Here is a 71,268-nt window from a genome sequence, read left to right as displayed (position 1 = left end):
CCAATCAGGAGGCACCCTTAGTGGTCCAGGCACAGGGCTGCAGTGGGGCTGGAAGGGAGGAAGAAGGAGGCAGGTCAGGCTAGCTCTACCCACAGCCCCTTCCATGACTCGTCTGGCTCTTTCCCAGGGGCTCATTATAGCGTCCAATGGCTCGGGGTATCCTGCCCCCCAGGCAGTGGTGTGCTGGTAGTTATTTAACAACTGGCTCTCTGGTGGGAGGGTTGGGCGGGGGGGGGTGGTGGTGGTGGTGGTGGTGGTGTTATTTGTAGCATTTGTCAATGTCGGTGGTGTCAATACTCCCCCCATGGTTGATTTCAGTCTACCAATGAATGAGAAAGCTGGGAAAAGATGTTTGTAATTGCCCAAGCCAGAGCAAGTTGGCTCCCAATAGACGACTGGCCTCAGGTCTCATCTCTCTGCAATTCCTGTGTATGTGTTGGGAGGGAGAGGATGAAGGCTGGATGGGGAGGGGATGTGGGGGAAGCGGGGTGGGTAAGGAAGTAATAGTAATGCCACTCCCCACCCCCAGTCTTCCCAGTGACCGTAAGAGATTGGTACCATTATTATCCTCACTTCCTAGATAAAGAAACTGAGGCACAGAGAAGTCAAACAATTTGTCAAAGATACCACACTAAAGGGCAGAACTGGGAACTCAGAGCAGGTCAGCCCTGGGGTGGTGCCTGCAATCCTCCTGAATCTGCCCTGTTCTGCCAGTGAGCTGTTCAAAAGAGATGAGAGTTAGATGGGGATAATGAACAGAGGATGGGCTCGCTGGGAGGAAGGAAGAAGCTGTCACCTGGGGAGGCTGGGGTGCAGGGCATCCGAAATTCTCTGGCTGGAACCCTAACTTTCAGGAGGGCGGCCGCTAGATGTCAACTTGGGGTGGAAGCGATTTTTAGAGGGTGATCATGAGCTTACTCTGCAAACGCTCACTGAAGAAGGCACTGCCAGTTGGAATGGACAGAGGTCAGGTGCCTGGAACCCCTGCCCCCCACCACTCCCCGGTTCCGTGCAGGGTGGGGGCCTCAGGCCAGAGTCCGTGCGGCTACAACTCTCTCCAGGCATGCAACGCAGGTGACTCTAGGGCCCCAGGTGGCTCAGCTAGGACCATTCACAGCCTGCTCTGTGCACCACCCACTCCCCTCAGCTCACTCCCTCTCTCTTCCTGTGCTGCCCAGAATGCCATTACACCTGTGATGTTTCCTTTTCAAAGTTCTTTGCAGCCGTGGAAACCTTGGGTCCTGCCAGTGTTCTGGAGTTAGTGTCTTCTCTCTAGACCTTAGTTTTCCTATCCATGCATTACAGGTAAGCTCTCATGAGACTCCGTGGACCTACGATGTAGTCTGCATATTGTATGTGTCTGGGATGGGGGAACACCATCCTTCAAACCTGCACGCTCGGTGCTAAGCACACAGTAGGTGCTTTATGGATTGGTTTGGTGAGCTGCCTTGCCTAGGAGTTGGGAATGAGGAACACTCCTAAGGGGCACTGGACCTGTGTCCAGTGTCACTCCCAGGCATGGGTTGGGAATGGACCCTCCCCAAGATCCTCTCCCCAGAGCCCCTGGTCCTCTGCTTAATTATAATTCCCATCATCCCATTTTGCAAACAGAGAAAGGGAGCCCCAGAGAGCTTACATTTCTTCCCCAAGTTTATTCAGCTAGTAGGTGGCAGAGTTGAGATTTGAACCCAGGCAGCCTTGCTCCAGGACCCACATCTCTAACCATTGGACCACTTGTTCTTCCTTGTAATTGAGTTTAGTGGTCTCCAAAGTTGGAAGGGTTCAGGAAGAAATTACTAGAAATGAAGTTATATTTATTTTATCTCATCCTTTAAAATTTCTATTTTTTTTTTTGTCAATGTATATTTTACAAGCAGTACATGTACACCATTTTATTTCTTATTTTTAAAGTTTATTTATTTTGAGAGGGAGTGTGTGCCCATGTGCATGGGCGGGGGAGGGGCAGAGATCGAGGAAGAGAGAATCTCAAGTAGGCTCCCCACTATCAGCACAAAGCCTAATGTGGGGCTCCAACCGATGAACCGTGAAATCATGACCTGAGCTGAAATCAAGAGTTGGACACTTAACCAACTGAGCCATCCAAGTGCCCCCAATTCAAATACTTTTAAATTTGCCTTGTGATTTCCATGAGTTCTTTTGCAATATGTTGTTTAATTCTTAAATATTTGGTGATTTCCCTTATTTTCTTCTGTTGTTGATTTCTAATTTAATTCTTTTGTTTTGGGAGAACATTATTTGTACAACTTTAATCCTTTTCAATTTACTTGAAAAGAATGTGTATTCCTGCTATTGTTTGGTAGGGTGTTCTATACCTGGTAGATTAAATTGTTTGATAGTGTTGTTCAAGTCTCATATATCCTTGCTGATTTCCTCTCGGGTTGTTCTAAACATTATTGAAATGGGTGTGCTGAAATTTCCAACTCTTGTTGAATTTTCTATTTCTCCCTTCCATTCTGTCAGTTTTTGTTTTGTGTATTTTGGAGCTCTGTTGTTAGGTGCATATGTGTTCATTACTATGTCATTCTGATGTATTGACCTTTTTATTATTATAAATTGTCTCTGTCTCTCGTATCATTTTTGTCTCCGAGTCTATTTTATCTGATATTGGTATAGATATTCTATTTCTGTTATGGTTATTCTCTATTACTCTATATGGTTATTCTCTTATGGTTGTTTGCATGGCATATATTTTTCCATTCTTTTGCTTTCAACCTATTTATGTCTTTGGGTCAAAAATGTCTCTTGTAGGCAGCATATAATTGGATCATGTTTTATTAATCCAGTCTGATATTGTTTAAATCATTCACATTTAGTCTGAATGTTTAAGTCATTTACTTTTATTTAGTGTAATTATTGGTATGGTTGGATTTGTCATTGCAATTTTGCTATTTTTTCTATATTTCATGTCACTTTTTTTGTTCCTCTGTTTTTCCTTTACTACCATCTTTTGTGTTAAATACATATTTTTCTAATGTACCTTTTAATTCCTCTGTTGTCATTTCTTTATTATATTTTTGAGTTATTCTCTTAATTGTTCTAAGGATTATAGTATGTAATTTATCACAGTCTACTTTAGATTAATACTAACTCAGTTCTATAAATTGTCAAGACTTTGCTCCATGTAACTGCATTTCCTCCCCCACCCTTTGTGCTAATATTGTCATGTATATTATATCCATGTGTCTTATAAATCCAATAATAGTGTTATAATTATTTGTTATGCTATCTTATGTCTTTTTAAAATAAAAAAAAATTTTTAATGTTTGTTTATTTGAGAGAGAGAGAGTGAGTAGGGGAGGAGCAGAGAGAGAGGGAGACACAGAATCTGAAGCAGGCTCCAGGCTCCGAACTGTTAGCACACAGCCCTACGTGAGGCTCAAACCCACGAACCACGAGATTACGACCTGAGCTGAAGTCAAACGCTTAACCGACTGAGCCACCCAGACACCCCTCTTTTTAAATTTTTAAGAGAAGAAAGGAGAAAAAACATATTTATAGGATCTTTTCTATTACTCTGCATATTTATCATTTCTGGTGCTCTTAATTTTCTTCTGTGGATTCAAGTTACCAGCTGGTGTCATTCCCTTGCTCCAGTGTAACTCTGTTCTCTCCTGCTCTTTGTGCTATCATGGATTTGTTATATATAATGTTTTTTTGTATGTTATAAGCCCAACAATATAGCTTCATAATTCTTATTTTATGCAATTGTCTTTTAAATCAGTTAAAAGAAGAAAAGAGAAAAATATATTTGTAGTGTCATTTATACTTACCTAAATGATTACCTTTCTTGGTGCTCTCTTTCTTCATATGGATTTGAGTTACTGTGTAGTGTCGTTTCCTTTCACTCTGAAGGATTTCCTTTAGTATTTTTTTAGGGGGCATGCCTGTTAGTAACAAATTCTCACTTGTCTGGGAGTGTCTTCAGTTCACCTTAATTTTTGAAGGATACTTTTATTGGATACAGATTTCTTGTTTGACTTTCTGTTTTCTTTCCACACTTTGAAAATGCCGCCCCACTCCTTCTGGCCTCCATTGTTTCTGATGTGAAATCAGCTGTTGATTTCAAGGTGGCTTCCATAGCTTTACTATAATGTCTATGGATCTTTTTGTGTTTCTACTATTTGGACTTTATTTGGATGTGTAAATGTCTTTCATCAAATTTGGAAACTTTTGGACCATTATATCTTCAAATATATTTTTCTGGCTCTTTCTCTCTCTCTTATTTTTCTGGAAATCCCATTAAGTGTATATGGATATGTTTGGTGATATTCCATAGGTATTTGAATCTCTGTTCATTTTTTCATCATTCTTTTTTTTTCTTTCTGTTCTTTAGATTGGATAATCTCAATGGGTCTATCTTCAAGTTTGCTGATTCTTTATTCTTCTAGCTCAAAGGTGCTTCTGAAACCCTCTGGTGAATTATTCATTTCAGTTATTATACTTTTCAACTCCAGAATTTCCATTTGGTCCTTTAAATATATATATATAAATATATATAAATATAAATGTAATATAAATATATAAATATATATAAATATAAATATATAAATATTTATAAATATATATTATATAAATATATAAATACAATGTATTTATATAAATACATTATATTTATATTATTATATTATATTATATTATATTATATTATTATATATTATATTATATTATAATTATATTTTATATATTATATTATATTATATTTCATAATTATATTATATATAATATTATTATATATTATATTATATTATACTTTATAATTATATTATATATAATATTATTATATATTATATTGTATTATATATTATAATATATTATAATTATATTATATTATTATATATTATATTATATATATAAATATATATAAATATAATGTATTTATAGTTTCTATCTCTACTGATATTCTCTATTTGATGAGCCATTTGATGAGTCTTTCCTTAATTCTTTATCTCTACTGATATTCTCTATTTGATGAGCCATTTGATGAGTCTTTCCTTAATTCTTTATACATGGTTTCCTTTAGTTTCTTTGAAGACATTAGCTTCTTTGAAGTCTTTGTCTGCAAAATGCAACATATGGACCACCTCAGAGGCAGTTTCTACTGACTGCCTCCCCCCACCCCCCGACCCCCAAATGGATCACACCTTCCTGTTTCTTAGAATGTCTTGTAATTTTTGGTTGAAAACTGGACATTTTAGATAATACATTGTAGCAACTCTAAATTCTGACTCCCCATGACCAACACCAGGGTTGTTGCTGCGTTTGTTGTTTGTTTGTTTGTTTAGTGACTTGCCTAGACTAATTCTACAGAGTCTGTCTTCCCCACAGTGTCTGATGTCTCTGCTCCATTTGTTTCTTAAATTCTTCTTTGTATTTTTAAGCCTGGTGTCCTAGGAATTGCCCTGGATTAGCATAGCCTAATGTTCTGCTGATGACTGGTCAGAAAGTGTGTTTAACTACCTTGATCCACTTAGGCGTGTATCCTCTGCCAGGGCATCTATGTGTGGGTTGGGCTGGAAACACGTTCACGATTTAGACAGTTTACAAATCTTCCCCCACTCTTACTCTCTGGGTGCTGAGCCAGGAATCAGTAGATAGCTAAGGCCCTCTCCAGTCTCCTCTTAGTGTGCACACAACCTTCCACATCCCCAGGGATGTGTGGGAGCTTATCAAGGCTCATTACGGCTTTCTTGTTCCTGGGTATCCCCTTTAAATGTTTTGCTGTTCTCTCGATTTGTTACTTGCTCCGTCTAGTATTACGCCTCAGGCTAAGGCTGCAATGTTGGCCTCAGGGTGCATAGTTTTAAAGAAATATACCTATACTGAGTGCAGGCATACATCAAATTTCCTGATAAGTGTGCACAATGAAACATGTTTGGCAACTGCCGGTCTAGTTTTGGGCGTCTGACTGGTCTGCCCTGGCTGGGAGCTATCTCTGGATGCTGAGCTCTGGACCTGGCATCCCTTGGGCTGGGGTCTAGGGGGCACTTGAGAAGAGCTGTTGCAGCAACAGGATTCTCCAGGAGGCAGCTTAGGGGCAAGGGATGGTCACCCAAGGTGGTTGAACTTGCCTCCCCAGGACAGCCGGCCCTGCCCATCCTGGCTGGGCCTTTGTTCCCACAGGGATGCAGGCCTGGCTGCTCTGTCAGCAGGCTTGGGGTGGGGAGCCAGGTGCCCTCTACCCTGGCTTCCAGTCACCGGAACCCTGCCAGGCACTCAGGAGGAAGGTCTAACAGAGCCAAGAGAAGGATCAATTCCCTCAGGGTAGGGCTGCCAGCAGGGGGTGGTCACCCAGGAAGCAGCTGGCTCTTGCCCCAAGAAGCCCAGGCTAGAAGGCCTGGGGCCTGTGGTTTCCTCCGCCCCTTGTACTCACTTAGAAGACAAAGACTCAGAGAGCAGCCCCCTTCCTACTGGGTACCGCCCTGTCCTTGGGGTGCACACGCAGAGAGGCCCGTGTCCGTGAGCTGAAGGTCAGTGTGCTCGGCAGGCACTGCGGGTAGGAGGGGTGGCGGGCAGAGCGGAAAACTGGGCCGACAGTCACGTACGCTGATGTCACTGGTCACCCCGCCTCCCCGAGGTATCACTTTCCTCGTGGTCAAGCCTGCAGCTGAGTTCAGGGGGGCAGTCACGTCCCATCCCTGGCACAGCTCTTAGGCTGCTCACTGCACCACCTCTGGGGCTGCTGAGGTCAGGGTGGCACTTTCCAGCACTGCCTAGTGTCAGCTCAGCTCCATCCGTGGGGAGGGGGAGCCCAGGGAATGGGGAGAGTGGCAGGGACAGGTGCCTGGGGGGCTGGGAGCGGCCAGGCTGCAGAGAAGGTGTCCCGGGGCACCTGAGGGGCCAAGCTGAGCTCATAGCACAGGTGAGCAGCAGCACGACTCCGGAGCTCCCAGTCTGAAGGGGGAGACAGCCCTTGCCCACAGGCAGCTCCCAGTCTGAGGGAGAGGACACAGCCCCCGTCTGCAGACACAGCAACTGTGTCTGAGCTGACCGTGGTGGTTGTGGTAGTTGGAACCACTCCCCCGCCATTTTCTCCTCCTTACAAGGCTCCCCGGTGACCCAGAACAGATCCTTTGGAGAATGCCTCCCCTAGACCCTGGGAGGACCCAGCAGGCTCCCTGCTTGTCACAGCCCACGTGTAGCAGGGAGGGGCTGCCGGAGCTTAAGTGTGGACAGACAGCGGCGTCCCTGTGTCTGAGCTCGTCCTCAGGGCTGGGTCCAGCAGAGGGAGCTGGCAGCCAGCAGGAGCTGAGACAAGCCGTCCCTGACCCTTGAGATGGCCTTGAGGAGCTCCCGCTGCCCACCCAGCGTGGGGGACTCGCCCCATGGCTGGAGCTGGAGTGTTGGCAACATAGCTGGGGGCCCAGGCCTCTTCAGCCCACCCCGACACCCAGCGCTGCCCCACAGAGACTCCTGTGCAGAATCACAAATTCTACACTCTTCCAGTTGGATCTATGGAGGCCTTCCCTCTGTCCCTGGGATAGGTAGCGATGCAAGGGATTGGAGCCTTGGATGTGAAGTCTGCTCCCTGACCTACTAGTTCTGTGACTCTAGGCAAGTTATGTAATCTCTCTGGGCCTTGGTTTCTTCACCTGTGAAATGGGCTGCTATCAAGGGGAAACGCATGAAACGCACAGGAGGTGCCCAGTTAGGGCAACTTCTTGCCTCTTCACTCCATTCCTCATCGCTTCGCTTTGAGCCCTGGCCAAATGGCTGGGGGTGGGCGAAGCGCGCTGGGGTGGAAGCCAGCCATGGCCGGGTAGTACGGACCAGGGCAGGCTTCTTTTGGAGACGAGGTTTGAATTGGTTTGTGGAGATGCTTCTTCTCGGCCTCTAACACAGACACGTCAAACTGCAGCCAGGACGAGATGGCACTGGGGCGGGGGGTGGGGCAAGTGGCATGACCCCGCTGGCTCTTCCCTGCGCACTTTGCTTAGCAACCCGTCCATTCACGTGCCCCTGGCTGCGGGTCGGTCACCAGTAGGACTTACTGGCCTCTTACCGCCTCCATCAGTGCCGAAGTATGTAGCTCTCTTGCGTGTTCCCTCCCTTTCCTGCTCAACGTATTTACTGAGCACTTACTATGTGCCAGACCCTGTTCTAGGCGCTAGGGAAACAGCAGTGAGCAAGACTGACGATGGTCCCTGACCCCATGGAGTCAGCATTCTAGTGGAGAGTGAAAACATGCAACAAAACGAGTATATGAGAGGGTGATGAGTGTCTAGAGACAAATAAAGAAGGGTTGAGGGCTGGGAAGGTAGGTGTAAGGGGGTGATGCACTTTCAATAGAAAGATCAGGGAAGGCCACGAGGAGAAGATGATACCTGTGTAAAGATCTGAAAGGAGAAGCTATTTTTGCAACTAGAGGAAGACATTCCATGAGAGGGAATAACTAGTGCAAAGGCCCTGGGGCAACCCATTCAGCTCCAGAGTTGGCTTGTGTGAGAAACAGCAGAGGGGCCAGCACGACATTAGTGTGAGGGGAAGTGGCGGGCAAGTGAGGTGAGAGAGGTAGGAGGGATCAGATCCTACAGGGGCCGGTAGACCATTGTTAGGACTTTGGCCACAGAGCAAACATGGATGCAGAGAAGGAACAAGGACACTCCCTTTTCCCTGGTGGCCAATGGACCAGAAAGGAAATGCCACCTGCTTAAATAAAGATGAGCCCCAGAACTTCAAGACTGGTGCTGGAAATACAGTCCCGACTGAGAGGGGCAGCTTGGTCTGTGAGGCCCTGCCCCCTGTGGGTCTCTCACCAGTTTCTGGTGCCATCCCACATTCGTCTTGGGGAGAGGGATGCGGGCTGCTCCAGGAAGCGTCAAGAGCACCCTGGGGACAGGGGTATCTTGCTGATCCTACTTCCTCGGTGCCTGGACTTACAACCTAGTTGAGGAAGGAAGGGGTGAATGAATGAATGATGGACGCAGGCCCTGTCCCTTAATTCCCCATGGCAGCAGCAGAGATCAAGCTGGAGTGTTTCGCATGCTGAGGGCAATACACCCAGAGAGAACCAGGCCTCTGAGATATGTGGCCAAGGCCTCACCCACCCTTTTGCACTTGGGGTCTCCTGCAGGGTGTCTCTGCTGGCTCCTGGGTGGCATTTCTGTGGCTGAGCTGCTTTAACCGCCCCCGCCCCGGTACATGCACATCTCAGACACTCAGCGCCTTTGGAGGTTGAACTGTGCGTCGAGCTTCCCACCTTCTGAAATCCAGCATGTTGCCTGAGGTCCTCTTTCCTCTCTGAGCCATATCAGAGGGGCCACCCCTTAGGGGGAGCTGCGGGACACCCCCACACAGAGCAGTGGCCTCGTGGACCTCAACCAAATGGCCCCAACCTCGGGGCGTGGCCTGGAGCCAAGTAATAATACTAATGATGACAATGGCGGCAAGTCACATTTATCAGGCACTGACCACATGGACGACTCGGTCCTACACATGTCACCTGCATTATCTCATTTAGCTTCAGAGGCCTCCATGTGTCAGTCAAAGGGACGGGGGCGCTAAGAGGTCAAGAGACTTGTCTGGGGGCATTTCCAGGTGCCCTTCCTCGATGGGGGGTGGGAGGCCTGCAGGGCCCTGGCCCAGAGCTATCCCTTCCTGCCACTGCCCTGAAGCAGCCAAGCAGAGGGGTTCATCTCGAGGCACCCCCATCTCCTGTGAGACCCGAGCTTAGTATGTTAAACTCCAGCCCCGCCCTTCAGAGGGAAGGCTGGGGTCCCGGGGTTGAGGGCCACATGAGCTGGGAGAGCTGGGGCAGGCCTGAAGGGCCCCTCCATCCCTAGCTGGGCTGGGGGAGTGGAGGTAGCTGTCAGGGCTCGGGCCACCACCAGAATTTGCTGCTGACCTTTCACCTCTGGGCCAGCTGGGTCCCCTGGGAGATGGGCTGTAAGCAGGGCTGGGCCCAGCCTCCCTACCTGGGCTGAAAGTGGGTTTTCTGCCTGCAGAGAGCGGGCCCGGGGGACCCACATGTACAGAGGAGCCTGTCAGAGCTCATGCCTCCTGCCCTGGAAGGGGAGGCCGATCCAGGGACGCTGCCTCCCCGCCTAGCCTGCTCCTCGGAGGTGAGCAGGTCGGCTGCAGGAAAGCTGCCAAGAAGCAAAGTGCTCTGCAAATAGGGGTTCCGCACGATTGCACCAGCTTTCATAGCCGGGTGGCCACTCTCCTCTGCACTTGAATGTCCAGGAGCCATACCTCTCACCCGGACACAGCTCACCTTCCCCTTGACTGATAGTCATTCATGCACATTTCTAATCCCCCAAGCACAGAGATCAGACAAGGGGAAGCGGGAACTGGGTCTGAGTCTGCTCAGCACAAGGCTTGATATGGAGCTAGCTCCTCCTTCCCATCTCCCTTCCAGAGAACAGCAGGACGGAAGTGGGTGAGGGGTGGGGAGTAAAGCGGGGTGAGAGTTACTTATGGGACAACAGAAACCTGGGCTGGGGAGCCTGAAGACCCGGGTTTGTGTCCTGACTCTGCCTAACAGATCCCACCTCTCTTTAAAACGTTTGAAAAAAGGGGCGCCTGGGTGGCTCAGTCGGTTGAGCGTTCGACTTCAGCTCAGGTCACAATCTTGCGGTTGGTGAGTTCGAGCCCCGCGTCGGGCTCTGGGCTGATGGTTCCGAGCCTGGGGCCTGCTTCCGGTTCTGTGTCTCCCTCTCTCTCTCTGCCCCTCCCCCGTTCATGCTCTGTCTCTCTCTGTCCCAAAAATAAATAGACGTTAAAAAAAAAAATGTTTGAAAAGAGGGCACCTGGGTGGCTCAGTCGGATAAGCTCTGGTCACGATCTCACATTCGTGAGTTCGAGCCCCACATCGGGTTCCCTGCTGTCAGTGTGGAACCCGCTAGGAAACCTCCGTCTCCCTCTCTCTGCCCTTTTGGGCACGTGCGTGGGCACTCCCTCTCAAAATAAATAAACACTAAAATAATAACAACAACAAAAATAAATAAATACAATGTTTGAAAACAGAAGTGATGTCTTTGGGAACACAGGCTCAGGTCGCCCCGTCAGGGGTGGGATGGGATGATACATCCCTGGTCAGGGCTGTGAAACTGGCAGAGAGAAAACCTATAGAAGCAGCCAGCCCCATGGCCACCAGCAGCAGCCTGGTCCCCAACCCATCATGGCGGCCAATGGCGACCAGGTTTTCCTGTGGTTCCTCCAGGGCAAGGGCTGGGCATGTTCCTTTGCGTTCCCAGTGCCTAGAGCAGGGTCCGGCCCACAGCGTGCTCCTTACACTTGATTGCCGAATCGGTTTGACTGAGGCGAATGCGGTCCTTGCTCACGGGAGCATCATTGGAAATGCCAGTGGCTTTATCATCGTGAATACTTGCTCAGCAGCGAGCCCAAGGAAGGGGACCTCTGGCTGGGCATCCTGGAAAGGAAGGAACCCGTGGCTTTACACTTTGGAGGGCATCGATCGCCAGGAGGGATGCAAGACTGGCAAGGGAACCCCTTCCCAAATCATCATGACTGGGCGCAGGGGTGGGGGTGGGGGAGGACCGAGGGCGCAGCTCAGGCAGCATCACAGTGGAGACCGTGATCAAACAAATTCCATTTTGAAAATCCGTGTTCAAACCCTGGTAAGATGAGCTCTTGGCCAAATAGCAGTGCATGGCTCACCCTGCAGAGAGTGAGGCCACCATGGCGGGAGGAGCTGAGATCCCAGGGATCAAGACCTTGGATGCGTTCTTCCTTCTCGCTCTGTGGGAGCAAGAAACTGGTCCAACGCCCCCTGCTAAGAGGAACAGGCAAAAGCACAGAAGAGTGAGTCTGGGTCAGTCCCAGAAAAGAGAAAGGATGTTAGGATGGAACTGGCCATATCTGTGGTGCTCAAGTTTTCTGCACCTGCTCGTGAGCCCAGAGTCTCAGCTCTGGGGGAAGGGTGGAACCCCAGAGCGGGGCTGACATTGAAAAGCAGGGAAGGGTCTCTTTGGGAGCTGATACACTTCTGAGTTTGAAGCCAATCCCCACCGAAAAGCTGGGAGTTGATTCCTTGGCATGAGAATTCATAGATGAGGAAGACAGACAGCCTGGCGGGACAGACAGAACAGATAGCAGCAGAAACCCTACTGCAGACAAATAAGTTCATACATCCTCACAACACGGGGAGGTGAGTTTTGTTACCACCGCTTGGCAGCTGGAAACACTGAGGCTTCTGGAGGTTAAGTAATTTGCCCAAAGCCACATTGCTGGAAACAGGCAGGTCAGGGTCCCAGCTCTGCTGACCACAAAGGTCAGGAGCTTCCCCTCCAGACCTTCTAGTCGGCTCTACTCGGAACAAACGAGGCTGCTCGAAGCAGCCTCAGCTTGTTCTCACGAGGACGGAAGACGCAGGGCTGCTGGAAGCGGGGGTGCTGGCTATCCGCCAGCGGGGTGGCAGATCCTGCCGGGATGCTCTAGTGAGGCTGGCTCCCATGACAACAGCGGGGACACGCCTGTGGCGACAGCTGATGAACGGACACTTGGAATTCCCCAGGGCTCGTCCCAGGGCCCTCGTTCTTGGCCCCATTGCACTGAACATTTTTATCAATGGCTTGAGTGGAGGCCCGAGTGGCTGCCTCCCCCTGCTTGCAGATGACCCTCCGCTAAGAGAAACGGGCCCAGAGGCACAAGGAGGATTCAGTCTCCCCGACAGCGCCCGGAACAACAGGCAGGACCAATGGCAGAGATCAGCAGCAGGCAGAAATGACAAAGGTCTGCTCTAGGATGGAAACAAAACCCAAGTGAAAAGGCACATGGGTACTGAGCCCGCAGAGAAGCTGGTGCACGTGTGGACTGGCTTGTGTGCAAAGGTAGCCGGGGCAGTATGGCATTGAAGCTGCAAAGGACTGGAAACAATGTAAATGTCCGCCAGTGGGCGTGAGGGGGAGGGGGGGGGTCAGTTAAAAGCTTTGGGTAGGTCTGGGCAATGGAAGCCACAGGTCTGATACAAAAAATGAGGCAAGGAGTTATAAGTTACTGATAAGAAAGGTTACGCAACATGCCTGGTTAAGTAAAGAGGCAAGGTACATGACGTGCACACTGACACTGTAGACTATGCTTCTCTTTGTGTCATCAAAAATGTGTATATATGTTTGTGTACGCTCAGATCGTCTCCAGAGGATACATGAGAAACCAACTAGGCAGCTAGGGTCTTACTTTATACTGCATGTCTTTTGTGCTTTTATTTTGTGCCATATAGGTGTGTGTGTGTGTGTGTGTGTGTGTGTGTGTGTGTGTATAAGAGGAATGGATGGAGAAATTCTATTGAAAAAGATCTGGAAGTTTGGCTGACCATAAACTCACTAAAAATGGCTTAAAAAAAACCCCTTATAATCTGAGGTTATATTAATAGGAGCATAGCAGCCTGGCTGAAGGAGGTGTATATTTTGCTATACTGTGTGCTGATCAGGCTGCACCCAGAATGTGGGGCCTCTCTGAGGGAGCCATGTTTGAAGAGACACCCTAAGAGCTAGATCAGACCTGAGGGGACAACTTGGCTAGAGTAGAGGTGGAGTGGAGGGAGGGAAGCCTGACAGACACAGAGGTATCAAAGAGATCGAGGGTCACTGAAGGGCTGGCATGTGGAATTAGGAGAGGCCTGATTTTTTTAAACTTGTTCCAAAGAACAGAACTTGGATCAATGGTTTGGAAGGCATAGGGAGACAAATTTTGACCTCTGGAAGACCTTTCTAATCATAAGAATTGAATTATATAATAAAAATATAATAATATAAGAAGAATATGTAATGCATTATATAATTTAACAATCTAATGTAATAAAAGTACTTTCTAATAATTAGTACCGGAATGAGCTCCGCATCACTGGATGTAATCAAGAAGCCCCTGATGGCATCTCTCTAGGATGTTGCGGAAGGCATCAGCAAAATCACTGAACCCATATTTTTCGGGCTCACCGCTGGCCTAGTGAAGCTGAATCTCTGGAGATGAAATCTAAACATCTGCTTTTATTGGTTTATTTTTACCACAGAGGCAGACAACTGGACTAATTACACTCCTCAGTTCATCGTGTACTATCGACATTGGTCTGTTCAAAGTCCCTTCTAATGCTACTTTTCATTTTATTTTTCTCCTTCACCCCTGGTCTCCACCTCCGTTTTCCACCATTCCCAACCCCCTGCTTCCAGACCCTCATTTTTTTTTTTTAATTTTTTTTTTAACGTTTATTTATTTTTTTGAGACAGAGAGAGACAGAGCATGAACAGGGCAGGAGCAGAGAGAGAGGGAGACACAGAATCCGAAACAAGCTCCAGGCTCTGAGCCGTCAGCACAGAGCCCGACGCGGGGCTCGAACTCACGGACCGCGAGATCGTGACCTGGCTGAAGTCAGACGCTCAACCGACTGCGCCACCCAGGCACCCCAACATTCATTTATTTTTGAGACAGAGAGAGACAGAGCATGAGCAGGGGAGAAGCAGAGAGAGAGGGAGACACAGAATCCGAAACAGGCTCCAGGCTCTGAGCCATCAGCCCAGAGCCCGACGCGGGGCTCGAACTCACGGACCGTGAGATCGTGACCTGAGCCGAAGTCGGACACTTAACCGACCGAGCCACCCAGGCGCCCTCCAGACCCTCATTTTATGTACTTGCTATAGGTCTTGAAACATGTATCTTCTTTGTATACTGAGTTGTATGGTTTTCTGCATGTTTTATAATTAATATAAATGGTGTTACGCTAGGGACGCCTGGGTGGCTCAGTTTGGTTAAGCGTCTGACTCTTGATTTAGGCTCAGGTCATGATCTCACAGTTTGTGAGTTTCAGCCCCGCATCCGGCTCTGCACTGACAGCATGGAGCCTGCTTGGGATTCTCTCCCTCCTTTTCTCTCTGCCCCTCTGCTGCCTGTGCCCTAAATCTCCCTCTCTCTCTCAAAATAAGTGAACATTAAAAAAAAATAAATGGTGTTACACTGTAATTCTCTTCTGTTTCTTGCTTTTTTCTTTCAACACTGCTGTCGTTATGCATTCTTGCATTTGGCTTGTTTCTGACCGTCGCTTGGCCTCTGACTTATCCACTCCCCCAGAGGTGGACACTTCAGCTGCCTCCAGCTCCCCACTAGCCCTAGTTTCGCTGTCATGAGCAGCCGGTGCATGTCCTTTCTCCTCCCTGTGTAGTCATTGTTCCAGGCTCTATACTCACTTGTGGGATTCCGGGATACAGGGTGATTCAGACTTCATTTCGCTAAATACAGCCGGATGGCTGCTCTTAGAATGGATGTATCCGTTTATCCTCTTGCGTGCAAGGCACAAGGGTCTCATCTCCCCACCCTGGGTATAATTCACCTTTCTAATTTGTGCCGCTCAGTTGGGTGTGGACAGGCGCACTGCTGTTTGAAGTCCGCATCTTTCCGATGGCTAGTGAACTTGCACATCCCTTCATATACTTGGCCGTTGCACTTACTTTTTGTGGTGTGCCTATTCATATATATATATATTTTTTTTTTTTTTTTGCTTTTTTTTTTTCTATCGGATTCCCCGCCTTTCTTCTTCTTGATTAACAGGAGTTCCCCGACAGTTTTAGATTTTAATCCCAGGCAAGTTCTGAAGTTGCAAATATCTTCTGCCAGTCTGAGACTCTTCCATCTTAGCAGGTGTTTTGAGGACCGTCCAGGTTCGGGAAGCCCCAGGGTAGGTATATATGCTGCTTGAGACATTTTGTTACCTGGGCCACTGCAGGCTTTTAAGATTCATGGGCTTTCTGACGAGTTTCCTTGCCACCCCTGTGGGGAAAACAGAAGCCACAGGAGGGGTGAGGATAAGGTGAGTCATTGCGAATGTAAATGTAGAGCTGGGGCGCCCCCAGTGCCGTCTCTGGCAGTGTGTTGCATCGTGAAGATGTTCATGTGATGTGGCCCAGACAAGCTTTTGAGATCCTCCTGGGAGATGATACACAGTTCATTTGGGTAAGTCTAGAATAGCTCATTGTTCAGAAGAGGTCGTCAATCTATTGGAATTTTCTCAACAACGGAAGCTAACTCTTTTATCTGTGGAGGTTTTAAAATTTGATGGCAAATGTTGAACACTCCTCTCACTGAGAGGTGGTGGAGGGAGGTCTGTGTTTCCTCCCCTTGAAACTGGGCTGGCCCTAGTCACTGCTTTGCGCCCAATAGAATTTTGCAGAAGTGATGCTGTATGACTTCTGAGGGTAGGTGAGAGAAGACGCTGTCTCTTCTGCCTAGCCCTTTTGGGACTCTCGCTGTAGAGGAAGCCAACTGCCCTGTAAGACATCCAGCTACCCTGAGACTGCCATGCTGGAGAGGCCATGCCTAGGTGCTTGGGTCAACAACACGAGCCAGGGCCCCAGCCAGTGTCCAGCACCAACCGCCAGCCATGTGAGCGAGCTGTCTTGGATGACCAGCCCTCTCTGACATCTGACAGCAGCTGTGTGACAGACCCCAAGGGAGAACTGCCCAGTGGAGCCCTTTCTGAATTCCCAACACGCAAAACCGTCAGACAACAAAACTGTTGCTGTTTATACCGCTAAGTTCTGGGGTACTCTGTAATGCAGCAGTAATAACGACAACGACCTCCTGGAACATAGCAAGCATCGTTACTTCAAATCTTTGCTGATAACTCCAATACGTGTAGCCCTTATGGGTCTGTTTCTATTGTCTGCTGTTCTGATGTTTTACAATTATGTTGTCTCTGGGGCGCCTGGGTGGCTCCGTTGGTTAAGCATCCACTCTTGGTTTGAGCTCATGTCATGATCTCTCGGTGTGTGAGTTGGAGCCCCTCATCGGGTTCTGTCCTGTCAGTGGGAAGCTTGCTTGGGATTCTCTCTCTCTCTCCCTCTCTTTCTGGCCCTCCCCTGCTTGTACTCTCGCTTTCAAAATAAATAAGTAAACTTAAAAAAGTAAAAAATAAATAAAATTATGTTGTCTGACTCTGTGTGTGGGTATTTTCAATTATGTGTTAGACATTGTATTTACGGACTTACTTGTAGAAATAACCTGGGGCCTCGAATGATCTGATCTTCCTTCAGAAAGGATTTACCTTTGTGTCTGCCAGGTACCTGGGACACTAATAATACAAAATTACCTACTTTAAGTTTAAGGGCTGTGTGATTGGAAACTGAGTTGTCTACTTTGGGTCTACCCTTAACTCCCAGGATATAGCCCTTTTGGGGTGCCTGCCTAAAGAGAGAGGGCGCACTAAGTCCCACCCTTTGGTAAGCCTAGGACTCCACTTCATGCTCTCTTATTCTCACTAGGCCATTAGAATTGTTCAGCTTCTTAGAATCTGAGCTGACCCCTCCTGAATGGGCATATACCCTCAGGGGAAAAATGGCCCTAAGTGCCACTCTTTCTTCTCTGGGTCTCAGGCATGGCCCAGAAATTCTTCCTATCTTGTTAGCTCCTCAGTGCTTCAAGTAGATTTTTTAAATATTTTGTCCAGCTGTTCTAGTTGTCCTCAGTGGGACATGGGTCTAAATCACTTAGTCTGCTATTATTAAATCTTACTTACTTACTTCTTTAAATGTCAAAAACATAAAGAAATATGAAATCATGTCTTTTGAAAGCCCTCGTAAAAAAAAAAAAAATGTATCGCATGGTCCCAAACCTTCTTAAGCAGAGATTCACCATAATCCAATTTTCCACGGAAGCCTCAGGATCCTCATTAAGAGTATCTGCTACTGTATTTAAAGCCTGGTGATGCCCCCAGGGACTGAGATATGTCATTTTCTTTGCTCCTACTCTGAATAACTCAAGATTGTTTTAGTTTTGTTAGTTCTTGGGTCTCTTCTTATTGTTTATGTCTTTGCCACCGGACACCTTTTGCTATCAATGAGAATAGCTTTAATGGCCTTTTCCCCACTCTGATTTTATTCTTGCAATACTTTCGTCAATTGGATAACCGTGCATACTAGAATAGTGGGTAAGGTAAGAGCAGAAAGGCTGTGATTCAGGTAGGGGAAAAAAATTGATGAGGGAAGCTCCGAAGTTTAATTGTCAGACTCTAGTCAGACAATTGTCTTTAGTTTGTTTGGAAGTCTGGTCAGGTCTCCGTCTGAATGGTAGAAGTCATGGAGGGCGTGGGCTCCGGAAAAGTAAAAAGCGTTGCCGCAGTTGCCCTGACTTTGGTGCCCCGACTAGAAGCAGGGAGTTTGGGGGTACAAGCAGTGCCCTAAGGCAACTCAGGGGCTGTGGCCGGCCCTAGGCTGCCTTCTCATTGTTTCCGAGGCCCCACCCTGTCTCCTGGCCAAGGAGACTGAAGAAATCTTGGCAGAGAATGCTATTCCCTGCTGCCCTGCGGAGATGACCACTTCACGGAGAGCAGAGGGAGGAAGGAGGAGAAAAGCGAAGAGAAAGGTTCTCTTTCAGGCTTAAGATGATGTGGAGTGGCTGCTCCATGGCCTGCCAAGAGCTGACTCACCGGGCTGGGACAAGGCATTACAGGTGCACTCAGGCCAGAAGACAATAGGCGCCTGTTGCAAACAGCCCCACACCCGAGACAGACCACCGGGGTCAGGTGGAGACAGTCCCTGAGGGAGTGTGGGGGCTGGAAGGGCAGGCGAGAGAAGGCTTGGCCTGGGAAGCTGTTCTTGTGCAGCCTTCCCAGGGCCTGGCTCTGATCACTCACAGCCGTGGGGACCCTGTGATTTCATGGCCAAGGGACAGGAGCACTGGACCACGGGCCAGAGACCCGGGGCGGCCTCTATGGTGGGCCTCATTCCTCATTTGCCAGGTCTAAAGTTCTAGTTCTAATGGCCATTAGCATCCTCTGTAATGTGGGGAAGGCACCCACACTTTCCAGACCTCATTCCATCCCCCTCTGGGCGAATCCTTACCTGTATCATCTCTTTAAGTTAATCTCGACTGTCCTCTGTAGTAGGTGCCATTGTTCCTCCCTTTTTACAGACGTGGAAACGGAGGCACAGATGGCCTGATGAGGCACAGCCTGGTTTCAAAGCCAGAGCTGCATGGTCTGGAGTCCATGCTAAGCCCTGCGTTGCCACCTGAGTAGACCAGGACCCAACACCCTGAATCTTGGCAAATACAGGGGGTCTGGCAAGGCAATAGGGGTAAGATGGTCAGGAAGCTTCCTGGAGGAGGGGGGGTTTGAGCAGCTCCCGGCATGGGGACATACAACATGGGAAGTGAAGGCTGGTGGGGATTGGGAGCTGAGGCTTAGATTCTTTCTTTTTTTAAATTTCTTTTTAAATATTCATTTAGTTTTGAGAGATAGAGAGACAGAGCACGAGCAGGGGAGGGGCAGAGAGAGACACACAGAACCCGAAGCAGGCTGCAGGCTCTGAGCGGTCCGCACAGAGCCCGACGCGGGGCTCAAACTCACGAACCGTGAGATCATGACCTGAGTTGAAGTCGGACGCTTAACCGACTGAGCCACCCAGGCACCCCGCTCCCCACCCTGTTTTAATGTTTATTTATTTTGAGAGAGAGAGCACTTGCATGAGGAGGAGGAGGGGCAGAGAGAGAGAGGGAGAGAGAGAGAGAATCCTAAGCAGGCTCCACACTGTCAGTGCAGAGCCCGACTCAGGGCTCCAGCTCACGAATCCATGAGATCACGACCTGAGCCAAAATTAAGAGTCAACATTTCACTGCCTGAGCCACCTAGGCACCCCTGAGACTTAGATTCTTAGCTGACTCCTGCACTCAGCAGATTGGAGGTAGGGTGGAAGCATGGGGAGGGAGACGTACTCCCGCCTCTCCTAAGCCCTGGGGGAGTGACCTGGGACCCCCTTCAGGGCTGGAGGCCCGGGGCAGGCTATTCACTGCTCTGTCCACTGCCAGCTGGGTGAACTTGGACAAGTTCTGGAGACTTCCTAGATTCAGTTTCTCATCTGTAAAATGGGAATTTTACAGGTCCCTCGTAGGGAACCTACGAGGTTGTTAGCCTAATGAGACTTAGTGAACGAAGGGATTCATTTAGAGGCCCCTCACCTGTACCTCCCCCTTCCCCTCCTCCTTCCCTGGGCTTCTCTTTCCCGGGCACCTTCACTTCTCCATTTTTCCTCAGAGGCCTCCTTGCTGGAGTCTGACACCCTCTGTGACCCAAACCATCGCTACCCATTGGAGTTAACGTCTTGAGTGACCAGAGCCTTCCTACCCCATCCCCCCTCACCTCCTCTCCTGGGAGGGGCCCGAGGTCCTCAGCCTGCGCTCCCTGATTGCTCTGCCTATGGGACCCCAATCCGGGGCCCACATGGATCTTTTTCTCTGCCTTTGCCCCACTGGCAGCAGATGAGGTGTAAATGCCCCAGAGTAGAGTGCCTGGAGACCAGGTTCAAGGCGGGTTCTACTTTATTGAATGGCTGGATCAGCTCTCAGCCCTCAGTGAGCTTTCCTGTCTGAAAAGCAAGGTCGTTTGGGGGCTACTCCCACAGGGGCTCAGGGTGAGCCAGCAAGGGTGGCTCCATGACTCCAGCCCGTGGCTGCACTCCCTGGGGAGGCAGGGGCTGATGGGGCCTGACAGGCAAGGATGGAGGGAGAGCCGCCCTCCCTTCCTCCTCTGGCTGCTCTCCCTTCCACCCTCCCCCTGCCCAGAAGCCTCCCAGGGTCCTTTCCCTGAAAAAGAAACCATCTGGCCTGCCTCTTTGGAGGACAGGGCCTCGATAAGGAATTAGGTGAGCAAATCCAGCCTGCATGTTAATCCTTGCCTGCTTTAAGCTGGCCAGAGAGATGGGCAGTATGAGGGCCTGGCCCCAGGAGTAGTCATGTCCAGACCTCCTGCTATCAAGGCAGCAGACGATTAGCCAATTAGCCCGGAGGAAACCAGGTCTGGCTCCTTGGGGGCTCTGGGCTGCATCTCCCCGGAGAGCAGGGGCTTCTGGGAGGGCCGGTTTATGGAAGAGGGGCAGCTGGGGGCCTTGCCCAGAGCCCACAGGGTATCCAGAGGGCGGGGCCTTCTTGGCTGCCATTTACAAGGGAAAGGACAGCAGGGGTGGGGCTCTGCACTCAGTACCCCAGCCTGGCCTCTGGGGTGTGGGTCCCGCGATGGCAGAGAGGACTTGGTGCACAGCCAGTGCCAGTTTACGGTCAGCCCTGCCGTTATTATTAGTGCTGTTATGTTTCCACCATGCGCCGAGTACCTGCGATACGACATTGTCTCTGAGAGGTCATATTATTAACTCCAGGGCGGATGGGCGGAAATTGAGCGGAAATTCAAACTCAGGTCTCCCAAACCTGACATCTCGGATATTATGCTTTGCTGTATTTGTGTCACTCTGGGTCGTCAGGGGCACTTAGTTGCAAAAGCAGATTTCCTAATCCATCCAAGGCCTGCTCAGTCAGCGCTTCTTAGGGGTAGGGAAAATCGCAGGCATCTGTGGTCTCAACGAGCCCCCTACCAGCACATCACAACTGCCTCTGATGCAAGAGTCCTGCGGTCTGACTCAGAGAAACTCAGACCTAGGAGCCCCTCACCCTCTGAGCTGGGTGGAGCAGCGGGGTCCCACTCCTCCGAGGTGGGGAGAGCATCTCTCAGCCATTTCCTCCTTCGTCCACTGAGGAGCCATCTTGCCTCTGGAGGCCTTCCAGAAGCATGGCGATGGTGGAGGGGCAGGCAGGTGCACCTCTGGCAGAGGGGCTCACCAGCCTCATCTCCAGCAGGCCTGGAAGCCCTAGCCTCGTGGATTGCTTCTCTGCATCCGTGATGGCGAAGGCCCAGAGAGGACCCTCTGCTGATCTGAAGCCCCGTGGATCTCAGGAGAGGGCAAACCCGCAGGCCGGTGGGTTCCTGCAGTTTGGCCACTGGCGCCCACGGGCATGTCAGTCAAGCCTGTTTCTCATCAGCCTCTCTGGGCCTTGAAATCAAGGCTTGAGGCTGGCGAGTGGCCTTGTGGTTTAGAAGGAAGGGGAGGCCAAGTCCTCGAGCTCTCAGGGCCTCCGCTGTCATAAGCCTGCCCAGGCACACACGTGCACGTGCACACACACACGCACGCGTGCGTGTGAGTTGGAGACAGACGTGCAGCGTGCAAACACCCACCTGCACATGTGCTCGGGGCTCAGGGCTGCAGGCCCAAGGGAGCCCTGGGCTCTGGGGTGGCCCGGTACGGACCTTGGCAGCCGGGGAGACAGGAAGGCCTGACCTAAGAAGGCCTCACTCTGGCCAGTCCTGGCTTCTCCCAGCTCCGTCCCTTTCTCCTCAGGCTGCTGGGCTCCAGCACAGGGGAGACCATCAGCTCCGGCAGGTTCTTTTCCTCTACCTGACCTAGAAGGGCTCCTAGCCTTATGCGGGAGCATATGAGGTACGAGGAGCCTCCATGGTGAAGCCTCCTCTGCCCTCTGTCCCCAGACAGTGAAGAACAAGACTGGTGCCCGAGGAGCACTTGTGTGGCCAGTGTGGGTCTTGCTGGGTGGGGGCCAGGAAGGCATCGGTCAGACCCTGACCTCAGACCTGAACGACCCCTGACCGGTGCCTCCTCTGTGTTAACTCCAAGGTTAACCCCACAACAGGGCAGGGGCTGGGGTCCCACTGTCCTGGGCTAGAAAGTGGGGCCATCAGGGGCCAAGGGTCTTGGACACTGACCTGGTCATCTGGCCCTGCCTCTGTGGGGGGTGAGCCGGGCTGACTCAGGGGTGGGTCATCTCACCGCAGCTCCCCCCCCTTCCCCATTTGGATTTGGGGGCCCTGGGCTACCACTAGCTACAGTCCACTTTACGAGCTCCTTCAAGGCTGGGGCTTCGACTCTCACGTTGTACACCCAGGGCCAATGTGTGACCAGGTGCACAGTCAGTGCTCCAGACGCGCCAGGTAGGGAAACACCCCCTTCTGCTCCCCATTCCTTTCTTACTATGTGCTCAGTTTCTTCCTGCTTCCTTCCTTCCATCCTTCTCTTCTCTTTCCCTTCCCTTTTCTTTCTTCCTCCTCTCTCTCTTCCTTTTCTCCCTCCCTCCCTCTTCCTTCCTTCCTTCCTTTCTCTCTTTCTTTCTTTCTTTCCCATCCTATGTCTCAGACCTGGAGCATCCCCCCACACTGCTGAGCCTGCTTAGGACCCCCAGAGAGGGCATAACTTGATCTTCCAGAAGCTTCCCATCAGGGGCCAAATCCAGCCTTTCTGCGCTTTGAGGAAACTGAGGCTTGAGGCTAGCCAGCAGGATCTTTTCTTCTGGAGATACGATTCCTCAGGGGCGGCCTACAAGACCACTTGGAGATTGGCACTTCCCTCATGGTCATTATGGGCAGGGCCCCTGTGCCGGCCCCTCTCAGCATTGGCACTTATGCCAACTCTCATCACCTGCCCTCCTCCTGGTCTGAGGGCTGCCCTCCTCAGCCAACTTAACGAGTCCTGCACTGGGCCCACCCTGGGCTCGGCGCTGAGGGGGTTACAGGCCATGCCTGGCAGGGGCTGACAGTCTGGCTTGGAGATACCCACTCTCCTGCGAGAGATGGGCCACAGGCAGTCAGTCAAGGCTCAGGAGCAAGGACCAAATGCAAGTCCCTTTGGTCAGAGATGGCTTACTCAGTCCTGGGCAAGGAGCTGGGACAGGTGGGACTGTGAGGGGCATATGAGGGGCAGGGCAGGCACCTGAGGGTCTATAGAAACATCCCTAGGCTGTGAGGCAAGCCGCTGTGGGTTTGAGAGCTCAGCCTCTGGCCCAGACTGCCTGGATTTGCATTCAGGTCTCACCCTCATGAGCAAACAGGACCTCTGTGACATAGCCGTACTTGGTAGAGCTGTTTCCAGAATTGAGGGAGTTTCTCGATTTAAAACACTGAAATAGAATAGTACTTGGCACCTAGTAAGCCCTCAACTGACATTCGATATTATTGTCATAGCCTGGAGGAAAACCAAACCCACCCTAAAGAGCTTTAATTGACTGTTGACGTTTGGTTTCCTCCACTGGGCTCCGAGCTCCCCAGGCCCTTTATCTCCTATGCCTGGCACATCTCAGAGACTCAAAAACGTGTGTTGAAAGGATGCACACGGGAATGAGCGAATCAGGGAGAGGGGCATCAAGAGATACTTCCCGGAAGAGGCAGCGCCAGTGGCAAGGGTCCCACAGAGGTGGGGACGGTAGCCTAAGGGAAGGCCCGGAGGTCTCTGGCCGGGCTGGTGCCAGGGGAAGCTCTCAAGGAGAGGAGCCCAGCCAGGCCTGAGGGAGGCAGCAGGGAGGAGGGAGGCTGGAGGGAGACCGAGCTGGCCAAAGCCCACGGCAGAGGCTGGACAGCCGCGTCCCCTGCCCTGGGTCACAGGGGCCTGGGGCTGGGGGAAGGCTGCCCTGAGGTGAGGACGGACAGGGAGAGGCAGGGAGAGCCAGGGAGAGGCAGCGGCGCCCTTCGGCTCAACCCCGTCTTCCTCCTCCGCCCAGGCACCGGCACCGGCGGGCCGTTTATGGAGCCTACAATTCTCTTGTCACTGGGAGAAAAACCAGCCTCGCTCCACAGACCCCTCCACCAGTGGAGAAGCAAGTGTTGAAGATAAGAGGAGTTTAAACAAATGCACTCCCATACAGACTTATTGAGGGAGCTTTCTCTCCCCTTTCTCTTTTTCTTTCCTTCCTTCCTTCTCTCCCTCCCCCCTCCCTGCCATCTTCCTTCTTTCCTTCACTTTTTATTCTGTCCTTATTAACAACCTATCCCACAGGGCAACAAAACACAACACTGAAGCAACGCCCCATCACGGTGTCATCCCGTACGAAACACTGAGGGTCTATAAAAGGTTTTATTGACCCAGAGCCAATTAAAGGGTCGTCCTGTTCATTCCTCTGCCTCCAGATATGCCAACTGCATATAGATCCCTACAGAGGTTGCCCTGTTTGCCTCAGAGGTGCCCTGTGGCCCCTTCTTCTGTCCAGCCCACGAGCAGAACTCTAGGGAATGATTCTTGGGCAGCAGAAGGCCCAGTCTAGACCCAGTACTGACTACCACCCGTGGAGCAGGTGAGGCTGTGTTGGGCGCAGCTCAGGCTGGATGGTGGGGAAAGTGTCTCTGAGGGGGAGACACAGCCCTGCCCTCAGGGAGCCCCAGTCTGAGGGGAGATAGTCCTGCCCTCAGGGAACCCCAGTCTGAGGTGGGGGAGACACAGTCTTACCCTCAGGGAGCCCCAGTGTGAAGGGAGACACAATCCTGCCCTCAGGGAGCCCAGAGTCTGAGAGGGAGACAGCCCTTCTCTCTGGGAGCCCCAGTCTGAGAAGAGATACAGCCCTGCCTCGGGGAGCCTCAGTCTGAGCGGGAGACACAGCTTATGCTCTAGGAAACCCCTGGTGTAAGGCAGTCGAGAACTGCACCACAGATATTAACTGGTTTTTTCACTTTTGATGCAAGGTGACAAGACGTTATGTGGGGCGGGCCCCCCAAATCTTTATCACACAAGGGGTGAGTGAGCACGTGTGCGAAGATGTGACAGGTTAAGAGGCAATGGGAAAAAGTATCCTCTCTTAGTTCCTCGATCCCTTTTCTGTCCCCAGCCTGACCGACCAACAGGGAGGGTCACTGGAATCCAGGGTTCCCTTGAGGCAGGGGAGAGTCGGGGCTAGAGAAGCAAGAGGTTGGGAGAGGCCCGCGGAGTGGCTCTCTGGAGTCTGGCAGGCGAGTGACCACAGGAGATAAGCCCCGGTGATAAGGGGCAATCAAGCCACCTCATTTAGTGGAGAGCCTGTCGGTGACAAGCCGAGCCCTGCACGGCCCCGGGATGTGTGTGGTGGGGGAGTGGGCACGATTCAGGAGCCCTCCGCTGGAGGTCAGGGCAGGAGGCTTTCCAAGGCAGCCCCCTGCGCTTGCTTCCTGTCTCTGCCCAGGTGGAAACATTCCCATTCCCTGACAGGGGAGTATCTCCAGCGGGACCTCATTAAGATGGAGACGGTGGGGATGGAATGTTGGGGGGGGGGGGCGCTTCCTGGATTCCCAGCAGCTTCTCGGCTCCTCCCTTGGTCCCATCATAACAAGTGTGAGCAGACCGGCAGCAGGCGCGTCCACTGAGGTTCCTATGACCTAGAGGCCAGAGGGAGGATTCCGGGGAGGGAGAGCGTGAGCCTCAGGGTTGGCCGTGGCCTTTTCAGAACAGAAGAGTCCCCTCTGGGGCTTGGGTGATAAGCTGGGGTTGCCTGCAAAAGCCAACACTGGGAAGACTTTTAGGTTCAGAACAGGAAGCTGAGGCTCACGGAGGGGAAAGGTCTTGCCTGGGGCCACCCAGCCCGCCCCAGAACCGCAGTCAAACTTCCACTCTGCTCCGTGCACAGGCGTGGATGCTGTGGGCTGTGTTCTGTAGGCCCAGCGGCTGCAGTGGGGCCCTGGAAGGGGTCCCAAGCCCAGATCTGGCCCACGACCATGGACAGCCAGGGCGACCCACATGGGATGGCCCCCAGACTTCCCGGCGACGCTCACTCATCACTCCATTAGCTGCTCTCCTGCGGACAGTCCACAGACGGTTCTCATTCTGGCCTGGCGCTCCCTAGACCCAGTAAGAGCACTAGGACACACTCAGTTTACAAGTCCCCAAGGACCTCTGCGTTCACTTCAGTTTCAACCAGAGCACAGTGTGGTCAGGCAGGCAGATTAGCTCTCAGGAAAATAGCCTTCAACCTTTACCAGGTAATGCCACAGAGAAATGCTAAGATTGTGTGCAGCTGGGCATGGTTCCCTGCCCTGTCTTCCCTTCCAGAAGGGGGAGCAAAAGGCATGGGGACGGCCCGCTGTGGGGAGGGGAGCAATGGCATAAATCAAAATGCCTGAAATGAATATGGATGGGAGAATGCTTTATGCAAACATATGCAAATAGGCATGCAAATCTACCCCAGAGGATGGGGAGGTGAGGAGGACATGTGCAAATCTGGGCTCCAGAAAGTCTTGACAGTGAGAGTCTCTGTTCTAGCGACCAAAAACCAGGGGTCCCCAAATATATTTGTGCACAGAGTTTGGGTCTTTCTGCCCTACTAGAGTCCCAACTCTGTCGCTCCATTTCCTCCCTCTGCTTGTATCATGTGGTCACTCAGGGGCTGGGGCAGAGCACGGTAGGGCCCACATGGAGCCTCCCATAGGGCACAGCTTCCTTCTACTTTACCCAGGCCACACTGCTAAATGCCCTCTAGCTCCTAACCACTGACCCCTCTGAACGGCTGGAAAGGGTCTGTGGCTGCCCATTTCCTGTGACTGCAGTCTTCACCCCATGTTTGGCCTGTCCCCCAACAAGAGGTCAGGAGAGTGGTCTTCACAGGAAAGATGGTGTCCCCCATGGGCCCTCCTGCTATTTCCAGCAATGCCCAGCCCGCAAAAGATGCTCAACAACAGATGAATGATGGAATAGATGAATGCACAAACACAAATTCAAATGCACGGTCCCTTCCCTCTGGGGCCCACCGTGCTCCCCTTCTGCTTCTGAGTATTTCTCCCAGCTGCGTGTGTATCCGAGCTGGAACATTTGTGCTCTTCCTCCGTGTCCTCGACCAGCCTGAGCTCACCACGGGCAGGAATGTCTCCTGGTCATCGTTCTGGTCCTGCATCTTCCCTGGAGGCTCCCAAAGGTTGACTGACTCAATGAACACACCGATATGTGGTTTGTAAGTGTCTGCCTGCTTCCCTCTCCCCCTTGCTGGGTCTTGAGTGCCTGGAGGATGAGACCAGGCTCACTTGTCTGTAGAACTCGGGGCTTGGCACATAATAGGCACTCACTGCATGTGGGACAGATAGATGGGTGAATGGGGACCTCTGGGAGTCCTAACCAGCTGACAGGTCTCTTTCCCATTCCATCTCCAGAGTCTTGGCTCTTGGGCAAGTAAAGGATGAAGTGAAGGGATAAACAAGTGAATGAATAAATGGCTGAGTCCTGCTGGGCATCCGAAGATACTGTTGCCTGCTGCACAGTGTCACTGTCCCCAGCCCAGGTGACTTAGCACACACATGTGTCCTGTGTTCAGATCTGAGCGCCTCTCCTGATTTCTCTCCTGAGGCCTGTTCCAGCCTGCAGGCCTTTGCTCTTATGCTGACCCTCCCACAGCCTTGATACCCATGGTTCTTCCTGTGGCCTTGAACCTCCCCCCCCCCATCACCCCATCCACCTGTTTGACCCAGAGCCCCACAGCCTCTGGGTGGCTTTTTCCTTCCTTCTTTGAGGTTGCTAGGTCAAGTTCAGCTCTGAAGCCAGCTAGACTTTCTGGGCTTGAGTCTGTCTGCCTTCTGCTATCTGCCAAAGTGCAAGAGACTGAATCTTCTCCAGCCTCAGTTTTGACCTCTGTAAAATGGAGATAATACTGGCTGTTAAGGGGCTTAAATGAGGCTACAAATTGACTCCTGGAATGGAGTCAACTGCTTGCTCAAGTATTTGGTACTCAGGTCTTTCTTTCCCTCCCTGCACCTGCCAATGTCCCTATAGCCCCTTGTGAGGCCACTGTCTGCCCAGGAGAACCCTCCTGCTTTCTAGGAGCAGGAGTAAAGGACTCACCTCTATAGGAAGTGGGGTTCTGGAGCTGGCTCAGGTGGAGCCCCCACGAGGAGCCGAGAAGGAATTGGGCCCATTAAGCCAGAAAAGAGGAGGTGCCCTAGAGAGAAATAGAACTGGAACCCATGTACGAAGCATTCCAAAGAAACAGCTAAAACTGGACCAAGAGAGAGTTTGAGGTTAGGTACAAGAAAGGACTTCCCATAAGCAAGGTTGAGGAAGAAGCACACTGTCAGAGACAGAAGCCAAAGCTCTCCTGCCTGAAGTTTAGGGGGCTTTCGAGAAAAAAAAAAAAAACCATTTGAATTTATCTTCTGCTTCCAAGTTATCAGAGTGTTGGCCTAATCCTTATCTTATTCCATACCCATAATAAGCCCTTAATACATGCCAACAGTATACAGCCATCCCCCCCCCCCCTTATTCGCGGTTTCGCTTTCCACGGTTTCAGTTACCCGCGGTCAACCTCGGTCTGGAAGCAGAGGAGCCTCCTTCTGACATCCTCAGAAGGTCAGAAGTAGCCTGCTGCCATGTCACAATGCCTGTGTCATTCCCCTCACCTCCTCACGTGGGCATTTATCATCTCAACACAAGAAGAGGCGGTGAAGACAGTAGAATAAGTTATTTTGAGAGACAGAGAGAGGCCACATTCACATAACTTTTATTCTAGTCTGCTGTTATAAGTGTTCTACTTTATTACTAGTTATTGCTGTTAACCTCTTACTGTGTCTAAGTTATAAACTAAACTTTATCATAGGGATGTATGTGTAGGAAGAAACATGATATATATATCACAATATGTATATAAATAAATTTGTGTTTATATTTATATTAGGGTTTGGTACTATTCATGGTTTCAGGCATCCATGAGGGGTCTTGGAACATAACCTCTGTGGCTGGGGGGAGGGGGGGTCCTATAGTTTATAAAACAGTTGGGACAAGCATCGTGATTCCCCTGTCACACAGGGAGGGAAGAAGGTTCTGAGAGGTCACGAAACTGGCCCAAGGTTGGCCAGCAGAGGGTCAGGGAACGGGGCTGAGATCTCCCTCACGAGTGAGCCCAGTTTGTTGGCTTTCTCTCACCCTTTCCGGGGTTTGGTGAGTCTGGCATGTTCTTCGAAGCTGAGGTTTAACGCTGGTTTCTTTTTTTTTTTTTTCAACGTTTATTTATTTATTTATTTATTTATTTTTTATTTTTGGGACAGAGAGAGACAGAGCATGAACGGGGGAGGGGCAGAGAGAGAGGGAGACACAGAATCGGAAACAGGCTCCAGGCTCTGAGCCATCAGCCCAGAGCCCGACGCGGGGCTCGAACTCACCGACCGCGAGATCGTGACCTGGCTGAAGTCGGATGCTTAACCGACTGCGCCACCCAGGCGCCCCCAACGCTGGTTTCTTTTGTTGAAGGAAAATAATAGGAAGTGGAGGGTGGAGGAGGTTTTCCCAATGGCTGGAGTGCAGTGGGGCCTGAGTCTGTCCCTTTACATCTGGAGCTGGGCTGGGACCTGTGTGGAGGTCAGTGAGGAAGACTGTCCCTGAGGTAAAAAAGGGAACATCAGGGCAGGGAGGAGGGGTTGGGCCTCTGAGTTTCCATCAAAGGCAGACGCCTCTTTGACCCCATCTGGGCGGCCCGCCTTTCACCCGCCTGTGTGGCCAGCCACCCCCATTCCCACCCCAGCCCGGCCCATCTCCGCCTTGCCCCAAACCTGCAAACAATGCGTTGTTGACAATCCACGGGGGCTAAACACTCGATAACACGGTCCCCACCACGCCAGACATCCTAACAGCGGGCCGGGGGGTGGGGGCTCTGTGCTGTGACGGGAAGATGCTTTGAATACATCATCCTGTCAACCGAGTTTATTATTCTTTCGGTCAAGATAAACCGCAGCCGCCATCGAGGGGCTGTATAAATTCCAGGCTCAGAAGTCAAGCAGGCCCCACTCCTTGTTAAACACTCACTCACACACACACGCACACACACGCACATAACATAAATCCTGCTGAGAAAATACTACCCCTCTTGGCCCCACAGGGCTCTCAGGGGCTCAGTAGCCTCTGTCTCCTGGGGTGGTCCTAGGAGCAGCTGCAGACGTTGGGGACCCAAGGCTTGGGCCTACCCTTGGGCCACTTTCCTTGCCAAGACTGAGCGGACTCATCATGGGGGCTGAGGAAGGGCTCCCCATGGGAGCCAGCTGTCCTTCCGTCAAGCCCAGCCTCTTGACTCCTGGACTTCTGTCTGTCCAAGGCCACAGCCCTGTGTGGGTGGCCAGAGCACCCACATGGCTGTGTCGGGAAGGGCGGAGGCTTTCAGACTCTGGAGCTGACAGCCAGGCCCTCAGAGAAAGCGGACCCCTATGAGGCCTCCAAAAGCAGCCGGATTCTAGTCTGGGGTCGGAGGAAGGGGACCCCATGGACCATCCCCTCTCCCCACCCCACACACATAGAAGAAATGCTGGGGAATCCATGTCACTTCCACGTGCTGGCCAGAGAGGGGGACCTCTGCTCTCAGTTACAAACTCAGGCCTTTCCTCCCAGGGCCCCCGGGTATTTGCAACTGGAAGGGAGGGGCTCTGCAGGCTTCATTTCGGTCTTGCCCTGTGTCACCTGGGGACGTGAAATCAAATCAAAACAAAGCAAAACCACATGCTGGATGCAGGGACAACAATAGGTGGGCAGCCAGACGTGGTGGAAAGAACACGAGCTTTGGTGAGCGATCTGGCTAGATTTGGTGCTCCTTCTCAGTAAAGAGGGGAGGGTCGTATCTATTATACGGTATTATCATAAGGATTGGAGCCAAAATGGAGCACGTAGTAGGGTCCTGTGTCAATTCCCTCCATTCACAATGCCCTCTTCCTATTCTCAACCAGGCCAGGGAGGTAATAGTATCATCCCATTCTATGGATGAGGAGGCGAAATCTCCAAATAGAGCCCAAGGCATCTCAGGCAGGAAACCCATTTCTCTTCTAACTCCAGAGCGAGCGAGCGAGCGTATGACAAATTCTTATATCTCACTTGCTGTGTGCAGGGGACTGTGCTGGAGAGTGAAGGAACGAATAGAAGGACCTCGATCCGAGGTTGTCCTCCTCTACGGTGCTGGCTGTGTCACGTCAGGGATCTGTCTGTCTGTCTTCTGCAGGGCACGTCTCACCCTGTGCAGGAGGACTCCAGCTCTCGCAGGCGAGGCTCTAGATCTGAGGTCCGAGGGCTGGTCCCACCACCTTGGTGAGCCACGTGATTCCAGGCAGATGTTTTGATCTCTCTAAGCCTCATTTTCCTCCTCTGTGAAATGGATGCCACAGGATGTGGTCTCGGGAAGGACTGTTGTGGAAGGACCTGGCCAAGTCCAGGGGCCTGCTCAGGTGGAGGCATTCTTACTATCCCAAGGCAAAGAAGGAGGGCAATCCCAGATGCGAGAGGCCCAGCTCACGTAGAAGCAAATTGCTGTCCCCACCACCTGGACGGCTGCCACCTCCTAAACCGTTCCCAACAACTGGCCTGAGGATCACGCCGAGCATTTGGGACATGCCACCTCCCCCTGCCAGCAAGGACAGCAAGTAGGCAGAGGAAACTAGCAAGCTAAAAGGGGCTGTGTGCCCGGCCCCATGGACGTCTCCACCCACCCCCTGCCCCGTTATCTGCACCCAGGCCTCCCCAGGACTCAGTACCAGCGTTTGGAGTGGGCTCCTTGGAGTGCTCATGAAACAGGATGTACACAGCCCATGCCAGGGAATTTGGCCCCTTCCAGGGGACACTGGTTTGGGAAGAGGACCCAGCATGGAGATCCAGAACGCAAAGCATCTGGCCATGTGCCTATGCTTTCCAGAGACTGGAGCTCAGGGAATCAGTCAATGGTGCTTTCGAGGTTGCCAAGGGGATAATGGCCTGAACCTCACCCCCCAATAAACCTTCTTTGACCTGGTTGGTATCTTGGGCTCCACCTAAGACCTGACTGAATGGAGAATTCTACTGCTCAAAAGCTAGCAGGGAATTCACCGATGGAGTTCACCCCTCTCATTTCACAGATGAAGAGACTGAGGTTCAGAGAGACTGCAGCCACGCAGAGATTAGAGACAAGCTGAGGTTAGGCTCCTGACCCAGCGCTCACTCCTCTGCTCCAGCCTGCCCACAGCCATTGCCCAACAGCTCACCAAAGCTGAGGTCATGAGGATTCTGTCAGAATCGCCCGGGCAGCTTGTTAAAATTAGGAACCTGGTGATCTGGATTCTTTACAAGCTCCCCGGGTGATTCTCATTCATACCCAGGACTTTGGGCCATGAAAGACGCTCGTAAATCATCAGTACGGAGGTACATGTCTGCTGTGTGACTTCAGGCAGATTACTTTCCTTCTCTGTACCTCAGGTTCCTCATCAGCTAAAGGGAATAACAATGATACCTGGTGCCCAGCCTGGTTGTAATGTTAAATGAGTTAACTCACACATCTCATCCTTTTCACCCTGTACTTCCCTCACTCTGCTCCAACTATAGCAGCCTCCTAGCTCTTCCTTGAACACACCATTCCTCTTCCTGCCCCAGGGACTTTGTACTTACTATTCCTTCAGCCCAGAGAGTCCCACACTCCCTCTCTCAGCGTCTTCAGGAGTTTGCTCACATGCCACCAAATCAAAAGCCTTTGCTGGTCAGCCCTTCTCCTGATTTACTCTTCACCACCCTAGATTATTTTCGGTCTACTCACTCGGCTCATTCTGTTTTTCCCACTAGAATGTGAGCTCCCTCGGGGCGAGGGAGCCTTGCTTGATGCCATATCTCCAAGGTCTAGAACAGTGACTGGCACCCAGTGAATTTTTTTCCTATTTATTTATTTATTTAAAAAATTTTATTTAAATCCAATTTAGCTACCATGGTGTAATATTGATTTCAGGAGGAGAATTTAGTGATTGATCACTTACAGATAACATCCAGGGGTCATCCCAACAAGTGCCCTCCTTAATGTCCATCATCCGTCTAGCCCATCATCCCACCCACCTCTCCTCCAGCAACCCTCAGTTTGTTCTCTGTATTTAAGAGTCTCTTATGGTTTGCCTCCCTCTTTGGTTTTATCTTATTTTTTCCTTACCTTTCCCTATGTTCATCTGTTGTGTCTCTTAAATTCCACATATCAGAGAAATCATATGATACTTTTCTCTGATTGACTTATTTTGCTTAGCATAATACATTCTAGTTCCATCCATGTTGTTGCAAATGGCAAGATTTCATTCTTTTTGATTGCTGAGTAATATTCCATTATATATATAATTATAAATTATATACATACATATGTGTGTGTATATACCTACACCACATCTCCTTTTTTTTTAAATGTTTTTTTCATTTATTCATTTTGAGAGAGAGCCAAACAGGAGAAGGGCAGACACACACACACACACACACACACACACACACACACACACAGACACAGAATCGGAAGCAGGCTCCAGGCTCTGAGCTGTCAGTGCGTCAGCACAGAGCCCGACACAGGGCTTGAACCCATGAACCACGAGATCATGACCTGAGCCGAAGTCAGACGCTTAACCAACTGAGCCACTCAGGTGCCCCCACATCTTCTTTATCCATTCATCAGTTGATGGACATGTGGGCTCTTTCCATAATTTGGCTATTGTTGATTGTGCTGCTATAAACATTGGGGTGCATATGCCCCTTCGAATCAGCATTTTTGGATCCTCTTGGATAAATACCTAGTACAATTGCTGGGCCATAGGGTAGCTCTATTTTTGATTTTTTGAGGAACCTCCCTATCAGTAAATGTTATTATTTTTTTTTCTAGAAGACAAGAGCCCCGAATGGGGGTTTTGTCTCCATATATTATTTATTTATTTATTTATTTATTTTGGGACAGAGAGAGACAGAGCATGAACGGGGGAGGGGCAGAGAGAGAGGGAGACACAGAATCGGAAACAGGCTCCAGGCTCCGAGCCATCAGCCCAGAGCCTGACGTGGGGCTTGAACTCACGGACCGCGAGATCGTGACCTGGCTGAAGTCGGACGCTTAACCGACTGCGCCACCCAGGCGCCCCAGTAAATGTTATTGATTGAATGGATGAAAATAAAATCCTTGAAACTGTGCTGGGTACATAGCAGGTGCCTAATAGATGCAGTTACTATGCTCGTTCACATCTCTACCAACATTGGACATGATAAAGGCCAAATACGACACATGGCTCAAGCCCCCACGGGTGGGGAAAGAAGGAAAGAATGCATTTTCCAGGCTTAACTAGGCCCAGGTGAGCTGTGTGACCTCAGGTAGGGGTGTCAATGTCTCTGAATCCCAGTTTCCTCTCTGATCAAATGCGGATGCCATACCTGTTCTGTGTTTGGCATTTCTGGGAAGGGTATCCAGGTGCTATGTCTCTGCTGATATTTTGGCTCTCAGCTAAGAAGCACACAGGACCCAAGGACAGATGCCTGAGTGAGGTCACGACTTAGGGATCTCATGTCACCCTGACATGGGAGCAGACTTGTCACCTGCCTAGGTGATGCAGATACAAGGACGGTTGCCTCACCAACAGAGGGACGTGCTGGGAGCTCCTGACAGGTGGGAAGAGACCTCCAGATGGCCCCCTCCCTGTCACCACCTCCTCACACCCAGCTTCTTTGGACTGAGGGAGACGGGGAGATGGCTGCCGATACGGTACAGGCCCTGCTGGGTGGGCTAAGCCCACAGGACAGTCTCACCGTCGCCACTGTCCCCCCGGGGGGCTGCCCACCCTGGGTCCGCCCACACTGGGGGACAGCTTTAAGAACAGTTTTCTCCCTGAGGTCGGGGGCTCGTGTGGAGCCTGAAAGTGACTTCAGGGATGTGTTCAAAACGGATAGGTCTGGTACTTCTCCCACTGCTGGCTCACAACATGTATTCCGATCACACAAATGAATAAGTGAATGAATGAATGAATGAATGAGCAAGTTTTTCAGACTTTACTCCCCAGGCTGGGGTCTCAGGCTACATCTGCTTGTTCCCCATTGTGGGAAAATGTAGCAGTTCAACAAAGAAGATACTTCTACGGTATGTTTTTTGTTTTGTTTTGAGAGACAGAGACAGAACATGAACTGGGGAGGGGGGAGGGGTGGAGAGAGAGAGGGAGACACAGAATCGGAAGCAGGCTCCAGGCTCCGAGCTGTCATCCCAGAGCCTGATGCGGGGCTCAAACCCACAAACCGTGAGATCATGACCTGAGCCAAAGTTGGATGCTTGACCGACAGAGCCCCAAGTGCCCTAACAAAGAAGACACTTCTGAGCACTGACTGTATGCAGGTAGGGCCCTGAGTGTGGGACACCCACTTCCTCCCCGTGGGAGCTCACCGTCTAGTGAGGACCCAGCACAGAGACTGCTTTTCACCCGGCCCAGCATTTGCAAAGAAGGTAGAGCCTTTCTCAGGTGGGGAAGCACGGAAGGGGCACTTGGGGGAAGGGGTGGCATGAGAGTTCCCAGAGGCTGAATCGAAACTGCTCGACTGAGCAAAGGGAAGGGTAATCTGGAAAGTGGGAACAGCTTGTGCAAAGGCGTGGAGGTGGGAATTAGCCCAGGGTGTGCTGGGAAGGGACCCAAGACTCAGAGTAACTTGGGTTACACACAGAAGGAAGCAGCTGGAGAGGAAAGGAGGGCCCGGACCTGGGACTCTGGGGAGGGGTGACTTTGCGGGGGGGGGGGGGGGGCGTTAAGCAGGGGCAGAGTGTGTTCAGAGTGACAAGTTTTAGCAAGGTCCTGCACAGTGGCAGAGGGATCTGGGGGCCAAGGGCGGCGGCCTGTGCAACAGCCGGAGGGGGCGGTACTCAGGTCTGAGTAAAAGCAGTGCATGCTGGGATTCCAGCCCAGTCTCCACCTGCTTGTCGAGAGGACCTGTTCCTCTGCATCAGTTCAGAGTTGAGGAAACTGAGGCCCTGAGAGAAGACACGGAAGCCTGGAGTGGCTGAGGGCCACAGTCCAGGGGGCGGGCGGCTGCAATATCCCTTCCACACTGAGACTACGACTCTGCCGGGCCCAGGCCTGGTTCAAAGAAAGTTTCCCGTAGAGCAATTGCCTGCACTCTGTGGCTTTCAGGAGAGAACGAGTTCATTGAACTTAAGGGCAAATCTACACTCTCGTCCTTCCTCTGCAGAGATAATAAAGTTAATGGGATTATTTCCTATGCCTGAGAATAGGGCCGCTAAGAAAATATTGTGGAGGGAAGGATGTTTGCAAAGGCCGGACCGAAAGGACAAATCTTTGCCACCAGGAGGAAGTAAAGGGTGCGTGTCCACAGGCTCTGGAGGAACCGTGCCACGGGGGCCTCGCCTTGCCCAAGCCTGCTGCGTGCCCGTGTCCTGACTTCCCTCTGCCTCACTGGGCTCGGATTCACACAGATGGCCAGATGGCAGAGCCGCCAGTCCTCTCTTCCGGGTCTCCAGCCTGCCGATTAACTGGCTAATTGGTTAGATGTTAGGAAAAATGTTCACCCGAGACCAGGAGAAGGCCCAAGCCGGACCGGGAAGATGGTCTGGGTCACCGCTGCTTGGTAACGGGGGAAACTGACGTCCTCATTTACACTGAGGTGAGCTTGTTACAGGTCGTGTGGCCATTCTGGCAAGGCCGGGTAGGGAAACTAAGGCACGGAGCTGGGAAACGACTCGCCCCGGTCCTGTGGCCAGCTGATGGATTGTAGTGGGGGGAAATAGGCTCAGAGAGGAGAAATGCCTTGTCCAGGCTCCCACAGACTGCTGGTGGAAAGCCTGGGGTTGATCCAGGTCCCTGACCCCCAGAACGGAGCCGGCTCTGTCATCAACCCTGGGTTCCATCCCCGCCCCCCACGCCCCCACCCATCCCCAGAGAGAAGCTTCAGAGAATCCCTGCAGCCCCTCTGTGTTTGCTGAGTCTCAGTCATCCCTGACGGTGTCTCTAAACCCCCGGCTCAGTCCCTTTAGATCTTATCGACCCAGCCCCTCTGAGGGCTCCCCACCTGGACCATCCTCAAACAGCATCCGTGTGCACAGGTGCACGGGTGGGCGGCATGCTGGGCATTCCAGCAGGGGGTAGACAATGGCTGGGTTAAGAGGGTCATCTTCTTTTCGCACCTCCTGATTCCTCGAGTTTGTAAATCATTATCCCGGGCTGCACAAAGCAGGCATTGAGCAAGCCTTGTCGCTGCCCCTTGACATGGCAGGCAGAGGCTCCTGGGGTCTCTGAGTGGCTGGGGGCTGGCCCCCGGCCCCCACCCCCCTCCCGGGCACCGGGATTGGGTTACCCGTATAATCCCTGCCCCTCCATCCTCCCTCTTTGTGCCCGTTGTAATTTATAATCGAGGGGCATGATGCAACCCGCTAATTACATTGCTCGATTTTGAACACATCCCGGCTTCCGTGACTCAGGCGGCAGAGGGAGGAGGGGAGCAGCCGGCTCCGCTCTGTGGCTTATCAGGGCTGGGTTATTCTGCTCACACCCGCTCGCTCACGCCTCCCGGCCCTCAGCCTTTGTTAACCAGAGCTTGCATCACCTCCTGCTTTCCATTTCTCCCGGAATTTTTTTAACGGCCCTTTTTTATGAGCCACTCTATCTTGTTAGCTAATGAATGATTGCGGGGCGGCGATGGGGATCACTTTGTGTTGTGTCTCTATTAAATGTTACATGATTGCAATTATGAGTTAACAAGGGACAGCTAATAAAAAATCATCTATTTTGCAGCCTGGGGCAGACATGGGACTCACTGCCTGATTCCCAGGCTGAACAATTCCGAGCCCTGGGGACCACAGGCTGGATGAGGAGTCTGCTGAGGGAAGGAGGGATGCTCCCGGGCCATGGGGGTGCAGCTGACGAGAGGGCAAAGGCTGTGTCTCCAAACCCCTTCGGAGGGCTCCCCGCCCATCCAGAGAGGTCGGGCTCCCCTAGGCAGGTGTTCGGACTATTGTGGTTCCTTCTTGTCAGCCCTTCCCGTGTCTGCCGTTGCCCCCACAGCCCCTCTCCGCACCCCAGCAGAGGGAGCTTCTAAAGATGAGGCCAGCCGTGTCACTGCCCTGCCCAAACTCCCTTTAGTGGCTTCCAGACTCTCCCTTTATCACTGGACCCTCATTTCAACTCTCTGCTTTCATTTAGCCATTCCCATGGCGTGCCTGTCCTCCCCAAATCCTGTTCAGGGTGGGCTGGGCCCCTGGAAGACGAGTGGCCTCAAGAGATGGGCAGGAGGAATATCTGAGTATTGGAAGGGGTGGTGGGCACCGAGGACCGGTAGCCAAGCCGTCATTTTCCCGTGGAGGAGTCCCAGACTCACCCGGTGGTGCCCAGGACCACGGGGCTTGGAAACGGAGTGACGTTGGCCTCTTTGTCACTGCTCCAAGGAGGCAAAAGGCAGGCTGGGGTCGTCCCCTGGGGGCTGCTGTGGTGTGTCCCAAGAACGGCCACTGAGCGTCTGCGGGTGCTGGACCCACAGGAGATTCTCAGTAAATAATGTTGGGCAGGGAGGGGAAGGGGCACAGATGATGTCCACAACCCATCAAGAAGAGCGCGACTCGCGCCCGGAACACAGCCCGTTCACCTGGCTCACAGCTGCCAGGCAGCGGGACCGGTGTCTCTTCTGCACAACCAGAGACACGGCAGAGCCTGTCAGCGAGGAGCGTCCGGTGGGCAGAGAGACAAGACCGCTGGGTCCGGGTCCGGGCAAGTCACATCCTCTCCCTGGGCCCGGGTTTCCCCTCCATTCCAGCTCCCACCCTAGGATTCTGTTCAGCTGTTGACACTTCTGCCTCCAGCCACCCAGCCCCACGGCACTTAGGGAGCTCACGCGGTAGGGGCTGTCCTCGGCCGGCTTGGCTTTTAATAGGCACTCACTACATGCCGAGCTAATAAGCGGCTGAGATGAAATGTTCTCCTCGCACCCACTCTGTGCCAGGCTTCCTCCCCGTGCTCCCTGTGTGTCACCAGGGATCCTCCCAACAATGCTACTGGGGAAACGTCTCCATCCTCACTTTCCAGCTGAGGCAAGTGAGGTTGAGAGAGCTTAGGGCTGGTGTCCGTCGGGGTGGGGCTGGTGTTGAGCCGTCCACACGCATGGGCTCTGGGCCAGAAGCTGAGGACGGACCGAGGGCCTCCCTTCCCGGCTTCTTATGGCCTGGGCGGCAGCAGGCAAGCAACCGTGGGGTGGGAGCTGGCAGGGGCGACCGCAGGCTGGGCGACAGAAGGAACACAGTCTGAGGACACCGCTGAAGTGCATCTTCAAACACTGCGGCCGCGCTGTGGGCGCCGGGAAACCACAGCCGCCCACAGCTCAGCAGCCGGGGCCAGCCCAGGGCAGGAGGCCGAGCTGGCAGCGACAGGGCGGCTGAGGGGCATGCAGAGCGCCAGGAAGGCAGGGAGCGGGCAGGGCTATGCCAGGCGCACCCACAGAAAGCCTCAGCCAGTGGCAGGGTTGGCTACATAATTTTCTGGTCCCTTGTTCAAAACTAGTTAAGAATTTCAAGATGGCAACATCAGCGCTTTAAACTGACCTTGGGGCCCTGGTAAGTCCTGGCCAACAGGGGGTTTGCCAGGCTCTCAGCTCCTGGTCTGTCTTGCATGGCACTTGGGGGGTAGATACCATGTCAAAGGTCCGGCCCCTCGTTGTCCAGCAGGGCCCATGTAACCCAAAGTACAGGGCGTGGCAGGGTGACAGAAGGTCCAGGCATCAGGAAGACCCGTGCTGTGGACATTTTCAGAAGCCGTGTGGACAAGGCCAGGCCAGCCCACTGCTGGGACGGCAGGCAGGCAGGCAGGCAGTGTCGGACCTGCTTGGTGACTCATACCCACCTGGCTGCTCTGAGATCCTGTGCTCCTGCTTCCACTATGAAGATGAGGGGAGAGGTTCTGAGCCCTGCCCGAGGTATCCAGAGTCCCCGGCCGGGCTGCCTACAGACCTGAAGCCTGCAGGAAAGCCCAACGTCCTGTGGGTGCCCAGAACTGGGCAGGTAGCTTGGCCTCCAGTGACCAGTATGCCGTCACCAGAGAGGAGCTTGGAGCCTGCCTCCCCCAGGCTTGGGCAACAGGAATGACTGTGTCTTCTGGCTCACGGCCCACCTCTACCCTGCATTCGGTGTCCCTATGGGCCTAGGCTGAGCCCCAGTTTGTGTCCACCACCACAGTCCCCAGCAGAAGGCCCAGCATACAATGAGTGCTCAGGAAATATGGTTGAGTGGACGTACGAAATAAGAGGACATCCACGCCTGTCTCATTGGTCTCAAGGCTGACACTTAGCTGGAAGGTCAAAGAAAGGAAGTATGTGCTTAGTTGGCAAAGCGGCAGGACCTCCTCCATGCACACATGGGCCATGCGCACATCTGCATGTACACGAGTCCTCGCGGGAAGGCCTGTGTGAGGAACATACGTGCATAAGGCGAACTCATCACATACACAGGGTGAAGATACAGCTATGTATGCACGTAGGTGTGTGCTTGCACACACACACGTGAGATGTACACATGTGGGGGGGGCACGGTGCACGAGATGCATGCACGTATGCGTGTTTTCGGGTGGGAGCCTCCCGTGCCCACTTGGCGAGCGCCTGTATGCACAAAGGCGCTCCTCTGAGGGTTGGACTTCGTCTCTAAGCTGCTCACCCCCCAGCCCCCATCCAGGAGCCAGACTTGCTCACGGCCTGGGGAAGGTGGAGAAGTGGGGTGGCTGGGAGTTCAGGCTGCCCAGTTAAGTCTGGACTCGGCCCCCTCACTCACTGTGTGTCTTTGGGCAAGTTGCATAAACTCTCCTTGCCTCAGTTTTATTATCTGTAAAAGGGGCTCATGACAGCACTTCCTTCATAAGCTACAAGGCAGGAAAATTGGTGCCTGGCACCTGGTAAGGACTCAACAGAAGTCAGTGATAATTAGTACCCTGGGGGGGGGGGGGGCTGCTGCTACATCAGGCACCAGGACTAGGACTGAGAACTGAGAACAGGGTTGGGGCCTGTATCCATCCATCTCCATGAATGTGATGGGCAAGTTCTAAACACTGGCTGCCCTGGCCTGAGGAGAGGAGGGGAGGGGATGGCCCCTGACAGTTCCCTTCAGACTCCACAGAAGACCTGGGGAGGCTGCTAAGGAATCCCCAGATTGGGAACACACACACACACACACACACACACACACACACACACGGCAGGGCACGGCAAGGTAGGGGCAGCTTTTTAAAAACAGCCCTCCTGGGACAGTGGAACTGGGCCCCAGGGGCCACCCACCCACTACAGGGACTGGTGGCCAGCTAGGGACGAGGTAAATCACCCGCGATTGCCCTCTGGAATGCGGTCGCTGTGAAAGGTAACACGCATATTACTGCTACATAAACACAGTTAAACTATTTACCATGGCCTGGGCCTGGCGGCCCCAGGAAGACCCTGCCATGCGGGGGTGGGTGGGCCCGCCTCAGCTCTGCAGGCCACGATGGTTGGGAGCAGGATTTATTTTGGCAAGATCCAGATCCTCAGCGCTTTCCTGCTGCCACCCAACCAACGGCCTGGCATGGCCCGAGGGAGGCATCTGCTCACAGGCCAGAAAAAACGTGTTTTGAAATTATGGAAAGTAGAAGAACAACAAAATCTCCTCTTTGTTGTATTTTAGCGCTCATCCTTTGACCCACTTTGTGGAGGTCACTTTTTCAAGTAAGCAGAAGCTTTTGCCCCAAAACCCAAGAATGCACTGGGGGCAGATCTCCAGGCAAGATCCTGAGAAAGAGGATTGAGACCTGCTCCCGAGGGCCCCCCCCCCAGCATGCGGGAAAGAAGCAACCCCTGCCCGCAGCAGCCTCCAGTCTGAAGGTGGAGCCCCAGCTCCTGTCCTCAGCCCCCTCCCTGCTCTTGCCTAGTCTAAGAGTGGAGGCACAGTTCTGTTTGTTCCTCAGAATGGGGAGCCCCTCCCCATGTGAAGGGTGGACTGGACCACCTGAGGCTCCAGGCCTCAGATAGACTCAGGGAACAGGCTCTCCTGCGGGGCACAGTGGCTGTGGCCACTCAGGCCTTCCCAGCGGAAACATCCCTGCGTTGTTCCTTAGATTCATTCTGAGCAGGGGCCCTCTTCTGCCTCTGGTGCGGGTTCCGGCCTTGGTCCATTTTCTTTCTCCAAATGAGCCATCGCCTCCCTTTTTTTGTTGTTGTTTAAAAGCTTCCAGGGTCACGAAAGAGGTCACTGAAGCTGACAAACGCTAGAGGGATTTACTACCAGGGTGTGGAGGCCCAGCCCACCTCAGAGCCTCCTCCCTGGCCCCTCCAGGCCTTCCCCTGCTCCTGGGGCTGCCCCTCCATCCGCTTTCTGTGTTTGTTCCTGTAGCTTCTGCACGTGGAGTGCACCCCCCAACCTTCCCGCCCAGTCACCATGGCCTTCTGCCTCCCATCGTCTACACAGCCCAATCCAGTCCATCCAGATTAATCTGCTTGTCCTCCAGCAATTCCACTAGTAGTCACCATCATTAATTGAAGGCCTTTGCCACGCCTGACGCTGGCCTCGTTGGCTCATGTACATACATTCTCTCCAGTTTCCCACCACCACCGGGTAGGTGGGAATTTCTGGCCCCGTTACAGCGATGAGGCATCTGAGGCGGAGAGATGCTGTATTCTCCCAGGTCACACAGCTGGCGGGTGGGACGGGGGTCTGACGGCCGTGCTCGACATGTCCGCTGCACCACCTCGCCTGCTCGACCCCACGCCCCACGGAACACGGAGCAACCCGTTCTCTCTTAGGCGGGGTCAGAAAGGGTTCCGGGGGGATTTTGTTTTAGTAAGTGAGGGGAGTTATCATTCAAAAAGTTTACCTCAGAAGAGAGCATTGACTCCGATCATGCTGCTTGTTCAGTGCATTTTGTTCTCGTCTTGGATCTACATTTTACTTATTTCTCTAAAAAAAAATTTTTTTTTTTAATGCTTATTTATTTTTGAGAGAGAGAGACAGACAGAGTATGAGCAGGGGAGGAGCAGACGGAGAGGGAGACACAGACTCTGAAGCAGGCTGAAGACTCCGAGCTGTCAGCACAGAGCCCGATGGGGGGCTCAAACTCGCCAACCATGAGATCATGACCTGAGCCGAAGTCGGATGCCCAACTGAGCCACCCAGGCACCCCTATATTTTATTTTATTAACGGGTACAAAGTGGAAAAGGCCAGAAAGCCAGTGTTTGTCTCTCCCCTGCCTCAGTGCCCTTCTTTCCAGTGGCATCAGCTGTGGTGAATCTATGCAGAAGTATCCCCTGCCTCTAGAACATTCTTGCCCAGCTTCCTGTGGTTCTATTCACTCACGTGCACTTTTAGAGTCAATTAAACTCATCATAGCAGAATCACACTGCTTTTTTACCCACTTTAATCCAATTATTCTTTCAACTTGACTTCAAATAACATTTTTAAGATAAACTCTTTGCTTTAGAATAGTTTTAGATGTATAGAAAAATTGCAGGCAATGTGGAATTCCCATACACTCCACACCCACGTTCCTCTATAATAGACATTTTAAAATTTTTATTTGTTTATTATGAGAGAGACAGAGACAGTGTGGGCAGGGGAGGGGCAGAGAGAGAGAATCCCAAGCAGGCCTCATGCTGTCAGCACGGAGCCTGACGCGGGGCTCGAACCCACAAACTGTGAGATCATGACCTGAGCTGAAGTCAGACACTTAACTGACTGAGCCACCCAGGCGCCCCAATACATTATTATTAACTCAAGTCCATACTTGTTTCATATTTACTAATATCTTTTTTTCTTTTGCACGATCCCATCCAGGACACTGCTTTACACAGAGTTGTTGTGTTTCTTTAGGCTCCTCTTGGCTGTGACAGTTCCTCGTTTCCTTGTTTTTGATGACCTTGACGGTTCTGAGCAGTACTGGTCAGGTATTTCTGTAGAATGTCCTCAGTTAGGAGTTGTGTGCTGTTTTTCTCATGGTTAGGCTTGAGTTACGAGTTTATGAAGGAAGAATACAGAGATAAAGCACCATTTTCGTCACATCATATCAAGGATACAAACTACCAACATAACTTATCACTGTGGATATTGACCTTGATCATCTGGCTGAGGTGGTGTTTGTCAGTTTGCTCCCCCTTCCCTTTCTATAATGTTCTCTTTGGAAGGAAGCCACTACAGTTAACATTGAAAGAGTGAGGAGCCGTGTTCTCCCTCCTTGAGAGTGAGACATCTACATCATTATTTGGAATTCAGTTCTGCACAGATTTGTCTTTTCTTTCCCATTTATCTATTCAATCATTTATTTATATCAGTATGGACTCGTGGACATTTATTTTATACTTTGGGTTATACTCCAAACTACTTTATTTCATTTCTCAAATTGTTCCGTCTTTGACCACTGGGAGTCCTTTTAGTTGGCTCCTTTGGGGGGTTGGGGGTTCTTTTACTTTCTGACACCACAAGATTCTCTGGCCTCATCTTGTATGTTTCCTGCCCCAGTCCCAGAATCAGCCCCTACTCCAAGAAGTCCTGGATTGTAGAAACCAAAATCTGAGCACTAGGTGTGCTTAGCGTTATTGGGGTATAGTTGCTTATAGACCTTCCCAGCTGACAGAGAAAGGAAACATATGTGTGTATACTAACCCACGTTTATACACATTTCTGTATTTCTTATGTAACCATCCGCATCTATATTAAGTTAAACACGAGTTCATACTGATGCTCCCAACTCTGTTACCACACGGACGGTTCTACCCTGCTTCCCTTAGCTCGTCTGTAATGTTTCATTCCAACAGTGGAAGACCTGGCTCCCAGCATCTGCTATCCGTTTACTTAATTTAAGCTCAGCTCCAGTACACATGTATGTCATTTCGGATTGTTAACCGATATTTCTACGGGAAACAACTCGATCAACTAGAATACAGTGCTTATGCGCTGTTCCTTTGTCTTTGATCTTACTGACTCCACTCATTTCCAGAGTGACTTAGCATCTTTTCTCCCATCCCCTTCAGTGAGGTGGTTTTAAACTTTTGTAATAGATTCTTTTGTCACGTTCTCCATTCTGTCCTGAGATGCCCTAACCTCCTAAGTGATTTTTTTTTAATTTTTTTTAACGTTTTTTATTTATTTTTGGGACAGAGAGAGACAGAGCATGAACGGGGGAGGGGCAGAGAGAGAGGCAGACACAGAATCGGAAACAGGCTCCAGGCTCCGAGCCATCAGCCCAGAGCCTCGGGCTCGAACTCACGGACCGCGAGATCGTGACCTGGCTGAAGTCGGACGCCCAACCGACTGCGCCACCCAGGTGCCCCTAAGTGATTTTTTTAAATTGACATACATTAAAGCTCAGTCTTTGTGCTATAAAGTTCTGCGGGTTTTGACAATCACTGTATCTTGTATTCACCATTTTGGTATCACACAGATAGTCCTGCCATTCTAAAATATTTCTTGTGCTTCATCAATTCAACTCTTCTCCCACTACTGATGTATTTACCATCTCTATAATTTCCCCTTTTCCAGAACGTCATATCAGGGAATTATACAGTACGTAGTTTTTTCAGACTGGCTTCTTTCACTCAGCAATACTCATTTAAGAATTATCCACGTCTCTTTGTGTGGCTTGATAGCTCATTTCTTTTTTATTGTTAAATATTGTTAAATTGAGTCAATACACCACAGCTTATCTATTCACCTATTAAATGACATCTTGGTTACTTTGACAATGATATTTTTGTCAATTCTGAACAAATTGCTTCTATAAATGTTTACGTGCTGGTTTTTGTGTGGACATAAATTTTAAAATCAGACGAGTAAATACCTAGAAGTGCAATCGTTTGATCATATGGCAAGAGTATTTTTTGTTTTACAAGAAACTGCCAAACTCTTTTCCAAAGGCTGTACCATTTTGCATTTCCATCAGTGATGAATGAGAGTTCCTGTTGCTCCGCATCCTCCCCAGCAGCTGATATCGTCAATCATTTTTGTGGATTTTAGCCAGTTGATTAAGTATATTGTGGTTTCTTGTTATTGTTTTAATTTGCATTTCTCTAATGATAAATGACATTGAGCATCTTTTCATATGGTTGTTTCCTGTCTATATATCTCCTTTGATGAGCTGTCTGTTCAGACTCTTTGCTCATTTTTAAATTGGCTTGTCAAATAACTTTCTGATTGTCTAAAAAAAAAAAATCAAATCCACCTCTGAGAGAGGAGGGTCCAACTTAACTGAGCACTGTCAGCATTTAGGTGAGCTACCTAAGAAATGTTTGTGGAATGACATTCCATGGAGACCTGGAAGCCCAGAGCTAAAAGACACCTCAGAGTTCTTTTATAGGAGAGGAAAATGGGGTTTTGAGAGGGGACGTGGTGGAGTGGCAGAGGCATTTACTACTCACCACATACCCACATTTTCCCCGCCACTCCCCCGGCCCCTCACCGCTACGTGGGACTAGGAGTAGTCCTTAGGCTGTGAATGGAGATACTTCTGGGCCAAAGCACTGAAGAGCCAGTAGATAGCTAACCTGCTCTTTTCTGTCCCTCCTGGCATAATCAGGGAAGCCATGTGTTGAAATTTGGGTCCCTAATCAACCCTGTAGAGCAGAGCCCCTGCCAATCTGCCGTGGTTCAGTCGTGTGAGCAAGAAAGAAACCTTTGTGGCGTGAATCCAAGATTTCAGAGTTAATTTGTTAGTGCAGCACCGCATGGCCTATCCTGACTCACACAGCCAGTTATTGGGTCATGCTTTTGGCATAATGCTTATACAATCAGAGTCCCCCCAACCTGGTGGTGTGCTGGCCCCGGGGGAAAAGCTGCTTAAAGAAGAGCGATTATTCAAGTGAACTAACATCCACTGAGACCTATCACGTGCCTGGCCCCGCGTGGGCCCTGAACCTTCATTATCTCAGGTCTGTCCAGGGAGAAGGTCCACCTCTTTGCTAAACTGTCTACTCTTGCCATTCACTCGGCCTTATCTCCCAGATGACACACAGGGGTTGACATATCATTGGAGCTAAACTTCTCAACAATACAACAATCCCTATGGGATACGAAGGTAGATCTTCCCACCTTCAAGCCCTCAAAAGTCCCAGAAACCGCGTATCCCCCAAAAGTTTTATCTAATAGGAAGCAAGTCTCTGAAGTTCTGTTCTACCTTCTGCTACATCTTTTTTTTTTTTTTTTTTTCCAAATTCAGAACTGGCTTTCTGCTAATCCCATCCTTTCTAGAGAGGAAAGACATTCTCATCCCCTGGTCCAGAGGACCAGCACCCACCAGCATTTCACAACCCTCTTCTCCAACCCTGCCCTGCCTGAAGCAATTTGCCCTGGGCTGGGCCTCTGATAGCAGGCCACAGGGCTCTGCTGAAACATCCACACTATCCTAGTCTTCTAATCACACTATCTGGAGGCAGGATGCAGCCCACAGGGCCGGGACCGAGCCTTTCTCCGTGTGAAGTGAAGTGATGCTCACACGACTCAAAATCAAGACCTTGACCTCATTAGTGCAATGTTCTGGTCAGCAGGCTTGCGGAAATGTGATGATGCTAATTAGGTGCTGATTTATTTAATCCCTGTTCTTGTGAAATGCATGCATTTGCCTTCCCCTCCTTTCCCCAGGGGCTATAAACTCCTGGGGGTGGGGCACAGCAGGGGGTAGAGCAGGAGGGGGAAAGGACCAGACTGGGGTCCCCCAGACCTGGATTCGATTGACTTCCTGACTGCTGTGACCCTGGGTAACCTTCCTGAGCCTGGGATTGGGTAAAGATTATAGGCTTGGCACTGTGCCTGGCACGTAGGAAGCTCTCAGTAAATTATAGCCATTATTATCTTACTGTTAATTATTGTTTTATTCTATCAACTGAAGAATGATTTTCCATTGCTCCCTCTTGATTCTTCAGAGGCAGTAATTTGTAGACCAGTATGGCCCAAAAGAACTTTCTGCCACCATGGAAATGGTTCATATCTGCACTGTCCAATATGGCAGCCGCCAGGCACTTGCGGCTACTGAGCACCTGACAGGTGGCTCATGCAACTGAGGAACTGAGTTTTTAACTGGACTGAATTTTATTGCAAAGTGAAATGCAGAAGTCCCTGGTTTATGATGGTTCAACTTATGATTTTTTGACCTTACACAGGTGCAAAAGTGATTGCCTTCAGTAGAAACCAGACTTCGAATTCTGAACTTGGATCTTTTCCCAGGTTAGCGATATGCGGTACAATAATCTCTTATGATGTTGGGCAGTGGCAGCCCCAGCTCCCAGGAGCCAGCCATGCTATCACGAGAGTAAACAGCCCATAGGCTTACAATGAGTCTGTCCCCAACCAGTCTGTGTTTCACTTTTGGTACACTCTTCAGTAAATTACGTGAGACGTTCAACACTTTATTATAAAACAGCCTTCGTGTTATTAGATGATTTTGCCCAACGGTAGGCTAATGTAAGTGTTCTGAGCACAGTGAAGGTGGGCTAGGTGAAGTGATGCTACTCAGGATGTATTACGATACTTAGCTGTATTAAATGCATTTCCTACTCACAATATTTTCAATTCACAAAGGATTTGTGGGTTATAACCCATAAATAAATCACAAAGGATTTATCGGGTTATAACCCCCATAAGCCTAGGAAGATCTCTAGTCCCGTGAGTTTAAATATTTTTTTAAGTTTATTTATTTTATTTTCAGAGAGAGAGAAAGAAAGAGAGAATCCCACCCAGGCTCTGCGCTGTCAGTGCAGAGCCCAACACGGGGCTTGAACTCATGAAATGTGAGATCATAACCTGAGGTGAAATCAAGAGTCAGACGCTCAGCTGACTGAGGCACCCAGGTGCCTCTCTAGTCCCATGAGTTTAGTGGCTACTGTATAAGGCACTTCAGGTGTAGAGGGTAAGAGCACAGGCTCTGGGGTAAACCAGCTGGATTCCCATCCCACTTCCTTCCTGTCAGACTTTGAACCAGTTACTCGGCTCTCAGTTTCCTCATGGGAAAATGTGGATATCATGACAGAGCAATTTCCTCCCCATCCACAGTTTGCTTTCTGCAGTTTCAGTTATCCGGGGTCAACCACGGTCCAGAAGCAGCTGACCCTCCCTCTGACACGGGATCAGGTTGGTAGCGGCCTCACGCTACATCACACTGCGTGTCACTCCCCTCAGCTCAGCTCATCCCCTGGGCATGTTATCATCTCACCTCAACCCGAAGAAGAGCGAATGTGCTACTGTGAGATATTTCGAGAGAGAGGGAAAGGGACCTCATTCACGTAACTTTGTTTTTTCACGTAACTTTGATAACAGTATGCTGTTACGGTTGTTCTATTTTATGGTTAGTTATTGTTGTTCATCTCATACTGTGCCTAATTGATAATTTAAACTTTGCCATGGGGATGTATGCGGAGGAAGAAACATAGTGTGTATAGGCTTCAGTGCTATCTGTGGTTTCAGGCATCCACTGGGGACTTTGGAAGGTATCCCCCATGGATAAGGGGGGCCCACTGTACTGATTTCCTAGGGTGGTTGTGAGGATGAAATGGGTTGATCTATATAAAGTGCCTTATTTTGTGCTTGGGTGGCTCAGTCAGTTAAGCGTCCAACTTCGGCTCAGGTCGTGATCTCGCGGTTCATGAGTTCGAGCCCTGCGTCGGGGTCTGTGCTGATGGCTCAGAGCCTGGAGGCCGCTTCGGATTCTGTGTCTCCCTCCCTCTCTCTCTCTGCCCCTGCCCCGCTCATGCTCTGTCTCTCTCTCTCTCTCTCTTTCTCTTTCAAAAATAAATAGACATTAAAGAAAATAATAAAATAAAGCAGCCTATTTTGGAGGTGCTTAAGGAACATTAGCTCTTATTGTTGCTGTCTTGGGCACTGATGCCTGGCCTGTAGCCCACGGACATGACTGTGTCTCCCATCCTGAGGGGCCTCTGTCTGCTCCTGCTCTGAATTTCTCACAGGCCCCAGCCCAGGGCAGAGAAAATCTGGATCCGCTGACCAGGGAGGGAAGGGGACTCTGGAATGCCTAGAGGAAGAGGAGGATGGGCAGGCATTCCTCCCCCTACAGTGGTGGTAGGCTTGTCACCTTCTGCAGGTGGGGATGCCTGCAGGGAGCGGGCTCATCTTCTAGTCCTGGGGCTCTGAGGGCAAGGGAGTCTGATAAAGGCACTTCTGTGGGCTCAGGGGAGAGGGGCTTTCTCTATCCCAATCCCCCAGGCTGAGCAGCCCTAGAAGCTGAACTGTGTCCCCTCCACGCCATCTCCAAACATGGACATGAGCTGGCCCCCCTGCCAAACTCAGTCAGAGGAGACCAGGAGTCAGGAGGGCTCCCCTGGAAAGATTCTAAGAAACAGAAGATCTGGGTCCAGTGCCAGAGTCCGGGAGCAGGGTCTTTGGAATCCCTCCTTCCTTGTCACCCAGATGAGGGACGAATTTCCTCCATTGCAGGGAATGGGTGCAAGCCTGTGTCCCTTCCCTTCAATTTCTTCCTCCACAGGGGTACAAGAGTCACATGGGGAATTCCAGATCCTGGGATTTCTTGGTGTCTGTCCCCGGAGGTATAGCCTCCTGTTCCCCAAAGAATTAATCAGCGTCAGAAGCCAAGGACCCTCTGAGGGTCTCACAGACCCACCTTCACCCTGGTTTGTTCCTCACCTGTCCCATGCTCAGCAGGAAATGGAAGGGTCTGGAGGCACAGCCAAGCCTCCTGTGTGAGGTGGCCCGAGAGTAGACCTCCTCCTTGTTCCCCAGGGTCTGGGACTCCTCCTCCTGCGGCCAGAAGCAATCCACACTTCAGAGCCACAGAGGGATGCCACAGTCCTATGGGACACGGTCTCTAAAGACAGGGCATGGGGCAGGGACCATCTTTGGTCCACTTTCCCTGATTTCAAGATAAGAGACAGCAGAAGGCACCTAGGTTAGACTCCACGAAGGACTTCCTGGTGTGGGAAATAGGAGACAGTGGGTTGTAGGAGCCAGGTATATTCAACCCTCTATGGGGGGCGGGGGGGCTCTGGCAGAGTGGGCTGATGAGAAATCTGGGATTTAAAATACACAGGTGACTTGGCTGATAGGATCTCCCAGCTGGAGTTGGAGTCAGATAGACTGAGGTTGAAATCCCAGCTGTGTCACCAACAGGCTGTGTGACCTTGGGCTAATTGTTTAATGATGCTTTTATTCAGCTCCCTCATCTGTAAAATGGAGATAAAGAGATTCACCACCCAGATTGTACTGAGGAGTGAGGGAGGCCTCTAGGTGAATGGCCCCCAGCCCAGGACCTGGCATATACTGGGTTACAGAGAGGTGGCCAAGTGTGCTCAGGCTGGGGGTTTAGGGTGCAGTGGAGGGCCCACAGGAAGGTAGGCTGGGAGTGGAAAGACCAGTCACCGCAGCCAGAGACAGCCTTGGGGTCCTTGCAGACCAAGGGATGGGCCCTCCTCCCTGTGCTAGGTTGAGAATCTCTGTTGCCCAGCCTTTTTCCAACACCCCACTTCCAAGCAATCGTAGGGGGACAGTGAGAGAACTGGGACCCCCCCCCCTCCCCGGAGATCTCTGTTCCTCCAGCAGGCCCCTTATCCCACCTCGATCTGGGAACCTTCATTTGCTCACTCAGGAAGCCCTTCGTGGGGCCACCCAGAGAGATAAGTAGTTTCCTGCAATTTTACTCCTTCCCGTGAGACCCTCAGGGAGTCCTGAGAAAGAGCCTGGGCTGGGAGCCAGCCTGCCTGGCCTGCTTCAGACCAGTGCTGTTGAGCAGCAGGGCAGGGAGGCCTTTGGTGACGTGGAGAGCGGCTGGTGGGCAGGTTTGCAGGGGACCCACGTCCCACCAGACTCAAGCATAAATTGAAAGCCCATCTGGATCTCTCAGCAGGGACAGGAAGGAAGCTGGCTTTGCTCGGTTGGTACAGTTGCATCAACAGGCTCTAGCCTGAGCACCTTTGAGGGTCTCCCTCCCCTGCGCTCCCCGCCCCCCCCCCCATGACAGAGTGAGAAGGACTCTGGCCACTGGCCTGTAAACAGCCTCATAAAGCCAGATTCCCCACTGCCAAGGAGGGAAACCAAGAGATGGTGAGGTCTTGGAAAGCCCAGAGCCGTGCGACCCAGTGGGTGTCTTTAATTCAGGTTTAGGTTCTTGGACATAATGGAACAAAGCGCTTGTCAGAAGTGAAGACGGCCTCCACTCCTTAGACCGGGGGTTCCCTGGGATCGGGGCTGTGTTCTCCATCAGCCGGTGTTGGCAGGCGGGGCCAAGCAGCTTTGAATTACTCCCACCCTCTGAATAAGAACACGGTGTCTCCAGAAGGGAGAAATCTCTAACTTGTAGTGTCCAGGATCTGAGAGTGATTCATTACCACTGAGACTAACTCTTTCCTGAAAAGCTATGGACTTCTGGAAGCTTTGCTGGTCTTCCCTAGATCTCTTTCTTCCCCTTACCTCTGCCTGTCCTTCCAGGAAGAGGAGAGCCAGGGGCTGGGCTGGGCCCACGGTGGGACCAGGTATGCGACTGAGGTATAGCCTGCGGCCCCGCTCCAGGCCCCTCCTGTTCTCCCTCTCCCCCCCCCCCCCACTTGCTCCCAAGCCAGCCCCTCTGGCCTCTCTGCAGCCCTGCCTTGCCCAGGGCTGCCCCAGCTGGGCACCCCCCCCTCTTTTGCCCACAGGGGAGGGCCCCCAGCTGCCCACTGCCAGGTACGGAGGATAAAAATACCCAGTGGAAAAACACGTGGCTCCAGGTCAAACATTAACCTGAAAGCCCTGGCATTCCAGCCACGGTGTCCCTTCCGAGGCTACCTGACCACCAACATGCAGCTGTTGACAGTGTTCTTTCCCTCTGGCCATCATTGTGATTCTCAGACCTTTACCCACACGCTTCCAGCAGGAAGCCCCCACCTGAGGACCCCAAGGGCACGGATCTGGCCAGCCTGCCCAGACTGGTAACTGCAGGGGGGTGATCCTCCCTCCGCTCGCTTGCTCGCTCGCCCGCCCGCCCAGCCCAGCTCCCAGGTGCAAACAGTGATTCTGACCCTCTGTGGGAGGAGCCCAGCTCAGAGATCTTAGTTCCTCAGGTTTCCCATCTGTTGCAAAGCCAAGTTCACTCCAAATCCGGAAGGAATAATGACTGGTGAAGGGGAGGGAGAGGGGAGAGGAAAGAGTCTAGCCAATGAGGGCACTCACAGAGCAGGACGCTGGGAGGCCACCCGAAGGAGGTGTCGGGAGAGGCAGGCAGGTGAGAAGTTCCAGCCCTGTCCCTAACTTACCCTGTGTGTCCAGCTCTGGTGTTTTCAGGGGCTGGGGAGACCAGAGGGACTGCTGTGCCCGCCGTGGGCCTAAGTGACCGTCAACACACCTCAGGACCACCTGCTATTACCAGGCAGGTGCTACTGGCCAGCATCCCCACAGCTGCCTGAGGCTCAGCAGGCCGACAGCCTGCCCTCTGCCCCCTGCTCCTCACACCTCTGGGTCTGATGCCCAGTGGTTCTAAGAAATGCCTGTGCCGCAGCCTTGAGCCTGAGCCAAATGCCCCATTTTCGGTCAAGGAAGCTTGACTGTGTACAATTTAGAGAGAGTAAAGTCCATCTGGGCACAGCGCGGCTGCCCCATCTTTCTGGCTGTCTGGAGTCCAGTGGGCCCACGTGGAGCCCAAAAAGGATTTAGGGGCCCCGAGACCAGGGAAGCCCTCCGGCCACTTTGATGTCCACGGCGGCATCGGAGTGGCACGGCGGAGAGTGTGTAAATATTAACTTTTAAGGGGAAGCCGAAGGTCTGAGTGGAGATCAGTGGGGCCTTGCCCTCCCCTCTTGGGGCAGGTGGAGAGCTGCCCCTCTGAGGACTGGCCTCTACTGGCCCTGCCCCCGGATCCAGAGTCCAGCACTGGACAGAGAATCGGGAGGCCTGATGTCTGGCCTCTGAGGAACAGTCAGGCTCGCCCAGGCACAGGAATTCCAGCCCAGAACTGTCCCCCAGGCTCCAGGAGATTTTTCCCACCAGGGTGGCTGTCACTGTGCCAGTGCAGGGCTCCGGGGATAGTGCTCGAGTGACCCAGCTGGGCCACACAGGAGACCCCATGGGCTTTGGAAGTCTGGTTTAGAGTCCGGTTCTGCCACTGAAGTTGTCACGTGGTCTTACGTGAGCTACTAAGCCTCTCTGAGCCTCAGTTACCTCATCTCTGCCATGGGGGCAATTATGTCCGGCTCTCAAAATTTTCCAAAGATGAAGTTAGCCTCTCACTTTGTTAGTGCCCTGACAAATGAAATGATACCATAGGCGGTTTTGTTCTGGTTAGATTCTCTCTCCAGCCTGGGCCTCAGTTTCCTTATCTGTGAAATGAAAATAACCATGCCCCACTCACAGGACTAAGTGAGCTGGTCTTTACATTGTTGCCTACGGACATTGGTCTGTATTATCAGCACAACTGTCATCTGCTCCCCTCTCTGCACCTCAGTCTCCTCACTGGATTTGGTCAGCTCTAAGGACCCCCACCAGAGGTCCAAGGCCCTCACCACCTGCTCCCTGCACCCAGTCACACACCCTACTCTTCCCCCCCCCCCCCCCCCCCCCCCCACCGCTGGGGCCAGAACTGCATCATATCGCCTTCATTATCGTGCTGACATTTGCTTTGGCTCACAGAGCAATTACCTGTTAAATTGAACAAAGGCCGAGAGAGAGAGAGAGAGAGAGAGAGAGAGGGGGGGGGGGCAGATAACAGGTCTGCCAGAAGCCCAGGCTTTGGAGAGAGAAGGAGGCAGAGGTGTTAGCCCAAGCCCTGACCTCGAGACCAAGAAACAAAGCTAGTGATGCGGGGAGGTGAGTGTGAGGTGGGGTCAGGATTAATTTCCCGCGCCTGAGGAGCCAGGGCTGGGGGGGAAGGAGGGATGTTTGCATCTGGATGCCATCTGGATGAGGGCAAACACCGAGGGGCCACTCGAGGAAATGCCTGAGCGGCAAATCAAATCCTGCAAAGAAATTGCCGAGCCCTTGAAATGATTGTCTGCGGGAGAGGAATGTGTCTGGGAGTGCTGGTGGTGGCGGGGAGACTAGGTTGGGGAAGGAAGCCAAGGGAGAGAGCAAGGGACCGAGCCTAGGGGCCTCAGGGCGGGGATGGGGTGCTTCCTGCGGCGGTGGCCCCCGGCAGGCACCGAGGCTGGACCTCTGGGCTGGGGGTGATGCAGGCAGGGTCTCCAAACACACAGAGGGTCTACATGGCCTCAGAATTCTGGGACTGATTCCCCTGCAGCATCCCAGCCACTTGCCAGACCCAGGCCCTAGAGTGCTGCTACCTTTCCGATCCCTGACCTTGTCCACTTCATGCACACCGATACAGCACCTGCTGTGTGCGTAGCCGCAGGCATAGAAAGCCTAGACTCTCAGGTGTGGATCAGCATAGTGTGGTGGCTTTGGGTTCTGACAGACTCGAGTTCAAATCCCCTCTCTTCTTAAACTGGCTGTCACAAAGTTTAGCACTCCTGGGCAAGCCTCCATTTTCTCATCTGTAAAAGTAAAAGGGCCTCCCCTGGGAGTATGGCCAGTGCTAACCTTAAGGGGGTCTCCAGAGCAAGGCAGGAGGTCTGGGGGACCCTCAACCCTCCATGGACTAGGGACTGCATCCTCCCCTTAACCCCCAGCCCCCACTGATGGAACAAGGCTGGCACTGCCCCAGCCCTGCCCAAGGACGGTACCCTATGATGCAACCCTGAGGGGGGCGGGGTCAGGAAACACACTTACCCCAAGTCAGCTGACAGCTACAGGACCTAGACGCAGGGGCCTTCTCCCATCGGCCCATGGTAGACCAGGCCAGGAGGGCACACACAGGTCCACACATGATACACAGACATGTCAATTGTCCACAGATACATTATATCCACAAACATATGTTAACACGGAAACGCCTTATACAAATACATACGTTATTTACAGATACAAACCAGTGTATTGTATGTTCACACATACAGACTCACATATACACATATTGTACATAAAAAACACATAAACATGTAACTATGTGTATGCACACATAAACATACAGCCCACATTTGCATAACACACTAACACACAGTCACACAAACATACGCACATATTCCCCACACATTAAAACATACAGGCATTTGCACACAATACACAAAACACATACAAATAAACATACACAAAGGGGCACGTGGGCGGCTCAGTGGGTGAAACATCGGACTTCTGCTCAGGTCATGGTCTCGCGGTCCATGAGTTCGAGCCCTGTGTTGGGTTCTGCGCTAACAGCTCAGAGCCTGGAGCCTGCTTGAGATTCTGTGTCTCCCTCTCTTTCTGTCCCTCCCCCGCTCATGCTGACTCTCTCTCTCTCTCTTTCTCTCTCTCAAAATTAAAAAATAAAACACACACACACACACACACACACACAAAAGATACATGTGCAAACATATATACACACATGTGTGCATCCACGGGTGTAAAGACATGCACAAATATACACACACACACACGCATATGCACGCACACACTTGTGTGTACCCTCCTGGCCTGGTCTACCATGGGCCGATGGGAGAAGGCCCATGTGTCTAGAAATGCAAGCATGTCTGTCTGTATGTGTATATTATATGCTCGTGTGGAAGTAAAATGTGTGTGTAATTAGCATATGTGAATAAAGTATCCTTATGTTTGCGTATTTCTCTAAGTTTATCTACTTATTTTGAGACGGACAGAGACAACATGAGTGGGGGAGGGGCAGAGGGAGAGGAAGAGAGAGAATCCCAAGCAGGCTCCACTCTGTCAATGCAGAGCCCAGCCTGGGGCTTGAACTCACGAAACCATGAGATCACGACCTGAGCCGACACCAGGGGTCGGACGTTTATTTATTTATTTTTTTAACGTTTATTTTATGTTTCAGAGAGAGAGAGAGAGAGGCAGAGTGTGAGCAGGGGCGGGGGAGGGGCAGAGAGAGAGGGAGACACAGAACCCGAAGCAGGCTCCAGGCTCTGCGCTGTCAGCACAGAGCCCGACACGAGCTTGAACTCAGGAGCTGTGAGATCACGGCCTGAGCCGAAGTCAGACGTTTAACCAACTGAGCCCCCCTGGCGCCCGCATGTGTTTGCATATTTGTATGTGTAACATGTATGATACGTACATGCCCGTGTCTGGAGGAGGCGGCCTAGCACATTAGGAACAGCCCTGGACTGGCAGCCAGAGGGGGTCCAGACCCGAGGAACCTGGCGCTGAGGCCTTGAGACACTTTTTTGGCCTTTCTGAGCCTCTGTAGGCCCAGCTGTGACCACACCAGCCGCGCTCCGGTCCTGCCTCCCACCTGTAAGTCCTGGGGCAGAACAGGTGAACAAGTAGGCAGCCGGAGGGCAGGCTTGCCCTGGCAAGCAGAGGAAGATCTGCTGGGTGAGCCCTGCTCCTAGGATTGCAGAAGAGCAGGACACGGGGCCTGCCCTCACCTAGCTGACAGTCTGGCTGTAGGGACAGAAAACAGCAAGAGGACAAGGGCCTGGAGGAGACTGGCATGCAGATACGCTCCCCGGTGCCAGGAGGGGCCAGGGGGGCACAGACCCTGCAGTGGTAAGAGCCAGGGTTCAAATCTGCCACTTACTTGCTCTGGGATTGCGGGCAAATCCCTTCACCTCTCTGCACCTCAATTTCTTCCTCTGTAAAACGAGATCCTAATGGGGCACACCTCCGAGGGCTATAGTAAGGACTGGTTTGTACATGGAAAGTACTTAGCGTGCTTGCCACATAGGAAGTGCTCAACAGTTGTTAGTTGTTGCTATAAAGCGAGAAGCCGCTGAATTCCTTCTACGTACATAGGAAATTAAGCGAACAACAGAAAGGACCGTCGTCAATTCCAGGGAGAGTAAAATGTTATGCAAAGATTACAAAAAAAAAAATCGCAGTTTGTTAAACGGCTCAACCCTGGATGTCCATGCTTTTACAAGGTCACGGTCCATTCTCCTCTAACCAGAATGACATGGGGCTTATGGGTGGGGGGGAGGGGAGAAAGGGAAGGCTGTGCATACGCGGTGGGGCTAGAGGCACCAGAAGAACCCGTCAGGGCCACCTCGGCTGAGTGACACAGTTGTCTGTACCTTATGGAACCTTAGAGAGCTGAGTGACTCTTACGTGACTCATAAACAACTTGGATAAAGACTTTTCAAAATCCTTTGCAATACACCAAATAGAAGCCTGGGCCTGAGGTCAGGGGTAACTGAGCTCTAGTATTGAACGGGGTGGTGCTGGTGATCAGTCTCAGCAGAGGGTAAGACAACACCAGCATGGAGTCTCCAGGGCCAGGGTTGCGGGCGGTGGGGTCTCTCCCAACCCCCGCCCCCGACTGAGGTTGACTTTCAGGAAGAGCAAAGGGGTGTCCCGGCAGCTCCTGTCTGGTTTTTCAGTGACGCTCTGCTGACCTCTCCCCTCCCTTTCACTGCCTATCCAGCTATCAATCCAAATACACGGGTAAGAAGAGAGGCAGGAATACTCACAAGAACTTCTATGCTGTGTGAGATGTACCACTGTTCTAAGCCCTCTACGTGTCGTAACTCATTTAATCCCTCACACCCACCCTGACGATAATCTGTTTTGATTTCCATTTTAACGATGAAGAAGCGAGGCACAGTAGCATGCCCAAGGCCACATAAACAGCCAGGATCTCCGGAGTTCGTGCTCTCAACCACTAAATAGTCTAGAAGGCCTGGAGAGGCAGGGTGGGGAAAGAGACCGTATACTTGGCCCCGGGCCTTGGGAGCAGCTGGCAGCCGGGCCACACTGTGTGACTCTGATGGACATGGCAGGGAGAGGCCAGGTTCCCATGGGGGCAAGGGTTACCAGGCAGAGCATCCCTACCAGCACCCTAGCGACTGAGTCCTGTTTGTGTCACCTGTGCAGGGCCCGGGTGAGTGCTGGGGCAAGGAGGAGCCAGGGCCAAGAGGCCTTCAGATACCAAGCTGCTGATGTCAGCCCCAGATCAGTCCAGAAAGCCAGGCCTGGCCCCCTTGGCCCCTCCCCACGGTGTGCCTGCACGCCTGTCCCTCAGTTACTCCGCAAATGCCCACTGAGTACTTACACTGTGCTATAGAAAGTGGGTTCCGGATCCAGGGCACTGGAGTTTGAATCCTGTCAACCTCCCTGTTGCGTGACAGCAGATTGAGACAAGTCATCTACGGCTCTGTGCCTCAGTTTCCCCTCTGTACATGATGGTTTCTCAGTGTTGTCTTGAGGATTAAATGAGTTAATAGCTGTGAAGTGCTTAGCACGGTGCCTCACCCATTGTATGTGCTTAATTAATTTAGCTACTGTTTTGTCCTTGGCCTTTGGGGATATTGATAATAACGGCAGTTGCGTTGGAGCTTCGCCCGCTTAATCCCTAGGAATGGTAATGAGTCAGAGCTCGCCCATCTGCCCTCACAGGATTTTCGGTCTATTCAGGGGAACTTGGACAGAAAAACAGGCACAAACGAGGTAATTGTGCCTGAAGTTGGGCACCTAACTATCTCTGGACCTGCAGAACTAGCCCGTGGGCAGCGGGCTCAGGGAGGCCCAGCACTTGCTCCTCTGGCTTCAAGAGAGCTTTTCAGGAGAGCAAAGCAGACGGGCTGATGGAGTCCCTAGAGGGATTGGAGGGCCCCAAGGGGCTGGCCAGGCCTCACAAGGAGGCGCCCCGGAGGCATGGTGGCAGCTGTTCCGAGGCCTGGGAGCAGGGCCCATGGCCAGAAGCACACAGCCTATACTTCGCGTGTTCTGTTCCCCCCTAGGCCAAATCCAGGGGTTCTTGAATCCCAGAGCCCTCGCCCACCACCTGGCCAAGGAGACTCCCCAGCCCTGGCGGCCGTGTTTTCTCCTGGATGTGAAGGACGTGGCTTCAGGTTGTGTTCAGCCTCCTGAGGGCCTGCTTCTCCGTGGGAGGGGTGTGCTGATGGCGGGGACCGGCGCATGCCTGGCCTGGGCGGCAGGCCCACTTCCCAGCCCTAATGAATACCTGGATAGTCTAGGGTCTTCCTCACGCTGTGATTACCCTGGGCAGCCTGGAGGAGGAGGGCCAGGACCAGCCAGAACCCCTGTGCCCCCTGCCAGATGTGCCAGTAGACCCTCACCAGCGGCCAAGGCAGAGGCAGAAGCCGCGCAGCTCTACCCGCCGGCCTCCCTTCGGCCCCACTTTCGTTCCGTTGTTCAATCTGTAAATGTCTGTTGCGTGTTGGCTTGGCCCCAGACAACCTCGCGGACTTTCTTGTGAGCCAGGAGTCACCCCCGTTTTACAGGTAAAGAAAAGGAGGCTCTGAGAGGCTAATAAGAGAGCTAGAAAGATGCAGAGTGGGGACTGGATGCCAAGCTGTCTAACTGCCGAGCCAGGGCGCTGCTTACGAGCCCTCCTTAGCCTTCCCTCTGAGACTCGAACGGTAGGAGCGATCATGAGAACACTCGCGATCACTCGCTCTGTCCCTGCTCTGTGCCGGGGCAATACCTGACAGCCCTACAGGTCTCAACTCCTCCCATCCTCACATCATAGAGATTAAGAGCTTGCCCCAGGTCACACAGCTAAATGCAGAAGAGCTGGGCTTTGAACCCAGGATATCTGGCTCCAGAATAGCTCACGTTCACACCACTCCCAGGGAAATGCTGTGCCATTCTCCACGCACTGCTGAGGAATGCTAACAGATCTCCCAGATAGACTGGAAGGGAAAAAGCCAAGGAGCAGAAGAGTGTGGTGAAGAAGCCACTGTTCGTATAGACTTGGCTGACCATGGAGGCCGAGGGCAGGCTCAGGTGTGTGTGGTGGCAAGGTGCGAAAGCAGGTGTGACCTCTGACCTTTAGCAGGGTCACAGGACACAGGGCTGCATCCTCGGGTGGTGTTGGCTGATTGGCAGGTCTGGGGCTCATGATATCTGGCTGGAAAATGTCCTTAGGGAGACATCGATGTGCTGATAGCACAGACATCTGGGCTGATAGCAGAGAGCCTGACGCAGGGCTTGAACTCACAAACTGTGAGATCATGACCTGAGCGGAAGTCAGATGCTTAACAGACTGAGCCACCCAGGCACCTCTAGGGTGCTTTTGAAAATACAGCTTCCCAAGACCCAACCCTTGGAGATACTGATTTATAGGAAGTCGAGCAATGGGGCCTTGGAATCTATAGTTTTGTTTGACTTAAAAATTATTTTCATGTATTTTTGAAAAAGTGAAACGAATAGAGGAAGGAAGGAAGGAAGGAGAGGGAAGAAGGAAGGAAGGAAGGAAGGAAAGAAGGAAGGAAGGAAGGAGAGGGAGGGAGGGAGGAAGGAAGGAAGGAAGGGAGGAAGGAAGGAAGGAAGGAAGGAAGGAGGAAGGAAGGAAAGGGAGGGAGGGAAGAAGGAAGGAAGGAAGGGAAATGGGGAGGGAGGAGGGGAAGGAAGGAGAGGGAGGAAGAATCAACCAGTACTGAAGAGAATACAGTGACAAGCAAGTCTCCCTCCTGTGTTCCTTCCAGGGGACTGTCCCCCAGTCAGCAATGGCTGACTATCTGCCTTCTCTCTGGAGACGTCCTAGGCACACATAACACCATACTGATACGTAGAGAACTGCCTCATACTTCTTGATGACTTTGTTGTAAAGAAGACGTACTTGTAAAAAGCTTCTCAGCAAATTTTGATAAACAGCTAGCTTCGGAAAAGGCTAGTTTGGGAACTTTTCTGGAGCTGACAGCTCTGGATTCCAATCTTGATTCTGACATTTACAAGTTTAAGTGACCTTGGGCAGGATGTATGACCTCTCCAAGCTCCAAGCCTTAGCTCTCCCATGCACAGAAGGGGGATAGTAATGGTAGAGTTTTCATGGAGAGTAGAAATAATTTATGGCGGGTGCCTGGTGCATACTAGGAGTGAATAATAATGGGGAGATGAGACGTTTACAAACACATGCAGTAACGTGAGACCGATCACAATGTTTCAGCACATACAAAGGGTTCAGAGACAGACAGCCTCCAGGATGAGTCCCTTCAGCTCTGCCACACAAGACTCCCCAAAAGAGCAAGGTGGGAGAGTGAACTCCCCACCCCCAAGTTCACCAGCGGTGCGGGAGGGGTTGGGGGTAACTTTCCGGGAAGAACCATCAAGGCCAGCATGCACTCGGCTTTGGAGGATAATCCTTTGTTGGTCTGCATGACAGGTGTCACTAAGTCAGGGCTGGCAGACCCAGCGTTTGCTGGAAACCACAGCCATGGGGAGACTGGGTCAACTGTCACAAGGCTCAGTGCTCTGCTGTCCCTTGGCCTGGTGGCTGCGGGGACTGGAACTTCTCGGGCACGCTCTCCAGTGCTGGGCACACACAGGAGCTAACCAAATCCTCGTGGAATGACCTCTGGGATCACAAAACTAATTGGAAATAAATAATTCCATGGGATTCAGACAAAAAAGTTCAGGGGATGAGTTGAGTCAAGAGTGGCTTCAAGTCTTGGCTCTACAGTTTCCTGGAGGTGTAAATTCAGCTGTGCTATGTAAACTTCCCAAGCCCCATTCTTGTTTGTAAACCAGGGCCTTCCTTCAGAGGATTAAGTGATATACTGTCTGTAGATCAACAAGCACAGGGCTTGCAACGCAGCAGTAACAATAGTCTAAATTCATCGTTTTCCCCTTTCAAAATAGACAGTGTTGGAATTCAATTAACTATGTTTGCAAGTGAATTTGGTATTCCCTGCAATAAAGCAGTTGTCACTCAACTGGGGAAAGTTTTATCATGGAGATTTTCTTGATAGGAGATGAGCTCTAAGTTAGTGTTGAAAGGGAAAATGGATTCTAATTAATTCAGCAGTTATTTATTGAGCACCTACCATGTGCCAGGCCCGGGGGCGGGAGGGGAGTGAAACAGTGTACAAGATAAATCCAAATCCTTGCCCTTGTAGGGTTTACATTCTCTCCTAGGACTAAAGCTCCCAGTCTGTCAAGGAGACCTTTCCAGACCCAAATAAGCCCCTTTCCTGGTCTTTCTCCCACTAAGAGGGTCAGTAAAGCTCCTTTACCCGGGGTTGGGGGGTGGGGAGGGGGAATGGCCTGGCTAGTACTGTAAGGACACTTTGCTGACCCTGTAGGCGCCCACTCTGGGCATAGCCTGTAAGACTCACGTGAGGTAAGGGGCTGGCACTGCCTAGCAAGAGGCTCCAGGCAACGGTAGAGCACCCACCCCATGCTGGTCTCTGTCTACACTCAGAATGGCTCCCTCCAGATGGCTAGCTGAGGAGCCCTCGGGCTTCTCTGGACAAGTAATGAAGTGGGTGGAGAAGGATAGACCCTGTTTCCCATAGGCCCAGCCTATTTGGTGTTTCTCTGTTTTGAGTCTCTGGGCTGTGTCTCCTCCTCCTTCAGGTTAGAGCTCCCCAAGGACAGGGCTGTATCTCTCTCCTCAGACTGGGGCTCCCTGAGGTCAAAGCTGTGTCTCCCTCCTCAGACTGGGACTCCCTGAGGCAGGGCTGTGTCTCCAGTCAGAGTGGAGACTTTGTCCTTTTCCTCCTCTTCCAGGCCACCTTTGGGGAGAAGGGATGGCCCTCCCAACTCCTGAGGTGATATCTTACAAATTAAAGGCTAACAAGCTCCAGGGTCACCTCTGCCCTGTCTGTTCACAAAGTTGTCATGAGACCTGGCTGCCCAGCTAACTGCTTTCCCACCCCGGGAAAAGGGGCAGTCTGAGGGCTGGTACTTTTTTTTTTTTTTTTTTTAATGTTTATTTATTGCTGAGACACAGAGAGAGAGACAGAGCATGAGCATGGGGGGGGGCAGAGAGAGGAGGAGACACAGAATCCGAAGCAGGCTCCAGGCTCTGAGCTGTCAGCACAGAGCCCGACGCGGGGCTTGAACCCACGAACCACGAGACCATGACCTGAGCCGAAGTCGGGCGCTCAACCGACTGAGCCACCCAGGTGCCCAGGGCTGGTACTTTAGATCTCTCTCCTCCCTGGGAAGCTATTAGGCAAGTGAGGCATTTACTTTTCTGAGGCGCTCAGTATTTAGCTACAGGATTAGTTCTAGTCCATTTACTCACCAAGTCCACTGGCCAAACGCTGGGACCAGAAAAGCCCATCTCCCTGGCATAATCAACGTTTAATAACGGCAATCGGGATTGACCAGAAAATGCCCCGGTTGGCAAGTATGAAGCCACCCGGGCTCCGGGGAGCGATTAAAGTTCAGCTCCACTGCCCCCTTGTACCTAATCTGCTTGCCTCCAGGCTCTTGGGGACACCAGACAGCCTTCCTGCCTGCCTCCTCTGCCACCTGCCCACCCATGACAACAGCCACTCCAATGTCCTCTGCTGGGCTTTTGTACAATCCTGCCTCCTCCTTCAGCCTGGGGGCTTCCCCTCAAACTGGGGCTCCCTGAGGACAGGGCTGTGTCTCCTCCCTCAGACTGGGCTCCCTGAGGCAGAGCTATGCCTCCCCACTTCACACTGGGGTTTCCTGAGGACAGGGCTGTGCCTCCTGCTCAGACGAGGGCAGAGCTATGTCTCCCCCTCAACCCCCAACTGCAACCTAGCCTGGGATCAACTTTCTTCACGTCTTCCCATGCAGCCCAGCATAAAGCTAGTTCCACCTGCGGCTGCCATGTGCCCAGGCCCCAGGTTCATTTGCAAACAAAGACCAGGTCTGTGTGACTGCTGGCAGATGTTAAAGATAACCCCACTTGGCCCTTTAGGAATTAGTCTAAAATATACGATTGTATTTCAGGAGCCTTAAGGGTGTTTCTGAAACCTTGGGGCCCAAGACAGTTATAACATATGTCCATTTTAGACTTTGGAAAATAGGGCGCTATAATTGGAAAAGTTAGCGAAGCGCTAAGTACAGGGAGCCGGTCTCTTTACATCTCAAATACCAGGTATTTAGGTGGCTTTCTTGGAACCTGGCATTAGGGACACGTGTGAATGGGCCAGACTCATTTCTGAGGAGTGAGTGGGAGCAGCCCGTAAGGTGCTGGGGCAGGGCGGGTAGCACCATCTCCGGGCCCAGGGCCAGTGTCCCTGCTGCATGGCACACGGACCCCAGACCCACCTCCCTTTTCCTTCCTCTTCCCTTCCGACCTGGGCTTTCCGAGGTCCCCAGGAGCACTTCGTAGACTCAGGGCTGGCGCTTGTGGCCTAAAGCATTCCAGAAGGCCCTGGCCTTTTCTCCAAGGGTGGAAGATGGGAGTCCTATTGTTCGGCAGAGTGCGGGGGCTATGCCCTTGGGTGCTGGTGCCAGACTGTCTGAGTTCAAGTCCTCCCATCGCCACTTGGGCAGGTTACCTAACCTCTCTGGGCCTCGATTTCCTCATCTATAAAACGAGATGAAAGGTACGATGCTTACCTTCCAGGGTTGTTGAGATGATTAATGCAATAACTTACAGAAGGCATTTTGCACAGTGCCTGGCACATGGGAGGAACTCAGTAATGTGAGCTACTATAATTATATGTTAAGAGGGTTAACATGTTTCCAAAGCAATCTTTCATTAGACCTAGACTCTCTGGTGACCCTGCCCTTCCTGGAGACCCTTCTATACCTCTCACCTTGACCTCTTTGTGTAATCCAGATAAATTACCTTTTGTAACAATTCATTCATTTCTTCGTTCATTTGTTCCTCCAGCACTTCCTCAGGTGGGCACTAGCAAGGCCGTGGTTGATATAAGCAGCCTCTAGCTGCCAAATACGGCCCAGTTCTTCTATAAGAGATGTGGCACGTCAGCAGCTGTATGAGGAAGCAGGGATGGTCCATGGAACCCATCCCCATTGAAGAAGCTACAAATCCAATCAAGAAGGCAGAGGCTACACATCTGGCCGGGGCTGAGGGAAAAGCGTGGCCTTCTGGAGGGAAAAGGAGCCACACTTACGTATTTCCAGAGCAGCAGCAATTCCCCATGTCGTGTTTTTACTTTCAAGGTGTAAGGAAGACACATTTGGCATTTGGGTATAGAGGGAAGCATGGTGGATTTAGTTTTTCAGACAGTACAGAGGGCCCTGGGCCATCCATACGTGTTTCAGTCACCTAGTGCTGTGTAACAAGCTACCCCAGAAGTTAATGGCCTAAGACAGCAATTATTTATTTGATCCCAATTGTGCGGTTTGGACAGGGTATGGCAGGGACAGCTCATGTCTTTCTTTCTTTCTTTCTTTCTTTCTTTCTTTCTTTCTTTCTTTCTTTCTTTCTCTCGATGTTTATTTATATATTTTGAGAGAGAGAGAGTGCGCACATGAGTGGAGGAGGGGCAGAGAGAGAGAGAGAATCCCAAGCAGCTCCTCACGGTCAGTGCAGAGCCCAACATAGGGCTCAGTCCCACAAACTGTGAGATCGTTACCTGAGCCGAAATCAAGAGTCAGACACTTAACCAACTGAGCCACCCAGGTGCCCCAGAGACATCTCATTTCTGCTCCATGCCTCAGACTGTTCCAGAGTGGCCTCACTCACAGGCTGACAAATTGGTGCAGGATCAGCTGGGGCTGAGGGCGGCACCTCAGGTCTCCTCCATGTGGCCTTTCCTTATGGCTATGTTGGGCTTCTCAAGATGGGCAGCTGGGCTTGGAGAAGGAACCTCTCAAGAGTTAGTATTCCAAGAAGACAAGCCCCGCTATGCAAGTGCTTCCCAAGTCTTTGCTTATATCACACTTGCTAAGGTCCTGTTGGCCAAAGCAAGTCACATGGCCAAGTCTAGAGTCATTGTGAGCAGAGATCACATAAGGGTGTGAATACCAGGAAGAATGATCTCTTGGAGACCACCGAAATAATAGTCTACTAAAATGTGGGGTCCCCAGCCTCACCAGTGACCGGACACATCCAGATGCGGCCATTCCACTAAGGGACGACAATAGTGAGTATACACATTCAGCTGCTGGGACAAAGAAACCCCCAAGTACAGAGGCTTAAATAGAATAAAAGTTGATCTGGGGCGCCTGGGTGGCTCAGTCGGTTCAGCATCCGACTTCGGCTCAGGTCATGTTCTCGAGGTTCATGAGTTCGAGCCCTGTGTCGGGCTCTGTGCTGACAGCTCAGAGCCTGGAGCCCGCTTTCGATTCTGTGTCTCCCTCTCTCTCTGGCCCTCCCCCACTCATGTTCTGTCTCACCCTCTCTCTCAAAAATAAATAAACACTAAAAAAAAAAAGAATAAAAGTTGATCTGTCCTGCACATAAACATCCAACTAGGTAGTCCATGGGTGATTGGTGGCTTAATCGCCTCAGGTGCACAGCTTCCTTCCATCTTGTTGTTCTGCCTTCCCCAATGCGCAGCTTTCTTCACGTGGTCCAAAATGAGTGCTCCAGTTCCTGCCATCACATTTGCATTCCAACCAGGGGTAAATGGAAAGGTGAAAGAGAGTGCTCCTTCCTTGCCATCTCATTGGCCCGGACCTAGTCGTAAGTCATATCTAAACTGCAAGGGTAGCAGGAAAATGTAGCCTTTGGTGGAGAGCTTTGTACTCAACTAAAAGAGGGAACAGGTATAAAGGAATAATTGACGATGTCAACCATAGGAAACAAATGACCAGCCCCAGGACGTTCTATCTACCAGTCTTGTGAATTAGAAGGGACCATATTCCTGACATCCGAAACAGAGATTTTAAAAATGACCCAGGAGTGCCTGGGTGTCTCAGTCGGTTAAGCGTCTGACTTCAGCTCAGGTCATAATCTCGCAGTTCATGAGTTCAAGCCCCGCATGGTGCTCTGTGCTGACAGCTCGGAGCCCGGAGCCTGCTTTGGATTCTGGGTTTCCCTCTCTCTCTGCCCCTCCCCCTCCTCTCTCTCAAAAATAAGTAAACATTTTTTAAAAACTTTTTTTTTTGTTTAAATGATCCTGAACTATGGCTCATGATAGAAGGAGAAGGGTGGCCCGTGGGTGATCGGCGGCCTGGGCTTTGCACAATCGGGAGCCATCTGACCTCTTGGGAGCCCCGGTTCCTGTTGGTTCTGTCAGCTTCACTGCCCATGGGCGGCTTCTGGACATCTCCAAGGCATGGCAGAGGAGGGTCCACTGAGAGACCACTCACAGTTCCAAAGAGGACTCCACAGACTGTCCACCACAGCCCCGAGCCCAGAGCTGGCTCCAAAGGGCCGGGATGGAGCTCTGGGCTGCAGGGGCCACGGTCACAGGTGGGATCCCACAAGTAAACCTGAATCCCTGGCGTCAGAGAGGAACTCTCGTGACGCCACCGCCCCAGCTAGCCCACAGTTGTAAACAGCTAGCAAGAGCAGTTCGTCTAGCTGCCGATTAAGGCTGATCTGAGAATTACCCACTCTCCCCGCCCCCAGGGGCTTCTCCTGCCTCAAAACCGCAGCGACCTAGCCGTTTGACTCTCGCTAGGCCTGGAGCCCTCACTGGCTGTGTCAGCTGCATAGTTGTCTTCGTAGCATGCCACCTCCCAGGCCTAGCCCCCCTTTGCTTCAGAGCCACAGCCCTGGGCACTTTGTCACCCACAGGGTCTGAGGACAGAGAGCGGGAGAGGACCCTTAGCATCTTGTAAGTACGATGGCACATTTGACGAGTACAGTGGTGCAGATACAGAAACTCTTTCCCTGGGGCTTGGAAGCAAAAGCACATAGCCCAGAATCGGGGCAAGGCAAAAGCCCAGTAAAAGCTGATGTAAGATGCAACGCCAGGACAAGTCCCGCAGTATGAGCAGCAAATTGGTTGAGCCCCTGAAAACTTTCGGAAGTCAATTCGTTCAGGAGAAGGTGCCAGAAAGGAGAGGGCGAATGCAGAGAGCCTCCTGGCTGGACAGGTGCCTGTTAAAGATCGTCTAGTTCAAGTAACATGCCAGGTGGGGAGGGAGAAGGTGGTTTCTCAGGAACACTGATTAGGAAGCCGGCCCAGCTCACGAGGCCTTCTGGACAAAGGAAGAGTCATTTAGTAAGAAAGCATCCTCCCTCCTCCTGCAACCCTCTGGGCACATGGTTGCTCTGTGTGGCATTCGTAGCTGTAAGAATGAAGCATGACCAGGATAGAACGGTGTGGACAGCACACATGGAAGGAAAGGAACATATGGAAACATGTTCAGCCTTATAAATAACCAGTGAAAGGCAAATGCAAACAAGTTAGCATTTACACCAATTACATTCCTTTTTTTTAATTTTTATTTATTTTTTTTTTTTTTTGAGACAGAGAGAGACAGAGCATGATCAGGGGAGGGGCAGAGAGAGAGGGAGACACAGAATCCGAAGCAGGTTCCAGGCTCTGAGCTGTCAGCACAGAGCCCGACGCGGGGCTCGAACTCACAGAGTGTGAGATCATGACCTGAGCTGAAGTCGGACGCTTAACCGACTGAGCCACCCAGGCGCCCCATTTTTTAATGGTTTTTAACAAAGTCTAATGCTGGGACGTCAGAATCGTCTGTCCACCTGCTCTCATGGCCCAGTTTACTCTTCAGCATTTCCTGCCTGACCCCGCCGCCATCACAGGGGATTGGACCTTGACTTACAGGGTTCCAATCCATAGGTTGGGCTAAGCTAATCAGATTCTTCCTTTTCGGAATTATAACTCAGAGACACAGAAATACTAGGCTGTTGGTGGTTGATTTGTGGCCTCTATGTTCCCAGGGAGACTGGTATCACTGTCTTCAGTACATTAAAAAAAAATTTTTTTTTAACGTTTATTCATGTTTAAGAGAGAGAGAGAGAGAGAGAACACAAACAGGGGTGGGGCAGAGAGAGAGGGAGACACAGGATCCCAAGCAGGCTCCAGGCTCCGAGCTGTCAGCACAGAGCCCGATGCAGGGCTCGAACTCAGGAACCATGACATCGTGACCTGAGCCAAAGTCAGATGCTTAACCAACTGAGCCATCCAGGTGCCCCCTGAGTACCTTTTTGAAGTGAGGTAGGCCAGTGAGGCGGGGCCTGGTCACACCCGTTACTGAATGCATCTTTGAGCAAGTTGCTTAGTTTTTCCATGCCTCAGTTTCTTCATCTGTAAAGTGGGGATTACTATAATCCCTACACCAGAGGGTGGTTGTGAAAATTAAGATAATCAATACAGATGATTGGTTCAGTGCCTGGGACAAAGTAAGCCCTCAGAACATGTGTACAGTCACTTACAAAATGATATGTGCTCAGAGTGGCTAGCTCTGCCAGGTTAAAAAAAAAAAAAAAAAAAAAAGTTGGCTGGAGAAGGAAAGACCTGGAACAAGGAAAGCAGAGAGGTGGGGACAGGCAAGCCCCGGGAGCTGTAGGCAGCAGCTGGGACTCCTGTTGGCTCTCAGCTTCAGTTTCGCTGAAGCCTGACTGTACTTGGCTTCCAACGTGGAATTGCATCCTTACATTAGACCTCCTTCATTTACTTTTGGGAAGCAGTTGGGCAAGCCACATCAAACAGCACAAAAGGCGGTCTTGCCCGCTGACCTGGGCACTTCTCTTATAGAAATAATTAACGAGAAGAAAAAAGCTGCATGCACAAAGATGTCCAAAGCAGCTTTATTTATAATAATGGAAAACCGGAAGCCGCCAAATTGCCCGATGATCAGGGAATAGAAAGGTCCCCCAGACGGAATATTATGCAGCCATTAAGAATGAGAGCTATTAAGAGCACAGAGCAACATAAACCGGCGATGAAAGAATACGTGAAAAAGAACAGAACACAAAATTGTAGCGGATTCTGATTACGTTGGGGGCAAACTAAATATGTGTGTAGACAGGGCTGGCTGGAGTTGTCGAAATTGACAAAAACCAAACTTATTCTTGGGCTATCTAGAAGGAAAGGTCCTCTGATAGGAAGGGTCTCCTTCCCAGTCACCCCCAGCACCCCAGCCCTGGGAAGGAGAAGGATGGATGTCTTTGGAACTGCCGGTCCCCACAGCCTGCTCCTTGCCAGCCCCCACGTCACCTCTCTAGGGAGAAGATGCTCAGAGCTTGGGCTGCTGGTATTTTTAGCCAGGCTTTTTGCAGTCCAGTGTTCTAGGGTAAAAATAGCTGGGGTGGAGGGCACAGCACTTACTTCGCTGCGTTCTGGCTGCCCCCCTCCCCTGGACCAGGCGCCTCTTGGACTTGGAGTTATGGCTTTCTGTTGCTTTCCTCTGGCTTCATCCCATCTCTTGAGGCCTCAGTGGCCAGGGAGGAATGTGCTGGTCTGGTGCATCATGGAACCTTGGAGCTCATGGAGGCTATGTGTTCCATT

At 51.6% G+C, this 71,268-nt stretch overlaps 1 long non-coding RNA gene across 1 annotated transcript; it reads left to right on the top strand.

The window, feature by feature from the left end:
- Positions 1–46,502: 46,502 nt before the first annotated feature.
- LOC109500164 lies at positions 46,503–49,575 on the top strand. The gene is made up of 3 exons (XR_002157804.3): positions 46,503–47,142; positions 48,370–48,433; positions 49,273–49,575. It is a non-coding gene; the product is annotated as an uncharacterized LOC109500164 (long non-coding RNA).
- The last annotated feature ends 21,693 nt before the right edge of the window (positions 49,576–71,268 follow it).

The sequence above is a fragment of the Felis catus genome, chromosome B2 (assembly GCF_018350175.1).
Source record: "Felis catus isolate Fca126 chromosome B2, F.catus_Fca126_mat1.0, whole genome shotgun sequence".
Lineage (NCBI taxonomy): Eukaryota > Metazoa > Chordata > Mammalia > Carnivora > Felidae > Felis > Felis catus.
This window is presented reverse-complemented; position numbering and strand designations above follow the sequence as displayed.